At 35.2% G+C, this 72089-nt stretch overlaps 4 protein-coding genes across 4 annotated transcripts in view; 3 read left to right on the forward strand and 1 right to left on the reverse strand.

Moving 5' to 3' along the window:
* Positions 1–1447, forward strand: part of LOC128224082 (neurotrypsin-like) — a 10642-nt gene extending 9195 nt beyond the window's left edge. Inside the window, exons 11-12 of the mRNA XM_052933733.1 lie at positions 430–618; positions 1325–1447. Of these exons, the coding sequence (XP_052789693.1) occupies positions 430–613 (184 nt within the window). The 3' untranslated portion in view covers positions 614–618; positions 1325–1447. The remainder of the gene's footprint in view (positions 1–429; positions 619–1324) is intronic.
* Positions 1448–16094: 14647 nt separating this feature from the next.
* On the forward strand, positions 16095–25737 carry LOC128224593 (brevican core protein-like). The gene is made up of 2 exons (XM_052934509.1): positions 16095–16482; positions 24506–25737. Exons 1-2 carry the CDS (start codon positions 16171–16173, stop codon positions 24887–24889), a joined length of 696 nt encoding a protein of 231 aa, XP_052790469.1. The 5' UTR covers positions 16095–16170; the 3' UTR covers positions 24890–25737.
* A 1526-nt stretch (positions 25738–27263) lies between these two features.
* LOC128224617 (kinesin-associated protein 3-like) lies at positions 27264–45674 on the reverse strand. The gene is made up of 18 exons (XM_052934542.1): positions 45538–45674; positions 43113–43244; positions 42517–42671; positions 41388–41588; positions 41038–41154; positions 40533–40640; positions 39432–39530; positions 38527–38705; positions 38087–38249; positions 37220–37431; positions 35839–35946; positions 35005–35170; positions 34746–34871; positions 33626–33724; positions 32137–32222; positions 31067–31256; positions 29274–29346; positions 27264–28928 (listed from the first exon to the last, which is right to left on the reverse strand). Exons 1-18 carry the CDS (start codon positions 45573–45575, stop codon positions 28688–28690), a joined length of 2493 nt encoding a protein of 830 aa, XP_052790502.1. The 5' UTR covers positions 45576–45674; the 3' UTR covers positions 27264–28687.
* A 16097-nt stretch (positions 45675–61771) lies between these two features.
* LOC128222885 (uncharacterized) lies at positions 61772–64019 on the forward strand. The gene is made up of 3 exons (XM_052932056.1): positions 61772–62170; positions 62965–63117; positions 63742–64019. Exons 1-3 carry the CDS (start codon positions 61960–61962, stop codon positions 63924–63926), a joined length of 549 nt encoding a protein of 182 aa, XP_052788016.1. The 5' UTR covers positions 61772–61959; the 3' UTR covers positions 63927–64019.
* Positions 64020–72089: the final 8070 nt, after the last annotated feature.

Raw genomic sequence — 72089 nt, forward strand, 5'->3', positions numbered from 1 at the left:
CTTTAATAATTGGATCAAGTATACCTGCTGTTCTTCCATGTTTCTTGTTTGTGATTTTTTGTTTTTGTGTTCTATGTCTTTGGCATTTAAACATTGCCATTAAACCGTTTATGTTTAAACTTTTTGCTACTGAGCTTGTTTCTGTAAATTTTTACAAAAAGTATTCACTGTTTTCTTAAGCATTGTTGGATTTCTTTTCCTTAATGCCTCCGTATGTATCTCAAAGAGTTAAAATGAAATATAATATTCGATTTTACTCTTAACAATTGTTTGTGTTTATCTGTTTGCTAGGTAAGTTTGGAGATTTGGAAAATGAAGCTAAAATATACTCATGTATTGTAATTACTTAACGTTCATTAGATCATTATCATCTTGAAGTTATAAAAAGTAAATGTAATGATTTTTGATTGGTTTATCATTATATCATAGGTCCGGGGCGGTCGCAAAATCAGGTGCGTATTTTGGTGGAGGATCATCCAGCTTACCAATTCAACTCGATGACGTCAGCTGTTCCGGAAGGGAACAGAGTATTGTTGACTGTAACCACACAGCTATTGGTACAAATGACTGCACGCACAGCGAGGACGCCGGTGTGATTTGTCAGCTGTATTAAACTGGGTAAGAAACGTTGATACAAAAGTTATTTCCAATTTGAAGACATCTAAACAGCATGTTGAGTAATAAATAAACTAAAAAAAAATATCAACTGAAATATTAACTATATTAAACATTAACTGGATAGCTCTCATTGAACGAATGTATCATACATCAGCAGATTTAGTACTGTTGCTCACGATCCGTTTAACTATGTTAAATATTACCAGGATAGCTCTCATTGCATGAATGTATCATACACCTGCGGATTGAGTACTGTTGCTCACGATCCGTTAGCATGTAATGTATCTAGTCATTGAGTAATTGAACTGAACTATATTGTTTTACATCATTCATTTTACTTTATTTATTGTCATCTTCAAGATGATGCTGGCTGCGATTAACCTTCAACCTTTAATTTTGAAGTTATTTGTAAGTAAATGTTGGGACAAGTTCGAGATTGCACTTGCATTTACTAGTTTTAACTTTCATTGAGCAGTTGTGTTGCTTTCCAAGGCGGTAACCTCAACATTTGTTAATTAATATGTTATGATGTTTATGTTGTCTGGTTGTGTTGTGTGTCTCTAGTTGAAGTGTCTGTTCGGCCTTAGCGATATGATTTTGTGAATTGTTCAACCCTGGAGTTTATATTGTATTGTTCACTATTATTGTTATAACAATAAAATGCAATTAACACATCACACATTTGTAGTAAATTCTTAAATTTTAGATGTGCATGAGGTGAAGCAGAAACTACACTTTACCATGCGTCTTCTTCAGGAATTGTTTCGAAGATTCTTGCAAATTGAATTACTTTATTCTTATAGTTTTTAATAAATATTGCACAAAATGATCTTCATGTATAGCTAAATAACCTATATTAATTTACGTGCGGTAGACCTATTAAAGCCGAGCGTCAGCCTTACTGCGTTAGACACATTTGAAATCGAACATTCGCCCTACTATAGTGGATACATTTAAAGCAGAATATGTACCTTACTGCTGAAGACACAATTGAAGCCGATCATCAGCCTTACTGCGGTAGATACTATTGAAGCCGAACATTAGCCTTAATGCGGTATACTATATTTAAGCCGAACATCAGCCTTACTGCGGTAGACAATATTGAAGCCGAAAATCAGCCTTACTGTGGTATACACTATTGAAGCCGAAAATCAGCCTTACTGTGGTATACTCTATTGAAGCCGAACATCAGCCTTATTGCGGTAGATACTATCGAAGCTGAGCATCAGGCAAACTGCAGTAGCGCCGATGTAGCAAAGCACATCGGCCTTTCTGCAGTAGACACACTTAAAGGCGAGTATTGGCCTTACTGCGGTTGACACAATTGAAGGAAAGCATATTGGCCTTTCTGCAGTAGACACTATCCAAGCCAAACATTGGCCTTAATGCAGTTGACACAATTGAGGCCAAGCACATTGACCCTACTGCGGTTGACACAATTGAAGCAAAGCATATCGGCCTTTCTGCAGTAGACACAATTAAAGGCGAGCATTGGCCTTAATGCAGTTGACACAATTGAGAGGCCAAGCACATTGACCCTACTGCGGTTGACACAATTGAAGCAAAGCATATCGGCCTTTCTGCAGTAGACACAATTAAAGGCGAGCATTGGCCTTAATGCAGTTGACACAATTGAGGCCAAGCACATTGACCCTACTGCGGTTGACACATTTGAAGCAAAGCATATCGGCCTTTCTGCAGTAGACACAATTAAAACCGGTGATAAAATTGAAGCCGAGCATCAGCCTAACTGGGGAAGACACAATTGAAGCCGAGCATCACCCTTACTTTTGTAGATACATTTGAAGGCAAGCATAGGCATACTTTATCAGACGAAAGTATGGGTGGGCATAAGCCAAATATTGAACCTGAGCTTTGGCCTTACAGTGGTAGATACAGTTGTAAGCAAGCATTAACCGTACTTTGTTAGACCATTTTGAAGACTAGCGACAGCCTTACTATAGTAGACATATTGCAGGCACTCATTAGCCTTTATTTTATAGACAAACGGTAAGCGAGCATGTGCCTGACAATAGTAGATACCATTGTAGGAGAGTATTAGTCTTGTAAAATAAGTAGATACAAATTTAAGTCGAGAATAAGCCCTAATTCAATAGACAAATCGTAGGCGAGCGATAGCCCTTCTTTAATAGACAAATCGTAGGCGAGCATTAGCCCTAATTCAATAGACAAATCGTAGGCGAGCATTAGCCCTAATTTAATAGACAAATCCTAGGCGAGCATTAAGAGTACATAAAAACTTTCAAGCCAAATAACTGCACATATGTCTTTATTTTAATCCTAATACTTCACCTGCAAGTAAATCTTTCCGAATTACGTTTTAACTTTCAGATCACGCACGATCGAAGTTGACGTCATAATATAGTTACCGAGAAAATCGTGACTTTCGAATAAAAATAATAAATTAAAAATATTAAAAAAATAATAAAGGTTTGGTAAAAAATCGCGGAGTAGTAAAGTGTAAAACCTTGAAATATGCATCCTGTGTGAAATTGTGAATGTGTGTCAAATTGTCATCAAGTTGAAAATCGTGAGGTGTAATATCGTAAATGTGTGTCAAATTGTTATGAAGTTGGAAATCGTGAGGTGTAATGTCGTGAATGTGTGTCAAATTGTCATGAAGTTGGAAATCGTGAGGTGTAATGTCGTGAATATGTGTCAAATTGTTATGAAGTTGGAAATCGTGTGGTGTAATGTCGTGAATGTGTGTCATATTGTCATGAAGTTGGAAATCGTGAGGTGTAATATCGTAAATGTGTGTCAAATTGTCATGAAGTTGAAAATCGTGAGGTGTAATATCGTGAATGTGTGTCAAATTGTCATGAAGTTGGAAATCGTGAGGTGTAATGTCGTGAATGTGTGTCAAATTGTCATGAAGTTGAAAATCGTGAGGTGTAATATCGTAAATGTGTGTCAAATTGTCATGAAGTTGGAAATCGTGAGGTGTAATATCGTAAATGTGTGTCAAATTGTCATGAAGTTGGAAATCGTGTGATGTAAGGTCGTAAATGTGTGTCAAATTGTCATGAAGTTGAAAATCGTGAGGTGTAATATCGTAAATGTGTGTCAAATTGTCATGAAGTTGAAAATCGTGAGGTGTAATATCGTAAATGTGTGTCAAATTGTCATGAAGTTGGAAATCGTGTGATGTAAGGTCGTAAATGTGTGTCAAATTGTCATGAAGTTGGAAATCGTGAGGTGTAATATCGTGAATGTGTGTCAACTTGTCATGAAGTTGGAAATCGTGTGATGTAAGGTCGTGAATGTGTGTCAAATTGTCATGAAGTTGGAAATCGTGTGATGTAAGGTCGTAAATGTGTGTCAAATTGCCATGAAGTTGGAAATCGTGAGGTGTAATATCGTAAATGTGTGTCAAATTGTCATGAAGTTGGAAATCGTGAGGTGTAATATCGTAAATGTGTGTCAAATTGTCATGAAGTTGGAAATCGTGAGGTGTAATATCGTAAATGTGTGTCAAATTGTCATGAAGTTGGAAATCGTGTGATGTAAGGTCGTAAATGTGTGTCAAATTGTCATGAAGTTGAAAATCGTGAGGTGTAATATCGTAAATGTGTGTCAAATTGTCATGAAGTTGGAAATCGTGAGGTGTAATGTCGTGAATGTGTGTCAAATTGTCATGAAGTTGGAAATCGTGAGGTGTAATGTCGTGAATGTGTGTCAAATTGTCATGAAGTTGGAAATCGTGAGGTGTAATATCGTAAATGTGTGTCAAATTGTCATGAAGTTGAAAATCGTGAGGTGTAACATCGTAAATGTGTGTCAAATTGTCATGAAGTTGAAAATCGTGAGGTGTAACATCGTAAATGTGTGTCAAATTGTCATGAAGTTGGAAATCGTGAGGTGTAATATCGTAAATGTGTGTCAAATTGTCATGAAGTTGGAAATCGTTAGGTGTAATATAATGAATGTGTGTCAAATTGTCATGAAGTTGGAAATCGTGTGATGTAATGTCGTGAATGTGTGTCAAATTGTCATGAAGTTGGAAATCGTGTGATGTTTTTTCTTGAATGTGTGTCAAATTGTCATGAAGTTGGAAATCGTGTGATGTTTTTTCTTGAAGGTGTGTCAATTTGTCATGAAGTTGGAAATCGTGAGGTGTAATTTCCTGAAGGTGTGTCAAATTGTCATGAAGTTGGAAATCGTGAGGTGTAATGTCGTGAATATGTGTCAAATTGACATGAAGTTGGAAATCGTAAGGTGTAATGTCGTGAATGTGTGTCAAATTGTCATGCAGTTGGAAATCGTGGGGTGAAATGCCGTGAATGTGTGTCAACTTGTCATGAAGTTGGAAATCGTGTGATGTAACATCGTGAATGTGTGTCAAATTGTCATGAAGTTGAAAATCGTGTGATGTAACATCGTGAATGTGTGTCAAATTGTCATGAAGTTGGAAATCGTGTGATGTAACATCGTGAATGTGTGTCAAATTGTCATGAAGTTGGAAATCGCGTGATGTAACATCGTGAATGTGTGTCAAATTGTCATGAAGTTGAAAATCGTGTGATGTAACATCGTGAATGTGTGTCAAATTGTCATGAAGTTGGAAATCGTGTGATGTAACATCGTGAATGTGTGTCAAATTGTCATGAAGTTGGAAATCGTGAGGTGTAATATCGTAAATGTGTGTCAAATTGTCATGAAGTTGAAAATCGTGAGGTGTATTATCGTAAATGTGTGTCAAATTGTCATGAAGTTGAAAATCGTGAGGTGTATTATCGTAAATGTGTGTCAAATTGTCATGAAGTTGGAAATCGTGAGGTGTAAGGTCGTGAATGTGTGTCAAATTGTCATGAAGTTGAAAATCGTGAGGTGTAATATCGTAAATGTGTGTCAAATTGTCATGAAGTTGAAAATCGTGAGGTGTAATATCGTAAATGTGTGTCAAATTGTCATGAAGTTGGAAATCGTGTGATGTAAGGTCGTGAATGTGTGTCAAATTGTCATGAAGTTGGAAATCGTGTGATGTAAGGTCGTGAATATGTGTCAAATTGTCATGAAGTTGGAAATCGTGTGATGTAAGGTCGTGAATGTGTGTCAAATTGTCATGAAGTTGGAAATCGTGTGATGTAAGGTCGTGAATGTGTGTCAAATTGTCATGAAGTTGGAAATCGTGAGGTGTAATATCGTAAATGTGTGTCAAATTGTCATGAAGTTGGAAATCGTGTGATGTACGTATTATCGCTTTTCACGATGTTCAAGGAAGGTCAATGTTCGGTCTTTTTTTTCGGTTTTGTCAATCCTCCAAAAAACACGAAATGGAAAACGCATTGATTAAAAACTTTCTTTTATATGCAGCATGGATACGTATATTTTCTAAAGTTGGTAAGGAGTCTTAAAATTATAACGTTTCAAAAAGTCATTGTTTATTGAGATTCAAGGAATGATCTTTTGTAAGAGAAAAACATAAATCCGTTACATCATTATTTGGTATGTAAAGAATTTGAGCAGTTGTTACGAAGACAAATTAGAACTTGCTGAAATTCTGCTTGCTTTTTTCCGGAAAATAACATAAAAAAACATTTTGAAAACAATACGGAAAACTAGTGTCTCATAATCACTTTGAAATAAAAAAAGAACATATACCTTTCTTAAGATTAAAACAATCACCACAAAGCCACTATACATTGTTTGTTGAAAGATGTAATAAATGGCACATAAAACCATTCCTAATCGTGTTACACTTGCAAAATACCATTGCTTTTTTACCAGAATGTGATGAAATCTTCTTTCATAAAGTTCGCTTAGGTCTCATTGTACACATACATGGTGATAAGTGGATGAATAGATGGATGGATAAGACGATACAAATGTCAAAGTAGATAGCCCAGTTTAAGATGGCGCACTTACCAATGTGGATAACCCAGTTTAAGATGGCGCAGTTACCAATGTGGATATAACCCAGTTTAAGATGGAGCAATTACCAATGTGGATAACCCAGTTTAAGATGGCGCAGTTACCAATGTGGATATAACCCAGTTTTAGATGGAGCAATTACCAATGTGGATAACCCAGTTTAAGATGGAGCAATTACCAATGTGGATTACCCAGTTTAAGATGGCGCAGTTACCAATGTGGAAATAACCCAGTTTAAGATGGAGCAATTACCAATGTGGATAACCCAGTTTAAGATGGAGGAATTACCATTGTGGATAACCCAATTTAAAATGGCGCAATTATCAATGTGGATAACCCAGTTTAAGATGGAGCAATTACCAATGTGGATAACCCAGTTTAAGATGGGGCAGTTACCAATGTGGATATAACCCAGTTTAAGATGGAGCAATTACCAATGTGGATAACCCAGTTTAAGATGGAGGAATTACCAATGTGGATAACCCAGTTTAAGATGGAGCAATTACCCATGTGGATAATCCAGTTTAAGATGGAGCAGTTACCCATGTGGATAACCCAATTTAAGATGGAGCAATTACCAATGTGGATAACCCAATTTAAGATGGAGCAATTACCAAGGTGCATTCGCTAATTTAAAATGGAGCAATTCCTAATGTGGATAACCCAGTTTAAAATGGAGCAATTACCAATGTGGATATATAGGATCTGACACGAGTTGTCATTTAATACAAGATTTTATTAAACGAGTTTATGAAATTTGTTAGTAAGCGAGCCTCTGGCGAGCTTACTAACAACTTTCATGGACGAGTTTAATAAAATTCTTGTATTAAATGACAACGAGTGTCAGATCTTTTTTATCACATGCTTTAAACGGTGTTTTTATTACCAATTTAGTTCCACTTTCTGAACCGATTGTTTGACAGCCAAAGTACTCAGAGTAGAATGTCAACGATGCGCCATATAAATAGTTCCAAATTAAAATGACAAAAGTAACTAGCAGTTATCAAGTTTTAATTCTGATAAAGCGCTTAACAAGTCACAACTATAAAAATGTTTTGTAAAATATCCAACAGCATGAATAACGAACGATTTTAACCAAAAAAAAACAATAAGTACACAATTTGATGACGTCACACTTAGAGAACACGCATTTACGCGGTTTATGTGACCTACATCGGTCTGTCAAGTTTAACTGTGTGCACGGATTTAAAGGTTATTCGCTGTCGCTTTCTACGATGATTTTGCAGCGTTTTCTTAGTGTAATTGGAGTTTCACAACATGCAGATGATTACGGCGAAGCCTTTCTCTGTACTACATGGATGTTGATGTTGAAAAAGTTCCACCAAGAATGTTTCCAGAGAACGTGATGTTCTAGCCGCCATGGGATGTGTAAGGAGATATCTGTGCTTCGGAATTCGTATCTGTGTTTTCGGTAACCGACAGCTGATTAAACTGGCAAGCAAATGGCATTGATTGCGTATTGCTTGTGTTGGTCAAGATGGAAATGTTTGAAATGTTCTTGTGATGTTTGTCACTAATGTGGCTGTATTTCACTATTTGTTGACTGACTGGATATTTCTGTGACTAATGATCTTCATTATCTGGTTGGCGGAACATTGTTATCAGAAAGTTTTTGTACAAGATGCTTTCTGGCACTATGATTCGTTAGTCATTTGTCTCCCAGAAGTCTTTCAGCTTCATTATTAGGTAAGTATATTTGTTGGCATTTAAACCATTTTGTTTACAAACAATGCGGAGGGATATCTAGGTTGCGTGTAATAAGTCTAGCCAATAGAAATGTCTGATAGGTTATCTTACACATTTGTAAGATAAAAATATTCGTAATGGGTATATTACACGGAAAACAAGGGTAAGCATGTGATAAAACCCAGTTTTAGATTGCACAGTTACCAATGTGGATAACCAAGTTTCAGATGGCACAGTTACCAATGTGGATTCCCAGTTATAGATGGCGCAGTTACCAATGTGGATAACCCAATTTCAGATTGCACAGTTACCAATGTAGATAACCCAGTTTAAGATGGAACAATTACCAATGTGGAAAGCCCAGTTGAAGATGGAGCAATTATCAATGCGGATAACCCAGTTTAAGATGGCTCATTGACCAATGTGGATTTTCCAATTTAAAATGGAGCAGTACCCATGTGAATAACCCAGTTTAAGATGGCACAGTTTCAAATTCGGGTAACTTGACATTATACAGCCGGACATGAATGTTTTTCACTTAATATTATTTCCCCCTGAACGACTGATTTTATTTAAACCAAGTGCAAATTGTATACATATTGATTAGCCGCTATATGCACGCAGAAGGCCACGCGAAATAATAACACCTGACTGTCAGCGTCCAAGCTTGAAATAATACATAGTGTTTAACAAGCAATGCATCTTCAGAAAATCGATATAGTGTGGCTAAAAATGTCCGAGATACAAGTTACTTTCGACACAATTATGATCTTTCAGCCATGTTGTATTACATCCTTGTATCTGCTGAGTATCAATTCACACGGAACTGTAACCGCTATCTGGATATAGATTTCAGTTGTGGTAGCGTTACTGCCGTTAGCCAAAATGAATTATTATTTTTATTATTAGTTATTAGGTCTGTTACTGGCCCACTACAGAAAAATAGGGGGTCTGTGAAATTTATAGGGGATGAGGCTTAAGCCGAGTCACATAAATTTCACAGCCCCACCCCCCAACCACATTTTTCCGTAATTGGGTCAGTAACAGACTAAATAATTGATTTATTTCATCGATCACCTCCCATGAGCAAAATGATAAAACTATAATACAAGAATGGATTAATGGCGGCCATTTTTGTCGACTATTGACATTACTGACCCACTTTAGAAAAATATTGGGTCACCATGTGACTTCTCTTATCCAATGAAAAGGTCAGAAACTAGTGGGATGTTAATTAATTATGTGTATCTTACTATGAAGTGTAGCTTCATAAGGCAGGCAACAGTAGTTTTCGATTCGGCAAAGCGCAGCGTAGGGGTCGAACTCGGCAAGAAACGCCGCGTGGAGTTGCAGTCAACCTGAACTTAGAAAGTCACGTGTTCAACTTTCCCCAGACTACGGTTTTAAAGAAATGCTAAAAATAAATGCATTTCATCAATGCAGAGGCTGTTCTGAAAATAAAAGTAATCAATTACATACAAAATTCCAGTTTTCAAAGCATTAAAGCCCGGTCAACCAAATTACTTCGGAATCATAACATCAGCACGCCTGAAAATTGTTAAGTAGCCAACGGCGATTCAAAATATGTATGTTAGTAGAAAAGTTATCTATCGAAAAACTAGTCAAATTTCACAAGTTTTAAACTCACCATTTAGTAAATAACATAACAGAGCCGCATATTCGAATTTGTAGATGTGCCCTACACAGTTTCGAATAAAACCAGCCAATGTGAACAATTTTATCAAAAAAGTAGCCAATCAACTGAAAAATTAGTAATATTAAATTTGTTAAAAAGTTATAGTTTGCCCTTCGCTGTATTGCAATTCAAATTAGAAAACTGTTTCTCATGGAATGCCCAGACGCCTTGATATAAAGAAGTCCGTTATTTTACGGTATGCGGTGTACGTGATAAAGCTCAGTTACAGTTACAGCTCAAGAACATTGCGTCAAATAAGGTGTCAGCAAATTTGCTTTATTTCTTATTTATGACAAACGGCAGTTTTTGCTAGACTTTGTGGAGAGGTAGAATAATACAAAATGTGAATTATTAATATGGCAAAATGCTAATATTACCTTATAACAATATTAAGTTGCTACATTAGCTATGACATTTCAATAATTTAAAACTATGAAATATATTGAAATCAGAGTTCATTGTGATAAAGTCAATCAAACAAACAAAGCATATAATGTGTGTACAGATGAAAAATATCTTATCAATATTAATGGAATATTTCACAATAACGGCCGTCTAGACATCAGTCTGCAGAATTTAAAAAAGTACTTGTGATATGTTACATAAAAATAATATAAAAGGCCAATTCGCAGTTTGATATTTTATTATAATAAAGCCGTTTAAATAGCGACATTTCTATGGCTACACCTTCTTCTTTAGACTTTCTCAACTTTAGGTGATGCTACAACTGTGCTTATCATATTATTACTAGATATTTCAACCTTGAAGAAAATAGTATTCAGAGAAATCTTTTAAAGAAAGGTCCTTAAAACCGAACATAATTTTTGACACTTGCGGTATGTATTCAATATTCGTCTAACCTGGATCTAAACGGACGACGTAGTATAAATAACGGACCAATCCAATGAAGATATTAATAATGTATGACCATAACATTAACTTAAGTTTCATATTGAATACATACCAACCCCTGTATAGACGAATTAACAGATTTTTTAAAGAATATTGCACTAGCTCGTGTAAAAGGGTGTTCTATTGAATGCCTTGTTTCTCTGCCTAAAGGAAATATCATTTTTGATAGAAAGAAATATATATGAATTGTTTTTTTAATAATAATCCGCTGGCTTTCCCTACTGATGTCGAGTTCTTGAACATTTGTAGACATTTTAAAATAATACTTTTATAATCTTGAACAGTCATAGAACACTTCAAACCAGTTCTACAAAAGTTCTGAAAATCTTCCGAAGTGGAGTTTTGTAACATTTGTAAAACTCTTCAAAATTTAAAGATGATACTTTTTCACTTAGTCAATTTAATTAAGTTAATTAAGTTTCCATTCTAAACTATTCAATGAGAAATTAAAACACAAGAACCATGTTTTCACAAATGTTATCAATAATATTTATTATGTTCTGTGTATTTAAGTGTGTGTTCTGTAACCTTTCAATATATAAAGTTATGTAAATTTGTTGTTTGCTCATGGTTTTGAACGTGATTTGAGGCAGATAAACTATATATTTTTTATTGTTTTAACACTTGTACATATCATGTGAAAAGTATGTATTTGTTCTTTTTACTGAAGTTTCTGCTTTGTATTTTGAGTTGTATTTTTGGTGGCTCTGCTAAATTCAAGTTGAAAATAGCAAGTTTGTATTAGATTCAGGCCCCCATTCGTCCGGGTTTAATTCTTATTTTAATATAGGAGGAAAAAAGTAATAAAAGTTGCCCAAAATGCACCATATCGGACAATATATTGTTAAAATTTTCTTGGGGAAATACTCCCAAACCCCCCTGCCAACACTTTAAATAAAAAAAATGCTTCTGATGGAGGGGCGTAAGTTAATAGGTAATGCCCCCTAAGTTATGTCCCCTCTAACTTTGAATCCCGGGTCCGCCCTGACTCTCGAAGGTTTATAGGAAGTGTTGAGGTGGGGTGGGGGGGGGGGGCAAGTTTGATCGTGCATCTTTGATATCAATAGTTGTTATAAATAAAAGTAGATAACTTTTTACTACATTTTCTTTTGCATAGAATACATAAAAGGGCTACAATTCTTAACAGCCCGAATTAAAATCAGGTTTCGTCTCATTGCAACGTAAACCTATAATGTTACTCATGAACAAATATTGATACATTAATAAAGATGTTCCTACATGGCAACTATAAAACATAAAATATATGTTAAATCTCAAAATTTAAAAAGTCTTTCTTAGTTGGTATTAGCAATAAGGCCTTAAAGCTGAAACGTCAATAAAGGGTTAAAAGGGATTTTATATTCCCTGAGGAATAATTGCTTCAGAAATATTACACACCACTGAGGGTCATGTGGCATTATAAGGACCGGCCAGTCAGCCCCCGAATGTGTATATAGAACGAGGGGGGTGACTGGTCGGTCCTTATAATGCCATATGGCCCGAAGTTGTGTTTTATATTTCTTATGTTATACCGGACAGTTTTTCACCACTTAATAACTTTAAAGAGCCTTTGGTGTGTATTATGGAACAAATCTAATGTTATTTGCGAAAAAGTGTCGTTGTGAAAGTTACAAGCAACACTAACCAGTTTAATGACGTCAGCGGTCCAAATTGAATGACGTTAGCGGTCCATATTATTTTGGCGAGGTCCGGACCGGCCTAAACATTATATAGACCGCTGACATAATAAAAACTGGATTTTTTCTTAAAATACATTGATATACCGACCGATCAACTTTATATTCACAAAGAAGGGACTCATTTATGCAAGGTATAATATAGTGTGGTAACAACCATGCAGTTTGAATTGCATGCCAAGAAATACCAGCCATTTTTTCCAGTTTTCAGTTCTACACGAGAGTCAACTTCAGCTACACATTAACCCCTAATTGACCGAGAATCTAATGTCAAATTCTCATGTTATCGTGCCTAGGGAATTGCTGTGGTTTGGGTCAAGATTTGGAAGAATGTATTTAATTTAGCCAAGAAAGATATTAAGAAGAATTAAGTGTTATACATAATTATTGACAAGTTAAAATTAATATAAACTTATACATGAACTATCTTGTTGGTCTTTAATAACAGCTGCACTCTCACAGTTATACCATTTCTAGAACTTTTTTATTTTTTGTCTTGGAAAATTTTGGCGTAAATGTCTGCAAACTAATGATAAAAGATTGCTGACAAAAGATCAAATTTTAGATTTTCATATTCCCGTTCGAAAATTAATTATTAATGGCTTAAACCGTTACTTACATCAACTTTTGAACTTAGATATAAAAATCTGCGATCTATTTTTGTCAGCAGTCTTATATAACTGGTTTCCATGGATTTTCGCAAAAATTAGCTCGTTCCAAGACAAAACCATTTAAAAAGTTGTCAAAACTTTTAATCTGTGAGAGTGCAGCTTTAATGAGTAACATTTAAATGTTTAAACATGCTGCAGCTGTTAATTAAAATGGTACGCTTATTACAACCGTTTTATTTGGAATGTAAATGTAACCTGTATTGCCTTAATATGAATCTAGTTGTATTTATCAATCTAATGTATTTAGGGGTTTTACTTAGCGTATAGATATTAATTTTACAATGGAAGCTTGATTGATTTCGCATTTTATAAAAGATACGAAAACTCTTAATTATTCATTTTTAAAGCTTTGCCGTCGATCACTGTATTTTTTTTATAAAACTCTTTTGTACTGTCGAACCCCGTTGGCTCGAACTCATACGGACCGGCAAAAGTACCTCGAGCCTCGGAAAATTCGAGCCAAGCGGGAATGGTTACCTTCAGTATAATGAAACATTTTCGGGCCAACGAGGAATTCGGGCCAAACGAGTTAGACTCAACGGGGTTCTACTATATACGTATACGCCATGGAAAATACAATCGAAACTTGAAAATATATCATATTGGTGAAATTGAACTTCGAATGTCAAATCAACTTCAATTGTGTTCACATGATTATGAACATATTCTAGGGCACTGTGAATTCATTTTCGTATAACAGATGCATCTTGCATTTTCTTCATACCTTGGTCGGTGTAAGAACATATTTTGGCTGACATTAAATCAACATCCTTGAGTGACTCGTTTTCTGTATTATATTGCCCCCCTCCCCGCAACCTCTAAAATAATAAATGACTTCTCACGATCGTGTTTGTAAAAAAGTATATAACCCCGAACAGAACCGACTATGTTCTATTGAAGTTTAAATGGATATATTAGGTGAGCATGTTTGGTCATTAGGTGTGTGCGTTTCAAATCTTAGTAATACAGCTGGTAATGCTTACGTTTTTGCTGTCCATACTACCACTACTGTTTCTGCTATTGCCACTGTCATCAACACCGCAAAAACACCAGCGACGCCACCACTACCGCAACCATCACCACCACCGATATTGTGATGACTTAGCTTCCCATAAAACAACTGACGCTGCTGTTGATACTGTTGTTGTTGCCACTTCTACAGCTTCAGCTATGACTCCAACTACTAACTATCCAATGACTATTTGTTTTGCTGTTAATCTCGCAATTACCAACTATAAGAAGTTGTGGATGAAGGGACTACGTTTTTGTATCATTTATTTACTTAAAATGATGAAGGCACAAAATAAAAACAACCTTTTTTTCGCAGATTTTCGACATCCACCGAAAAATAACCTCCCCGGTATCATTTTAATTCGTGCAAATGAGTCAAAATATTAGTTTTAATATATTATATTTTGAAAATCATTATATCAATTGCTCATGATGGCACGATTTAACGCGGAAGTGTGATCTTGTTTAGTGGTGGAAATCGGAGAACGAGTGATGAACCAAATGTCCGGCCCTACACCAAAACTCACATGCGCCCACGCCGGTAATCGAACGTGGGGTCGTCTTGGTGAGAAGCGAGCGCGCTTACCAGTGCGCTAACCGGACAACCACCCGGTAGTCGATAAAGTGTGACCCATGGGCCCTTTTTAAAAGAATAATGACTGACTCATAGGTCTATTTGGGGTTAAATACATCCTTACGCAGGCCAAACCCTAATAGTTTCTTTTACAACAATACAGTAATGAAGTTGATAAATTAATCGACACAATCTAAGCTGAAGGTGCTATTTTATTACATTGAGAAGGTTGTGGAGTTAAAGTATAAAGTAAGATATATCTGACAGGGGCGTAGCTAGGATCTAAAAAGCTTGCAGGCCCGATTATTCTATGTGAGTTTGTGGAATTTTATATGCATATAACACACACTCAATTATACATTACAATTGCAATGATTACAATTAAACCCAGAAAAACACCCTGCACGTAGTAAGAAAAAAATAAGAGCACCAAAATTGATTTCGTTAAAATAAAGCAGACTTTTGAGTTGTTCAAAGTGTTTGAGTAGTTTTGCTGCATTTTTGAGTTATTCAAATTTTCCAAAAAAAGTTGTAGGCCCGGGCCTACAAGGCCTATATGTAGCTACGCAACTGTCTGTACTTGATGTTTTCAATTTTTAAACATAACTCAAATGCTTGGTTTAGAGAGTTATACTCCGTTGTCAAGGAGATTACATCAAAGTTTTAGCATTAGTTAATCAAGTTCAGAAGATCATGTCTATAATCAGTAATAAACTATTATTGAAATGTTTGTGTTATGTTTGACAAGTATCGAAATATAAAAATTGAGATGAAGCGTAAAACCTCAGAATTATGCACTACTCCAAAAACTGACCAGATACATTGCTCTCATGCAATTCATTTTGGGCGTAATGGCCATTAAATTTCGATGATTTCGCTAATAGCAGATAACTGATAATAGCTGCCTAGAGAATCACAAAAGCATTGACTGGAAAATCCTGCATATTGCCTGGTATATGCAGGCATAGCACCTGAAAACAAGGGTTTCCTTCTTAATCGAAAATTGGATAGGATTTCTTGGCATGAAACCCATTTCAAACAATAGTTGACAACGACTGAATACCAACTGCATGCAGACACCAGATATTGAAGAGTTCAAAACTAACGTATTGAATTAAAGTAAACAATGCTTCAACAAAATACGAACTGCATAATTTATTCATTGATTCTCAAATCATATGAAGCTCCAATAGTTTGAATACATAATGATATATTAGTGCGGAATCCATATCAACGGTAGCCAAGGCTATAACGAACCGCCTTAATTGCTGAGGCGGGGTGGCGCTCTCAGTTAGGGGCAAGTTGTTCAACGAAATTGTTCGAAATTTGTAAAGGCGTCTTTAATCTTCTGTTTTCGCGATCTTCGTTGACATTGAGCTGCTCTTCGAAATGGACGTTATCATGATGTGTCTTTCGCTGCTACAGCTTCTTGCCTTTCCAATGGGTACCCTTTCATTTTCCGAAGTCTACAAGAAATATAGTGGAAGTGCAGCCATGACGGGCAATTCTTTGAATTTGACAACCGCACCATCGGTCATCCAATGTCTGAGGCTGTGTAACGGCTATGAGCACATGTCCATCAAAGTGTGTGACGCGGCTCGATACAACGAGGGTACCGGCAATTGTGAACTGATGACACGCAAGAGCACGGGAGGTGTGCAATGGAAGTTCGACGACCAATGGAAGGTCTTCGTAAGCAAGGTTTGTCAATGTTTCTGTATGTGCGTGTGGTATATTTCAGTAGATAAATAAACGTGAACACTTTATTAAAGTAGGAGTAGTGAGAATGATTGTATTAAGGGCGTTGATAATGAATATTTTCAAATATTCATATCGAAAGATACCTAACGTCTTGGGTCACCTAGAGATATTTTACAAACTGTTTAAACAAACCAATTATCCTCTGAAACTATCTATATGCGATGTTATTTAAGGACTGTCATTGCGTCACGAGTTTTCACTTTATCCCTATCAAGGTTTAATATCTACGCTCTTATAGCTTGTATGTTTTGGAGTGCATACGTTTTGATGTTGACGTACAATCATTTATTACCTAAAAACTTACTTATTTTACAAGGATTGGGAAAACATTTATATTTATATTAACTTATGTCAAGCCGCTCTCATCATTGTAGTAGCAGCAGTAGCAGAATAGCAGAGGTAGTAGTAGTAGTAGTAGTAGTATTAGTAGTAGTAGTAGTAGTAGTAGTAGTAGTAGTAGTGGTGGTGGTGGTGGTGGTGGTGGTGGTGGTGGTGGTGGTGGTGGTGGTGGTGGTAGTAGTAGTAGTAGTAGTAGTAGTAGAAGTAGTGGTAGACGTAGTACTGGTAGTGGACGTAGTACTGGTAGTGGACGTAGTACTGGTAGTGGATGTAGTACTGGTAGTGGACGTAGTACTGGTAGTGGACGTAGTACTGGTAGTGGACGTAGTACTGGTAGTGGACGTAGTACTGGTAGTGGACGTAGTACTGGTAGTGGATGTAGTACTGGTAGTGGATGTAGTACTGGTAGTGGACGTAGTACTGGTAGTGGTAGTGGAAGCGGTAGCGGTGGTTATGCTGGCAGTGGCAGTGACTGCGGCAGCAGCAGCAGCAGCAGCAGTAGCAGTAGCAGTAGTAGCAGTTGCAGTAGTAGTAATCTTATTATATATATATATTTGATATGAACTCATAATTATTGAGAGAAAAAAATGACACCAATGAAAGGCTTTACAAATATGCGCGTTATATAGCGACTGTATTACGTATTAAGCGCTGTTATTAATAAAGTATGCATTGGTGATATTAACATATTATTGCATTCGCGGTAATTCAGTACGCACTTTATCACTCAGGATTATAAATGTTATAACACGAGTTTAATAAATGTCGAATTAAATGTCCACTTATATGTTATCCTCTATTGGTTGTATTAATTTCCAAATTAATCTGAATTGCATTGAGTAATACTTTGACAGCTAAGGTTAGAGAAATGTTCGAAATCAAATATCTTTAATATGATGAAATACGAAACGAATTTCTACATTTATTGGAAAAACTGTAAGCAAAGAAATATATAAGTACTGGGGTTCGAACTCATGTCTGGTAAAATGACAAACTACCGCCCAAGTTCTCGTTCCTGTGCTATAATTATTACTCTATAATATCTTCACATACCGATTAGGATGTCACCTTCATTTATAGGAATGCGAGGTTATCTTTTCAATACCGTTTCAAAACTGATGTTATTCCTTTTTTTTTTGTTGCGCATGCGTGAAACAAGATGGCCGCATATTTTTTCGAAAATTGAAAAATATTTAATTTTATAGTTTTAACAAGTTAAATAAGTAATAATGTGATCAAAAGTGATAGGATAACATACACGGATTACATGGATTACTGGTGTAGTGTTTTTCTATGCCGATGCCGAGGAAACGTAAAACGGAAAATAGGACTCCGCCGTCAGAGGACAAAGGATCGAAACGCAAGATGGCCGCCAAGCCAGGAACCCAGGGTGTGCATCAACCGTCGACCCCCAACCCGACCCCCACCCAGCCTGTCATTGTGTCGACACCGGTAAATCAAATGAATCCACAATATTTTAGTCAACAACCACCTTACTTCATGAATATGGGCATCTCTCCAATCCTTACACAGAACGTAGCACCTGATTATGTACAAACTTTATTTCAACGACTAGATAGTATGGATAATAAGTTGAATCAGTTAGATCATATCAAGTCAAGTGTAACAATCATAACAGATCGGTTGTCCACAATGGAGTACAAAATTGAGGACATTGAAACTAGCCATTCATTTATGAGTGACCAGTACGATGGACTTGTTGCAAATACAGAACAAAACGCTAGTGACATTGGATTACTGAAATCGGAACTAAATTCATTAAAATCGGAAAATGTTAAACTGAAGTCTCTCGTTAGCAATGCAAACGAAAGTGTGATCGACCTAAAGTGCCGCTCTATGAGGGACAACTACCTGCTTTGGGGCATTCCTGAGGGCCCAGGAGACATAGCGTTTGGTACCAGCGCTCCTGATGCCCCCTCTAACACGCCATTCTACGCAGCTTCCGGTGACGCGCCGTCCGTACCCGTCGGCGCCACTGCGTTTCAGCCGCGTGAAAGGCCACGAGATCGTAGCGATCCGTTTAATGAAAACTGCGAGTCAAAGGTTCTGGACTTTTGTCGTAAAATTCTATACATTGGCAACCCAGAAGATGTTATTAAAATCAGCAGAGCACACAGAGTCGGCGATTACACTACGGGTAAAACCCGTCCGATTGTAGCAAAATTTGTTGACACTAAATCTAAAATGGTGGTCAAGGATGCCCTTATACGTGTTAAGCTTAACCACAGAGGCCCCAACGTAACGGACCAGTATCCGCCGGAAGTTATCGAACGGAGACGTCAGCTAGTGCCGATCATGAAACAGGCACGACGCGACGGCAAACGCGCTAATCTGGTGAGAGACAAACTTTTTATTAACAATAAGTTGTATGATCAATCTGCGTCCGTCGTTGCCGACACGCGCCACAGAGCTCCGTTCACGCACCCTGGGCGAGCAACAGCAACCACGACGTCGATAGGCCATATCGGGAGCAATCATTAAATGCCACAGTCGTATCCCGTTAATGCACAACGGGGGCCGGCGGTGTCGCATGTGACGGGCACATCCGCGTCCGCTCCTTTACCCCGGCCGCCGTTAGGAAGCGCAGTACAGTCGCAGGGGGTGTCTGCCTCCAGCTCGGCTGCGATAGCACAGTCACCGATCATCAAACTGCCACCTATGCTCAATGTATGGCCACAATCACCGGTGGCTATGAACACTTCTGCTGGAGGGGCTATGGTGAACCGACCGCCGCCGCCGCCGCCCTATCCGCACGCGAGGTCGCAGGTTTCTGCGGCCGTTTCCCTGGACTCAGCTAGACCTCTACCGACGATGACGGCTCCACCAGCGACGATGACGGCTCCACCAGCGACGACGACAGTGACAGTTTCAACGACGACGGAAACCCGCGCACAGCCGGAACCACCTACCGCTACTACCGGTTCTCAATAGGGGGACGGAGAAAAGTGTGTGACTGACTTGAAAATTGGCACATGGAATATTGAGGGGTTAAAATCATGCCTTAACGACTCAGAATTTATTAATGCTATTCAGTCATTTGACTTATTAGGCTTATGCGAATCATGGTTAAAAGATGACGATGAAATAAATATTAATGGTTTTTATAGTATATCTGTGCCTAGGCCGGAAAGTAATAAATCTAGACGGGGACACGGTGGAATTGTGCTTTTAATTAAATCTTCGATACTACCTGGAATAACAATTTGTGAAACTGATAAAACTGGGTTTATTTGGATTAAAGCGGACAAGTTATACTTTAATGTAAGCGATGACATATACATGTGTTTTGTTTACATACCCCCTAGCAATTCAGTGTATTTTCAAAGCCATGAAATAGGCTTTTTTGAACAATTAAGTTCGGGTTGAGAAAATACAGTGATAAGGGACATGTTGTAATATTGGGTGGTTTGAACTCACGGACAGGCGAAAGATCAGATATTTTATCGAACGTGAATGACTATGAACGGTTTATACCTACAATAGAGTGTAATGACTGTGACGATATTTTCCCAATAAGACATTCAGTCGATAAAAATGTAAATACATCGGGTATTAAATTATTGGACTTATGTTTATCTAGCAACATGACAATAGTTAACGGTAGATTAGGCGATGATGCGCAAGTTGGCAATTATACATATATATCCAATAACGGAAATAGTGTTATTGACTATGCAATTGTGTCTCGGGATTTATTTCCCTTAGTTAAGAATTTTACAGTTCATGATTTATACAGGTTTACGCCTCATGTCCCTATTTCATGTATATTATCAATTAATATGCCAAACGATATAAATACAAATGATCATATAAACTATGTTAAATTCGAATGGAGTCCAGAAAATATTATTTCATATAGGGCTAATATTTCTTCTTGTTGTAACGAGTTCCATAATATTGTTGATCGTCTGATAAGTGGTGACACTGACATTGATAATAGTGTAGATACATTTTCCACTTTGTTATATAATAAGGCATTTGTTTCATGTGGTAAGAGAATAAATACTGGAGTTAAAAATAATAATAGGAAATTTAGGAATGCCTGGTTTAATGGTGATTGTGAGACAGCACGGCGGGAGTTTCGAACTGCAAATAAGTTGTATAGGAAATATAATACTGATGAATATCGTAGATTGTTGTGTACAAGACGTAATGTATATCGTGGTGTTACACGTAAGGCTAAACGACAGTTTTATTTACAACAAAAGAGTGATTTGCATAATATGTCTAGAACTCAACCACAGAAATTCTGGAAAGAAATAAAGAAAATACGCAATAATAAGCCAAAAGATAATAGCATCAGTAAAGATGATTTTTTGAATCATTTTAAAAATCTTTTTGATGGTGATGTTTTTACTAATGAGGATGTTGATAATTCTGATGATGATGATATTGTTAATGTTGATCAGTTAGATACAGACTTTACTACAGAAGAAGTCACTAAAGCCGTTAGTTCATTAAAACGAGGTAAAAGTGGTGGTGTTGATGATTTAACACCCGAAATGTTTATCGATTGTAAATATTTATTTGCACCTGTTTTATGTAAATTGTTTAATTATATGTACAATAGTTGTATTTACCCACAAAGTTGGACTAGAGGTATCATAGTCCCGGTTCCTAAAAAGGGAAACCTCAATGATGTAAATAACTATAGAGGTATTACCTTAACAAGTATATTCTCTAAAATATTTTCTATATTGTTAGATAATAGACTACGCCTGTGGGCTGATAACGACATTATACTAAATGATAACCAATTTGGCTTTAGAGGCAAACGTAGTACTGTTGATTGTATTTATGTGTTGTCATCTATTATTAATAAGGTTATTAATACTGATAAAAGAAAATTATACTGTGCCTTTATAGACTTTCGTAAAGCGTTCGATGTTGTGTATAGAAATGGTATATGGTACAAATTGTTACAATATGGTGCATCAACCAAACTTGTATCGATGCTCAAAAAAATATATGAATCAGTGAAATCATGTGTACGTGTTAGATCACAATATAGTGACTATTTTGATAGTAATATGGGTGTTAAGCAAGGTGAGCCTCTTTCACCGTTGTTATTTCTGTTTTTTATAAATGATATGGAAGATAGTTTAAGTCGAGATTGTATTGATACAGTCACTATTGACGAAATTCGTATATTTATGCTGTTATTTGCAGACGATACTGTCTTATTTTCATATACTGAGCAAGGTTTGCAGCTCTTACTGAATAAATTACATGTATATTGTAATACATGGGGTATAACTGTTAACATAGATAAAAGCTTTGTAATGGTATGTCAAAAAGGAAACAGAACTGAGAATGTTAATTTGATGTATGACGGGCATAAACTTGATGTTGTTAAAAAATTCACATACTTAGGTGTTGCAATATCGCAAAATGGTACATATTTGCAATCACAAAAACAGTTGTCAGAAAAAGCACTGCGTGCTTTGTATTCTTTAAATCGATTGTTTGATGTTATATCTTTAGATATACGTGATAAATTAAAGTTATTTGATGCTATGATAAGCCCCATACTGAATTATGGTTGTGAAGTATGGGGTTTCCATAGAGCTCAGGATATCGAGAGAGTTCAACTAAAATTCTTGAAACAAATTCTAAGTGTTAGACAGCAGACTTGTAATGCTGCAGTATATGGTGAATTGGCAAGATTCCCAGTATCATTGTTTAGAAAAATTAGAATAATTAGATTTTGGTATAAAATAAAACGTTATCCTGGGTCTCTTTTATATAAAGTTTATAGTATGAAAAATAACAATGGTATGTATATAAATACATGGACACTAAAAGTGAAGGAACTGCTCGATGAGCTAGGATTTACTTTTATGTTTGATTGTGAAAATGTTACACGACTGCAATTAGAGGCTGTTGTAAGACGGTTGTATGATATTTATTTGCAACAATGGTATACGAGTGTTAGAAACTCAGATAAATTACAATCTTATGTTGGTTTTAAACACGATTTTGTCATTGAAAAATACTTGTCTTGTATAAATAATAACAAATTACGGATGTGTTTAACTAGATTTAGATGTTCAGCACACTGTCTTAATATTGAAGAAGGGAGATATAGGAATATTAATCGTGAAGATAGAAAATGTGTACATTGCAATATGAATGTTGTTGAAAATGAGTATCATTTTCTTTTGATATGCCCAAAGTATAGAGACCTTCGTGTCAAATATTTACCAAGATATTATTGCCAATGGCCAAACATGACCAAATTTAATACTTTGTTAAGTACTGACAATGTTAAGCTGTTAAATAACACAGCAACATATATATCGTTTGCTACAGATAGAAAAAATGCTTAATTGTATAAATTCTATTATACCATGATATTATAAAACATACTTTTCTCTTTTGATGTTATACTGATATCATTAAATGCCATCTTGTATATATGTTTTTGGCAATGTTCAATTTGAATAATGCTAATAAAATTTTGACTTGACTTGACTTGACCTTAAAAGTGGATTTTTAGAGCTTACCTTAAAGCTGCACTCTCACAGATTGGACGTTTTGACAGCTTTTTTATGTTAGTCGAAAAACGAGAAAATTTATGCGAACATGCATGAAAACCAGTCTTATAAGACTGCTGACAATCAACTAGATCGCAGATTTTTATATTTAATTACGTTAAAAAAATGATGTTTTATGCATTTTTCTTAAACCGTTAGTAACGCTTTTAGCCAAAATACATTACTTTTCGGACGGAAATAAGAAAATCTGCGATCTGATTATTGTGAATTACGAGATAAAGTGTTGCAAATCATTAGGAGTGTGAAAACTAACATACTTACGGCTGGATCCCTTCAACAAATGTTGTTATGTGCTCAAATATTGTCATTGATTAGTCCACGATTTTGAATAGCGTTAGTTACGCTTTAACAAAAGACTTAAAGGTTAAGTTATCCTTATCTGTGTGTATGAGTCCTTGTGGGCGTGTGGCTTTGTTGTCAGTTTTCTAATCTTTCCTTGATTGTACCGGCGTGTGTTTGCCATTAACCGTGTCACCGCGGCTGATCTGTGGTCTAGTGGTAGCACACTTGACTGTCAATCCATGGGTCGCAGGTTCGATTCTCCGCCACACCACTAAAATAAATACCAATCGTCTTCCGGGAGGGGCGTAAAATGGGGGCACGTGTGACAGCGCTAAACAGTGGTTCAAGTTAAAGAACCAGAGTAGTTCTAACCAGTCTTACATTTTTTCTATGCACTATGCTCAAAAAACTTAATATGACTAAACATTTTATCGGGGCACTCACCGAATGGGCTTTGCCCGAGTGCGAATATGACTAAAATCAAAACCACCATCGTGGTTAAAAACAAAATACAAACGGAAAAGTCCAAACAGTATAGTTCAAGAATTGCTATCCAGCCAAGCATTGGCAAGAGTTGTATGCTATTTATTTCGCTTGTAAGATAACATGACTTAGTTGATGCCTTTATTAGAACGAGATGTCGTACTTATTTATCTACTCACACCAGTGCCAACAATACGGCACAAGTGAGTTACAGTTCATGCGTTATAAATTAAACTTCCGTATAACTCTCACATACTCATCTATATTTTCGTTTCTGACAGTGTGAAGTGAGTTGGACCATGTTCGACGTATCCTGTTATCAGCTAGTTCGTATCCAGAAAAACTGGGACGCTGCGAAGTACGCATGCGATCAGGTTAACGCATCGCTTGCTTCTATAACGAGTAAGGAGGAAGACGACTTCATCAACGCAATGCTTAATGGAATAAGTGGGATAATCTATATAGGAGCTAACCAAAGGGATATAATAGGACACTGGAAATGGGAGTCACGTGAGGTTTGGGCTTATGAACATTTTGCTGCGGGACAGACGGATGGAGGCACGAGGGAAGGTGTCCTTGGAATTGAATATAACGATGGATGGCATGACGTGTTTGGCAGCGGAACATATCTGTTTTATCTATGTGAAAAGGGGATATGGATTTGAATATCCTTCATGTTACGCTTTTTACATTTAAAAGCTATTATTTTTCATTAGATGCAAATAAACCATTCTGGATTCTTATTTAATGAGAGATACTTTTAATCTATTTACGTAATATCGTAAGTGAGCTGTATTTGACTAACAGTAAGAGAAAGCACGAGCTTAAGAGATTATTCTATATAATTGGTATTTTTAAACAAAATATATTTTTTTTATATTCAGATTTAGTAGTTATATAAATTAACACCTGCTTGGTCTCACATAATAATATTGCATATTGTATTTTTTCTGATGTCAAAAAACTAATTTAAAGTGATATTCATCTTTTTAATCATGATAATTACAAAACATGCAATAACGCTCATTTCTATGAATATTAGATGTACATGTATATATACCATTATTCTTTTATCATGATTCCTTTGTATATATAACAGTTGACATACATTGTTCTAGAAAACCTGTATTCTTCCAAGACTTTATATACTTCTCTAAATGCTTGTTAAACGCTATAATTTTGATACGCTACACATATGCCTACATATATTTTTGCTGTTTTTGCTCTTTTTTTGGCGTATTCTGATGGTGCGTGGAGACAATATATCCTTAGAAAATATACATAGTTAATAGGTTTATGGAACAACTTAGTAAAAACGGCAAGTGTATTTACCGCCAAAACTCTGCACAGAGATATGAGACCCAGATTTATTTAAACTAGTGTTGCGGTAAAATGACAAACTATGTCGTCTGAACAATATTGCAATTAAAATTAAGAATATTGAAGGTATTGAGCTACAGTAGCCATCTTGATACTTTTAAGATTTATATTGCCGTGTTTGGAACATGTATGATGCATTATAATAAATATTAATCAGGAACCATTGATAACTTGTTGTTTTTGTCGGACATATCTGCTAAGCGCAAATTTGGTCATTTGGAATGAATAAAGAACATCCTTTCCTAACTTTGTCCTACGCGTCCAATAGTGCGTACGTGAGAAGACTTATTATCTTGAGACAAAAGAGGGGTTTAGTCACAGGTAAGTTTAAACTTATTTAATTTTACAACGATTGTGAAACAAGCTATTGCAACTGATATCAATCACTCTTGTTGGCACGATGTTGCGTGAGAGTGTGGTCTTGTGTTGTGGGGGAAACCGGAGTACCCTGAGAAAACCCACTTGTCCGGCTTGGTGACCACTAACCAAACTCAAATATCATGCGCCCAGGCCGGGAATCGACTCCGGGTCGCCTTGGTGAGAAGCGAGTGTGCTAACCACTGCGCTAACCGGACAACCACAGGTTTAAGCTCAAACCTTAAGTTATAAGTGATGCTGACAATAACAGGTTAAGAAGAACAAGGAACTTTACATACTATTTTTTATGAAATTAGGTTCGTCAATTTCAACAGACGGGTGCATTTCAACAGTTTAACAAAATTCAACAAAAAGTGCGATAAATAATTATTATGGACAGTTGAGATGAAATTGGTAGACAACATTTTAAGACCCGCATTGCCTCACTGTGGTATATACTCGTCAACAAAACGGTTCTTTCACTTTAGTATACATTTGAAGAAAGCATTTACCTCAAATAGGGACAGAATTTCATCCATTTGATCCTCAAAATTTAATGAAGTAATTGACATTCTTTCGTAAATTAATTAAAATAATATATTGGATATTAGATTATTAATTATGGTTGTTATTAAGGGCTATTCCATTTAAACATATAACCCCGGGGGGAAGCCACTTTTAAATTATGCTCCCCCCCCACAGAAGCAAATTTACCCGATTGTGGTCCAAATTAGCAAAGACACCCACCTATATACTATTCAAATAATTACCCCCCCCCCCCCCGTGGGTTATATGTTTTACTGGAATAGCCATAAATACATCCATTTGCCTAGCTTCGGAGGATGAAGCTAACAAGCATCCATCTCATCAAGATTAAAATTGAAAGCCAACAATAATAAAAAGATTTTTTTTAGATAATTTACAAGTAATTTATTTTGTTAAAAAGTATGCAAGCGCCTTGTTATATAGTGTTATTACCATTATAATAGCGAAATTGAGTTAAATGTGCATGAACAATGATACCATTTCTTTCCAAACTGAGACGTTTTAACCAGTAATTCGTTTCTGAAAATTGTCACAAGTTCTAAGGAGATCATGTTTTTTTATTACACAATCATTGATTTGTAGATATGTAGAGGAAATAAACAACAATGTTTGATGGAAAATGTATTTATCATTTTACCCAGATTCGTTTGTTGCACAGTCCTTCTGTCTATCAGTATATCTTATCACAAGCAATGAAACACACATATATATTGTAAAAAAGACAGAAATGTGGAAATTCATAAAGTTAAGTCATGGTAGTTGATTTGAATTTATTATTTAAATTTCATTAATAATATGGTACACAAAAATGAGATTTGTACTGAATGCAAATAGTACAGAGACTGCACATTGAGATGATGTATGTATTCTGGACGGAATAAGCTGTGAACAAAAAACTGCTTATTTAAGAAGCAATGTATACAATAAATAATGTCAAGTCAAAATTGGAGACCAGCATTTACAATCGAACCCCGTTGGCTCGAACTCCCAGGGACCGGCAAAAATAACTCGAGCCTCGGAAAATTCGGGAATGCCATCAGAAATCGATCCTTCACATCCAGTTCGAGCCACCGCGGAATCCGAGCAAAGGGAGTTTGAGCAAACGGGGTTAGACTGTATCCCATGCTGGTAGATAAAATTGAAGTAAGCTTTAACCTCCATTGAAGATAAAAGACCTCCGTTTGATCTAAGTCTTCAATATTGAAGAAAAATCACTAACCTTACAGTGAAAGTTCACAATGTTGTACAAGATGTAAACAATAATCAAGACCCATAGAAACAACAATCAGATGACCAATATGTAGCACATTGTGAGTAAATAAATAAATAAGGAATACTGTAAAGTATAAGAACAAAATATATCACAGATTGAAATTCTACAACTCGGGACATAAAAAGCAAGTATATCGACTTTAACGAAAATCACATCAACTTAAACAAATCATACAATCTGACAATATTGATGATTTACACAAGATAAGTATGACGTACAATGTTTATCAACCAATTAACTTTTGTTTTACGTTTTTAATCCAAACGTATATACATATCAATTTTTAAAAACACATTTATTCATAAGTATCCTCAATAAAAAAATAGTGATAATTGGTATTTATCAACAAAGTTTGAAAAAATGAAAAACTCATATCCAATAAGAACACCATCGTGCAATTTTTAGGGCCTTTGAAAGTACCCTATCACAATGCGGGTCATATCACCAAATTATGATAAAAGTAACTATCAGTATGTACAGTTTCAGATGGTTTTGAAAACATACAATACCAATGGTATGGATTATCTAGTGTGTATCACTAACATAACTGGAAGTGCAAATTATTTTTATAATACCAAAAATTTTATATCAACACTCAAGATACGGTATGTCAATTGTTCCAACAGCATATATTTTGCCATGATGAAAATCAACTAACATGTAATTACATGTATCAGAGTTCTACATTAAAGTACCCTATGTCTCGTCTTCAATTTTTCCATCAAATCCGCTATTAAATTACAGCCAATCACAGTCACTATGATGTTTTTCCTTAATTAAGTCTCAATTATCAAGTCTCAGAAATCCTTAATTAAGCCTCAATTATCAAGTCTCAGAAATTCCTTAATTAAGTCTCAATTGTCAAGTCTCAGAAATAAAGTCACATTTTTTTTGTACATCTCGGCCGCTATCTCATATCCTGTGAGTAGCCATATTCATAATCTTCCTCTCCAGCCATTTCCGGCGGGCCAAAGTTGTAGTTCTGGGGGTAGTGATCATATTCATCCAGCATAATGGGTCTCCCGTATTCGTCGACAGGCTGGCCATATTCGTCTATGGGCTGGCCGTACTGGTCCATGGCAGGACCTCCGTTCACAAAGCCCATGTTGGAGTCCGGTCTTGCGTAGGGTTCATACTCGTTTCCATATCTGTTGTTGAAAAGGTCAATGCAAATATATTAGTTACTTTAGTTTTCTTTTTTTGTTTCCAACAATTGAATCCAGAAATTAAAGAAGTTAATACTAAAACTTATCAGATGAAAGAATATTCTAAACCAAGCCTATATAACAATCAATGTTTAGTTTCCACATTTTGTTCAGGAAGACTACAGAAATTCCATATAATTCTCCAATAACTTCAAAAATAGAACATTTTTTTCGACACAATCAGTGATTTGCCTCAGTAAAAGTTCACACTCATTTACAAAGAAGGGTGATTAATACATTGTTGTGATGCTTGATTCACAATCGTTGTTAAATAAAAACAAATCTTACCCATACACCCCATTTTCATCTATGTACTCAGGTGTCAAATGTCCATCCATTATCAACGACGGATCATAACCATCTGGAAAATGGAGATTCAAAAAACATTATTACAAATATGAATAACATCATCATCATCATCATCATCATCATGCACCACCACCACATCATCATCAACAAAACTGTTACATATTGTTAAAAACTAGACTGTTCTTGTGGCTACAAAATACAACACTGTTTTTAGCTGTTCATAGTTCATTTTTAATGTTTAAACTTTATTCTTACAATAAATTAAGTTTGAACTTAAATTCAACAACTTGAGCAACAAAAACGCTCCACAACATGATTTTAAAATAAACTAAAATTATTCATATTGACATATATCTTTGTACCAAGTTTCAATCAATTCCTTAAAGTAGTTTACGAGTTCTGCTCTAGACAAATTTAATTGAAGAAACAGAATTATAAGAAGAATAATAACGCTTAAAACAATATGTATTCCTTCATTCAAGTGGAGACATATGGTTATACTTAATGCCACTTTACTTAAATTTCACTGAACAAAACTACATACTAACATGAATGACCATCATGCTGGGATTAGTTTTATATTTGATTTTATTATTCATGCATAATTAACTTTTAAAGAACACACCAAGCTTAATTCAACAAAATCAGAAACAATTCTATCTGCATTGTAAATGAATATTTCATTTAATTAGATCCACATAAACACCAGTCAATAAAGAAAGCAAAAAGAAGGGGTCCTTCATGTATGCCTTTATAATTTATATCGCACATGCATGTACCAATACAACTTTTCAAGACTTCATGCTTAGGTTACGTCCATACCCTTTGGAGCTGTAAATGGGCAACAAAAATAACTGATTTATTATCTTTAACATCGCATACGTTGAGCAGTCGAGAAGTTGTAAAATGTGTAAGGAAAATTTAAGTTTATTAAAGAATAAATTTAATGACAAAGGACCAAGTCAGCGACCAAGTAATAGTTAAATAACATGAAGTAAAAGCTTAATGATTAAGAATAAATGGAGAAAGCATAGGGACACACCTTTCTTTAAAATTACGATTTTACTTCAGGTGTTCTGACTTAGAATACAACCTCATTTGCCAACATGTTGTCAAGGCAAAATCTTGTGTTTGGATAAGTGGCAGTAGGCGGACCTTTGAACCACCACGAAAGTTGAAATTCATAATGATTAAAGCCTAGAACTTAATGACTGCCTATCTGCCATTTCATTGGCTGAAAATGTAGGTTGAATTCATATATCAGAAATGTGTAGGAACTGAAGTTATATACAGAATTGCAGCACTGTTTTTAAACCCTCATATATTTTATGATATTTTGACTCTATTTTTTCAATTGTAATTTATTTCAGAATCCCCATTTGCATTACCAAATTACAGTCCAGACAAGCAAAATTACAAGGAATATTGACCAATTACCATAAGTGTGACCTTTGACATACAGACATGAGTCTTGTATGTGATGCATAACTCCAGTCACTGACACAAATCTTTTGGAAGAGAAGTCAGGATGGTTCAGAATGCCACCATCATACAGAACTTGAACATCATATACCATCAACTTTCCATCTTATGGGAGTTTTAATTGCACTCCACACATCGACTGAGCCTCATGCTTTGCCAGACGGGATAAGGGTAGCAATCACCCTTAAATAAGTGAAGTAAGGTGTATTACTACTTTAATAGTAGAGCTAATACCCTTAATCCTTAATCGTATTCAAGTATTGCTAACACTTCACTGATAAGCCATGTACCTGGATAGAAGAGATCCGGCCTGTCCAGTATGTCAGCATCCTGTAGGTAGTCCGCATACCCCTCTTCAGGGTACATGTACGGATCAGCCATCTCGTCCGCCCCTCTCGACTCCACCATCTCCAGCCACTGTGAGTTGTGCCAGCGGAATTTCTCAAGCTGGATCTTCTTGGCCCATTCCTCGTCAAACTCCTTTTGTCACAGAAATAAAAGATGACTTTGTTTAGTTATAAATACCATGTGTTTACGGTACAGATTAGAAAATCTGAAAAGTCCTTTTGCACTCAAATGAACTTTTCAGGGAGAAAATATCATGAAACATCTGCTGTTATCTAAAAAAAACATTCTTAAAGCTGCACTCTCACAGATTTACCATTTTTACAACTTTTTTTATTTCGTCTTGGAAAGAGCAAATTATTGCGTTTATATCTGCAATCCAATGATATATGGGTGCTGACAAAAAATCAGATAGTAAATTTTCATATTTCTGTTCGAAAATTATGTTTTATGGCTTAAATCGTTACTATGGTTTAAGAAAAATGCATAAAACATCAATTTTCTAACTTAAATATAAAAATCTGCGATCTAATTTTTTGTCAACAATCTTATATAACTGGTTTCCACGGATTTTCACAAAAATTGGCTCGTTCCAAGACAAAAAATAAAAAAAAGTTGTCAAAACATTCAATCTGTGAGAGTGCAGCTTTAATAGTGAAAACTGTATAGCACTTTAAATCCGAGGTGTTTTGTGTGAGTGTTTAAGTCCACATATGCATTCAATGTATGGTACAATTGAAGTACAAATGTACCATGTGCAAATGTTGTTATCTTATATTGTATAATTTGAATTTTGTATAATTTGAGTGTAAGTAATTTGTCAATTTAATATAAAGTTGCAAATAAAGGGAAATAAAATGCCCACAAATGCTTCGACAAAAATAAATACAGTTACATGTATTCGCTCTTGGAGAAAAGAGTTATCTAAAAAACATCTGCTACAGATAGGTACATGTTTTTCAGACTTAGATGACCCAACAATGTATCACTAACAAGAAATGCAGAAGCAACTTACGGAGATGATATCGAGGGTGTTATCACAGACTTTCCTGATCTCTGCATTTTTGTCATGCATCAGGTCGATCAGGTATGCTGGAGCCTCTGAGGTATCGGTTAAGGATAACATGCAACAGCTACAGATGAATGGTTATTTTATACCATTCTTTTACCTAGATTTGAAGACAGTTGTGGACTTGATTAATTAAATTGAAAACAGGCTTAGGCATCCTTTTAGAGAGATCAAGAATGCCTCGTTGGGAGAGGGGCAGTTACCAATACCTCTAGACCGCTCTAATTCTCATGATACCTAGAGAGACCAAAAGAACGCCATGTTGGGAGAGAGGCAGACACCAATACCCCAGAACCACTCTCAAATTTATGATACCTAGTTTTATACTAGAAACCTTGTTGATTAAAATTGAGAACAATTGATTGAAGAACATTAAAAAGCTTGATAATTTTTTTGAATATATATGAACTTATTTTTTTCACTCTTACTGCTGTTATTTCAAGTAATGTGTAATTTCTCTTTATTTCTGATCATAAAACCTAACAAGCTAGCTCTTCACATAAGCAACTTACACACCAAGTTTCATCAATATCGGTCAATGCTAACTAAAGTTATTGGGCAGGAACCATTTTTCTATTTAAGTAACAGTGACCTTGACCTTAGCCCCCCCCCGCAATAGCAATCCCAAGCTAGCTCTTCACATCAGCTACCTACACACCAACTTTCATCAATATCTATCAATCCTAACTAAAGTTATTGGGCAGAAACCATTTTTCTATTTTTAGTAACAGGCGATCTTGACCTTAGCCCCACCCCCCTCAAAAGCAATCCCATGCTAGCTCTTCACATAAGCTACCTACACACCAAGTTTCATCAATATCTGTCAATGCTAACTAAAGTTATTGGGCAGAAACCATTTTTCTATTTTAAGTAACAGTGACCTTGACCATTTTTCTATTTTAAGTAATAGTGACCTTGACCTTAGCCCCTCTCCACTCAAAAGCAATCACAAGCTAGCTCTTCACATAAGCAAATTACACACCAAGTTTCGTCAATATCTATCAATGCTAACTAAAGATATTGGGCAGAAACCATTTTTCTATTTTTAGTAACAGTGACCTTGACCTTAGCCCCATCCCCCTCAAAAGAAATCCCAAGATAGCTCTTCCCATAAGCTACCTACACACCAAGTTTCATCAATATCTATCAATGCTAACTAAAGTTATTGAACAGAAACCAATGTTTGACGCCCGCCCGCCCTACAACCTCATTCTAATAACCTGGTTTTCGTTGAAAACCTCGTTAAAAAGCTACTGCAAGTTTTTGGGGTCATTACAAATCCAGACAATTTTAACTCTCCATTATGCTGTTGCCAATACCTAAAGATTCTATTGAGGCTATAAAAGTCTACTGAACTAGAAATCCATTTTATACAGAGATAATTCAAGCTTTGTGGTATTAACAAAAAATCCGCTACTAGTAATGTAAAGGATACGAGTGTCCTTGATAATGACCTCGCGTGTGGACTCGTGGAAGATCATCTGGTAGAACACATACACGATCTGACAAACCATCTCGTCATCCTCCTGTTTCTCTGCAGAGGGAAATACATTAGTGTGAGGTTATACAGAAAAAAACAATGTCCACTTGCCATCTCCAACAATGCATGAATGGAAAACAAGACTTATGGACCATCGGGAGAACATGCCAAACACAGTCACCTTTTGTGTGAGGTAGGACAGTGAAGTGTGTGTGTGGGTAAGAACCAGCCGCTCAGTTAGCTCAGTTAGTTAGAGCCCCATGCTACTGTTCCAGCAGCTGTGGGTTTGAGCCCCACACCGGGGCCACTTTTCCAACCAGGTTCGCTTCAATAGCAGTGTCCATGCATATGGTGCCTATTTGCTAATTTCAATACGTATGGAATAATAATCATCGATAGCACATGACTTATCATGTCACCCTTTTGCATCTATAGCTTGGTTTGACATTAACTATACATCTCAGGGATAACCATCAGGTGAAATCAAGTATTCCATCCTGAAGTCAGGTGTCCCTTCGAAAAAATGTCTTTGTTCTTTGTGTGAGTATGGGCTTTTATATACCTGTATTTCGAATAATTTTACATGAAGTATTAGTTGAATTGAGTTGAGTTAAATTATTAGTTCAGTATTTTAGAAGCGTATATCTGCTGTAAGCATTCAAACATTCACAAAACACATTTTATATTTATTCTATTATATGGATGGACCAGTATAAGAATGAATCAGGTTTTGTTTTTGTTTATATAACACACTGACCAATCAACCGAGTTTTTAATCTTTGCATATTTTGGCATGTCGAATGCTGTATATAGGGAAAATGTGTGTTTACACTGTCCATTTTCTATCATTGATTATTGAGATATGAATTGAAGGACACAATATATTGACTTGACAAATTACTCAAAGATTAAAAGTGACTGCAAAAACCAACATGAGTGACGATAATTGGTAAATGATAATCCTTGGTCCTTGACATTTTTCAATGTCAAAATATGGCTTTTTAAAGGATTGAAAGCACATGATGTCAGTAATTCAAATTGTTAACTAATGAAAATAGAAGAAAAAGACTCCAACCATTTAGCAGTTCTATAAGGCTCTGTATAATGTTGGTCTCTGCAAGCATCCTAGCACTGATGTCGTCGTTGCAAACCGTACCAACGAGGATGATCACCTGTAACATCCAGTCATCCTCAGCACCACCTGCAACATGCAACACTTCCACTAGCAACATCATCATTAAATCTGTTCTCATTGTTTGGCAAACCAAATTTTTTATCAGAACTCAAAATAAAATGTTTTGACAGTAGTAAAGCCATTTTAACAGGCAGCTAACCTCTCTGTAACTTGTGTTTGATCCAGGGTATCAGCTCATATTCCTTCAGGATGAGTTCGTAATCAAGGTCGGGAATGGTTAGATTGCCAAAGACACCAAGACACTCCAGTGAGAAGTCTTCCTCCTCTGTATTTAACACAGCTTCTGCAAGGTCGCTGATGTAGTCCTGGAAAACAGAGAGAGTATAATTGAACAGCCAAATGAAATGTGAACTTTAAGGAGCTGTCAAAGTATGTGACCAAAGCCCCCAAAGTTGGTCTTGTCAGATGCATTAGTATACAACACAAGTGTTGCTTAAAAAATGATCAAAATTCTATTACCGTTACAAATTCCTTTAAGAGGTTCTCTACAAATCTGTAAAGATTACTTGAATTCTTGTAATGAGGTAAAACATCATGGCCGAGACAATAAGTTTAGTTCAACATCGACCACAAAATGTGACTTTCACCTATGAGATAACTGTCATGCATGTCACACCTTTAAATGGAACATGATAAGTTTGTGAATGTATATTTAAATATACCGTGACCGTAACCCTGACTTTTGACCTCCTGACCTCAAAACTGAAAGGGGCTGCCTGCTTGTCATCATCAACCTGCCTCCAATTAAAGGTTGACAAGGTTTTTCTTCTTTCAGAAATAGCTCATAAGCAGGTGTAAATAAGCTTTTCATATGGAAAACCACAAAAATCAGCCCCAAAACCCTCATGGCAATAAAACCCATAAACCTTAAATGTTGAATTATATGGTATTGGATTTTGTCACCTTGTGCAAAAAAAGTATCCTTTTTATCATTAACAGCTTTTTAGCATCATGGTACAAACATATTACTAACTATAAAGAGATTCTTGGTTGGCCCATCATGCTCGGAGATATTTCTGATCATCTTCATCAACAGTGGATCCCGGAACTTAAACGCCCGCTTCATCAACATTTTCAGGCCCTGAAAGTGAATGGGTATTTGAAATATTAATATACCCCGGTAGTTTAAAACATGCAATCCCGGAACTTGAACGCCCGCTTCATCAACATTTTCAGGCCCTGAAAGTGAATGGGTATTTGAAATATTAATATACCCCGGTAGTTTAAAACATGCAATCCCGGAACTTGAACGCCCACTTCATCAACATCTTCAGGCCCTGAAAGTGAATGGGTATTTGAAATATTAATATACCCCGGTAGTTTAAAACATGCAATTAAGCTTGCACAATAATCCTAAATATATGGCGCAAAAATCTAATAAAATATTCCTTTTTTAGAAGTTTATTCAGATTTTTTTTATCTTTAAAAACATTTCCCGTTCCTTTTGCAAGGGATAAAAATAGCTTTAAATCAAACAGCATTCAGGCAGTAATGATTTGGAAACTGTTTAATTCCCTACTTTCAAAGACTTTGAGCAGTTTGAGTGTTGGCCATAAGATTGATATACAAACCAATAGCTGGCCATAATATAACAAAAATACTTAAGTCAAATCTCAAACTTAGACTTAAAGATGCACTCTTACTCTCAAAAAAGATTTACCACAATTAATAATTTGGTTTTAATATTCCAAAAAGAGTGTTGAAAACAATGGTTCATACCGAGTTTAATTTGAAAGATATGAGCATAAAACAAGGTATTTCTACCTTTTTATACGATAGTAGATCACAGTAAATCTTTTATCATTTAATATTTTTGCGCTTTCTTCTATTAAATACATGGTTACCATCCTGTTATCAGTACTTAATATTTTCCATAAAATGCAGTAGAGTTCAACTCAATGTTTTTTATTAATTACTCAAGAATATTTTTGCTCTAGATTAAGTTTTTATAGACACATTGTATGAGAAAATATGTTTTTGTTTTTTTAATGAGTTGAAAATGAGATAGATTTTACTTGACTAGTTTTGTCATATTGGGGCATGGGGCCATTTTCTCGAAACTGCTTAAGTCTGTTTTAACACAAATAAGCTATGCTCACTATTTTTGATCTTCTATATTTGTGAAAAATTTGCTTTTTTCAAAGTCTTTTGACTGTATATTGAAGGAAGCATGAGGGTATTGAAATTTTGCTGAACAAAATAAGCTCCTTAAATCTGTACACCTTAAGAAGTTTCGAGAAATCAGGGCCTGGTGATTAAATATACAATACATACAGAATCTTTCATTGCTCATTGCCACAAGTAACAGGAGCTGAACAATATCTTAAAACTCACAAATCACAATCTATAAGTACCTGGCCTTCACATATGATCTGTGCTGTGCGTTTATTGGCTGCCAGGTTGATACACAGGGCTAGCAGCTCAATGTCCGGGTTTTCCGGGGACTCAAACAGCATCTTCATCACCATTGGAATACAGTCGGTGTATGTAAACATAGACTTGGATTTCTCGTCCATTGACACATGGTAGAGGATACATAACACAATCAACTTGTGGTTCTCATTATCTGAAATAGGTACAAAACAACTTTTACATAACAGCATAAAGCTACAGATTTATATTCATAAATAGGACTGACTTTACCATTCTGAAATTTGAATAAAATAACAAGGGACATAACTTGACAATTATTAAAGCTAGAGTCATTGACCTCACTATGCATTTGCTGATTGTCTCTAGCAACAAGTACACTAAGTTTCATATGAATAATTTGAATGGATTTTGTGTAATGGCCAAGGTAAAAGCTTTGCACAACAATGCTGTGACAAAGGGTTTTACAACAATTGAATTGTTAAAAGGTTTTCAAAAGTTTTTAATTATTGATCAATATTTAGGCAAAAAATCATAAATACTAAGAGAAACACATTTGATTTGAGCTCGAATGCTTTGCCCATTCATGTCTTGTTTACAATAGGTATTTCAAATCAAGTGGATAATTTTTCAAAATAATAACAGGGGAAAAGAAAGAAAATGTTTTAAGAGGCCCTACTTAATGAGCAAGAAGGTAAGTTTTAGTTTATATATCAAAATAACACAGAATGAGGTAATATTACATGATAGACTAATTTTCAAGATGTCTAGCTAACTAAGCAGGGAAATTTTTTTAAAATAATACCTGGGTAATATCACAGACAGAAAATATTTCAGGCTGCTGAACTTACTGAGTAGGGAGACGAGTTTCGGAAGTAGCCCAAACTTGATCATCTTTGATCGCATGTCCGTGTCAAAAGAAAGATTTAGAAGCAGACGCAGGGTGATATTCAGTAGATCTTCATGATCACAGGGTATCAACTTGGTCAACTTCTCAATGATGTTCAGCTCTGCCTGAAAGAGGAAGAAAAACAACTTTAGTTCATGCATACGGATAAACTAAGTAATAATTCATCAAAGTGTTATACTAGGAAAAAAAATTATCACGTGGGATAACTTGACAAGCACCATTTCAAAAATGCAATTTTTAATCAATTAAAAGAAATTAAAAAATAACCATCTCAGTTTTTTCCTTACAAATATGCAGAGTTCTTTGATGAAAGAGGTTACAAGAATAGCGACTTTTAACATACAATTTTCAACAAGAACAAAAAGAAAAAAACAATTTTACCATCTCAGTCTTGTTTTCCACAAATATTGAGAGTTTCTTAAGGAAAGAGACGACCAGTATGAGGAGTTCAAAGTTGTCGCGCTCCAATGATTTCACCAACATCTTGATAGCATTCTTGTTCTTCATCTTCATCTCAACTTTCAGGTCCTCCGCAAGGTTCAATAACAGGTAGAACGCAACTGGAAGGAGCATAAGGCTTCTCTTAGATTTAAGAAACAATCTTTTAATCGAATACATGTATCCAAAATTTCACTCTTACTCCTTAAAAAGCAGTTCCACAATTAAAACAAATGTTTTGATTTACCGAAAAGCATCAATAAATATCTCAAACAATGGTTCTTATGAAGAATACCATGTTTAATTTAGAAGGAAGGTGCATAAAAAATGGTATTTCTACCTTATGAGATGATAGTAGATAACAGAAAATCTTTGTGAACTCACCAATCATTTAATATTTTTAGATTTTCAGTTATTAAATACACCATCACAATCATGTAATTAGTAATTGATATTATCCATAAATGCATTTTGAGCAAGTAGTTAAAGGTTAATCACGCAAAATTTATGTTTGTTATATTGATTTTAAATATTACTATCACTTTAACATGAGCAGGGATAACAACACATCGGCTGTAGATCCCTGTGGGTACAATATTGCTGCCAAACAGATAGCGATAATTTGATGTAGGTTGTTGCATAGAAAATCTGCATCTTAAATGAACTGCAAAACCTCGTGGACTTTTTGGAGATGGGGCTTAGCCTTTACCACTCTTTTTCTATTCACTAAAATTATTTGACTTTCAACTGGACAGCGCTAATTTGATTTAAAGTGTAGCTTAGGTGGATATGGCTCTTACGAGGTACTTACAAAAAGCGGTAAACCTTTATTTCACTGAATGACTCACCTCTTAGCAGCTGCTCTTGCTTCTTGACAAGGCCTTCAAACTTGCGTAAACTCTTCTCATATTCTTCCTTCAGTTTCTTGTTGGACTTGTCTGCTTCAGGTGAACAGGGGTTAAGGTACATATACAGGTAATTCCACACTTTATATTTCAAATAAAATTTCACCAAACAGTTAAACAATTGGCTGTTAGTGGGCTGATTGTTTAGAACTTTGTTTAATTTAACAACGTTGTTAACGTCATAATTATTAACTTTCAAATCATTAATACTCAAGAATCTGCTGTATTTCTTACAAGATTTAACACAACTGTTTCAGCTGTACTTGTTTATCAATAAAAATTAACAACAATGTCGTTAATCATATTGTTAATTTAAAAAAAAAATTCAGTCTAATGTTTAAGCACCAGGCCCCAATTTCTCGAAACTTCTTACGTCCCTTATAACAGTATTTAGCTAATCTCATTATTTTCGTTGTTCTATAAAATGTGTTGCGTTAACTTCATCAAGAATTTTTAGAAATTATGTTGGAAAAATTTGTATGATTATCAGAATAAACCATTTTTCATTTATCAAAATCCATTTTCAATATGTACTTTGGCTAATTCAAATAAGCGACTTAAGCCTGTTAAGCTTAAGAAGTTTCAAGAAATTGGGGCCAGAATTGTAGTAAATATCTGAATCTATTACAGAGCTTAATACTGGCCACAATTTTTTGAACAGTCTCAAGTCTCTTAGATGTATATGGTATTCTCCTTTTAGAGTTTGGAGACTCTTAAATGAAATTATTTGAAAGATATTCAGGATAACTACATTTTGTTTTATAAAACCAATATAAGTAAGAAATAAAAACAATGGAAAAAGATCATGTCTTGCTTAAGATATTTTGAGAAATATGGGCCTGTCTCTGTCATCGAAATAAGACTTTTAGATAAACAAGCATTAAACTCTTACATTACTATTATATATAACTTGCCATAAAAAATAGTAACAAGCCCTGCAAAACATTTAACCAATGCAGGGATTGCGGGCTTGTGATTGTTATGAAAACTGCAGTCTTGTTGGCCACTCATTTTCAGATGTATTTAATTATCATGTAAGGATATCAGCTTTTTTCTTCTTGTCAAGCTCCTCCTTCCACAGGTCGTATTTCTTGATCTCGTGCTCCACAATTGTCATGCATAATGCCCCTATCTTGAAATGGAGGATTACACCTGCAATGCAAATGGAGAAAACACAATCATTATAATGTATCAGAGTGAGAAAAATATACAGCCAGAGATAATCATTAATTAAGCAATAGGAAAATACGTAATCGATACTGGTAGCTATAATTCATACATTATGAACAATGACTTTGAGCACGGTCACAACACATAATTTATTGTCAATAATAACATTTACTTTCCAAAAATTAAGCCACTGTGCAGTAGACTGAGTTCTTGGAAGTTTCTCAATTTGAGATCATTATTATAAACTAATTACACTAATTTGGCTCCAAAACAAGATCATTATAACAAGAGAACAGCAAGCAGATACCAACACTCCTCTTTTTCTCATGAAACAAGGGGCATAAAAAAAGTAAAACAGATGTAATTAATCAAAACAGACCATGAAATTGAGTGAAGCTGGAAAAGCAGAAGAATATGTAGATGATGTTGGTTGCCAGCTCAGTGCTTTTCTTCCAGTCATCTCGCAACACTCGAGCCATCGCACTGACCACCGTCTCTGTATAGGTAGAGTGAAGAAAACATGCGTTAGATTATGTGCAGACCAGGAAAAGTTATATACTTTAGTAATGAATACCCATATGACGAAAGATATTTTGATTCTTTATGCAATTTTATAAAAAATGATGATTCACATATTGACCAACCTTACAATTCATATATGATACCTTTTCAATGACCAAATATGATAACTTTTAAAAGCAATTAACCAGCACCATACACACATCCTACCATTAGAGAAGAGCTCTTCCAGGTTATCAGGATTCCGGGACAGCTGAAGCAACAGGGCCGATCCACGGATCTTTTCCGCTACATCTTCGTACAATAGCTCCAGGTATTCGTCCAAGTCATTAATGTTCGCCACCTCATCTATCTCAGTAGCGTCATATGTCGGCACGACTGGCGTCTCATGGAGCTCTGTCTTACCCGAAGCTAGGAGAAAAGTTGGGTTACGGTCATTGAAATATGTTTTAGAAATCCTTAACAATGCAGGTAAAACAAAACTGACTAGATCCCCAAAAGGGGTACTTTCTCATGACCTCTTAAAAAGGACACCAGTATCGGTTTCTTCCCAGGAAACAGACTCGAGAGTGATTCTATAAGCTTTCGTTACAATACAGAAATTAGTATAAACTAATATATGGCTCAGAAATGAAAATATCTTTACAATGTAGGTACATGTGTAAAAACAAAAATGTCTTTCTTGCAGAACAAAAAGATCAGTAAAGTCTGTTCTACTTTATAGCTCCAGCCAGGATTAGAAAAGAGCAGGGTGTTAGGTCAGAAAGGGCACTTTTGATGTGCATTCAATGAGCCTTAATGGGACACTTCTTTAAATATTTTGTTAAGAAAACTTTAGCTGTTATCTTTACTTTGTGTCAGAATTACATATATATTTCTTATAGATTTGTTACTAATTTCTGTAAATTGACTCTTGTCACACAAAAGGGCACAGCAGGGCGTAGTAAAACGCAGCAGGGTGCCGGAAAAGGGTAGAGGGATGCCCCAACCTGCTATTTAGGCCTAGCTGGAGTACTGCGGTGTTTTCTTTGTTTCATTCATTCATCAGTTCCCTTATCACAAAAGTAGCGTGCAGATATATTAGAACAACATTCACTTATATATGCATGTTAGTTATTGAACACTATTCTTTACAACATCATACAAAACATCATCCCTACCCTCAGGATTGAAATTATATAGACGCTCTTGATAATTGTGTAATACTCGGATAGTGAGTAACAAGAACTTTTACAAATTTTAGTTAAAAAAAATCATTTTTTTAGATTACCCGACGTAGTCAAACTAGCTAACTCTTAAATGTAAATTGTCTTCTGTTTAAGACACCGAGCCACTTTACCTTTACTTGGAGCGGACTCCTTCCTGTTCTGTAGGTAATACAGCAGTTGCTCCACCTCTGGCAATTTGCTTGGGTGAATCAGTTTACACTTGTCAATGATCTCCTTTGCCAAGGAGCCCAGGTCACTATTTGGGTTCAGGCTTTTTACACGAATACTGAAAGTATCATGGGCAAGGCTAGATGATCCATGTAAGAAATGTTTGTAAAATAGGGTCTGACTAATCTGTCTGGTATTATTTTAGTTTATGGTTATAATGACACAATTAATAACTTTTCGAATTTGTATGGGTTTTTTACAGAAATATTTAAACATTTTAGTTCAAAAATAAAATGTAATTATTTACATGCCTGGACTGCTTAAATAATACACTGTTCTGCTTTTTTCATTATTGTTTTCATAACAGGCTATCATATTTCTATCATAAATATGTATGTTTTAGCATCTTAGTCAAATATTACCCCAAACCTACAAATGAATGTACAAAATCAACTCTTAAATATTTGTATCTGAAAAATGCAAACTAAAGTTTATGACCTTTTTGTCCAAAGCCAATTTTTAAGCTGATGAGCTAGACATGTATAAAAAGGTGTCTCACATTTTCTGGCACTCTTTCCTCTCTCCAAGCATTGGATCGCCCATCTCTCCCAGAATGGTGGCTTCCAGCTCATAGTTGACCACAAGAGCTTTCTCCGTCGGGTGAACATCTATACTGCCTCCTTTCACCTTCCTATGAAGAGACACAGTAAAAATACAGGCAATAAGTGTCGGTCCAATAGGCTACATTTTGTTGCTCCTTTGAAACCTGATGTTAGTGGCCTCCCAAATCCTCACCACTTTAACATTTATATAGCTATTTTAACATAAAACATTGATTAAAAAGATATATTTTCAAATCTCGCATATTTCATTCAAAACTGCACTCTCAAGGATTGAATGTTTTGACAACTTTTTATTTCTTGTCATGGAAATTAGCCAATTATTGCCTAAATAAATATCTGGAAACCAATAATATAAGACTGCTGAAAAAGATCAGATCGCAGTTTCTATATTATAGTTCAACATCAAATACTTCTCTTAATACTATTTCAATATTTCTCAAAACAATCCTTGTTTTTTCTCCAACCAGTTCAGCCACTAAAAATTTAGAAGAATCCAGTTTTGAAAGCCTAATTTTTTAAACTATAAAGTAACGTTATCAAGTGTGAAAGTTTGACCCAACGCAGAATATGCTAGCTCTGTTTGGGACCCATGTGAAAAAGACGATATTAACAATTGGAAATGGAACAAAGTCGAGGCGCATGCTTTGTCAAACACAAGTGCAGGTACAGATCAACCATCACTGAGATGCTCCAAGACCTCAAAAGAAGTCATACCCTGGTACAGGACCGCAGAAAGATCTCCTCCCTAAATTTCCTTTACATAATTTCAAATGATCTAGTTGCCATCAACAAATTCAACCATCTTCTTTAAGCCTTTAAGGCTCAACTAACCAACCTCTTTATCTAGACTCTTAAATATGCTTCAGGGCTTCCATTTAGTCCAAATAATTGTACGTTGACGGATTTTTTTTAGATTTTTGATATGGCAAATCCTTCACGTACAAATTGTTTAGTATCAAAAGTGGGTAGTTGTTCCGATCAGGATTCCGGGTTAAAGCATATAGCGTCTATAAAATATCATAAAAACAAGAAATATTACCAGATAATGTTATTTTATATTAGTTCCGTACACAAAAATTAAATATCCAACTTATAATAATGAGTTTGACGGCTTTTCTTCATTTCATTCTGTCAAAACATAACGATATATACATGAAGGGCACCTGCAAGGCTTTAGGGCACAGTTTTAAATCGCTCGGAACATTTCGGCCATGGCCGAGTTGTTACGATTGTATAACGAGGTCTATCTCGAACCTTTGTCGGAGGAGGCCGAGTTATTACGATTGTATCGAGTTGTTCCCCTTCGCATAATTGTTGTCTGTGTCAGTCAACTTTCGTTTTATTGGAAAGGTAAACAACTTCTTTTAATGCATTAAATGCTTGTTTAGTGCAAAATAACATTTCACTTACATGGTAAAATATGAATATAACTCTTTATGATCAATTTCAACCATTAAATAATTCACTTAAAACAATTTCAATATTTTTAAAACACCCCCGTTTTTTGCACATTCCCGTTTAGACGTTAGGGATTGGAAGAATCCCGTATAACACGTCTATCATTTTAGACTAGGCTTCCATTAAGAATTTAAAACTGGAAGTAAGAACTTCCGGTCCATCAATTTTGAAAGTTTTTAACTGAAATGTGGTAGTTTAAGTCTCAAGAATACAATATCTTTTTCCACTCTTTTTCAACTAGTAAGTTAAAAATCAAGTAATTTGCAACTTTAACTTGCCAAATTCAAAGACTTATATCATAATAATTCATTTATTTCTTAAAGACTGACCATAAAAGTAATATTGCCACAAGGTTTTGATATTTTGAACTTCCATGCTTTCTAGCTAGGAAGTTTTTTTCAAAATTATGGAAGTTTTTGTACTTCCAAGGAATCAATTTTGGAAGTTTTAACTCATTTCTAGGGAGTAATATACTTCCAAACTTCCTTTAATGGAAGCCCTGATGCTTATTTTTTATACTTTCACAAAAGTAACAAGAGTACAAGTACAAAGAATAAGGCCCATGGACAATAACAGGAAAAATATTCGATAAAGTATATCAAGACCATAGGCAACGATGTTGCCATAATTCTATGAACAACAACAAGAATCCTTCACCACCTCCTAAGGCTCCTTCCCTATACATCACTTTTCCTTCTTGCCATATTTTGTAATATTTTGTTATCTTCTGGCAATAATGTTCAGCCTGTTGAATGTGGCCAGTTTCTGGTACAAGTCCCTGAGCCAGTAATAGCTTCAAGACGAGTATTCGACAAATGAGCATTTCGGACGAAATTTTCGGATGTCAAACATTGAAGCATTGTTTATCTAAAACATACTGCGAAACCGATTAGCAAACAATACCTTTTCAGATAGCGTGCATCTTCTGGTTGCAAATTCATTCTGACGTTGTAACTGTAACTTGGAATAATATGACGTATGAATAAAGTACAAAATTATTGTCATCAAAAATTGTGCTTGACAGCCATTCCAAATATTTTTAATCTCCAACAAAAATGAAATTATTTATAGAAATCAAAACAATCTCATTTTTATGATTTCATACTGGTAAATATGTATATTTAACTGTCATTTCTTAATGTGTTATTTTATTAATTCACGTATACCTTTTAAAAATAATTAGAGATTAATGGCTACATTACACTATATCGTTCAGGTCGCAGGCAACAATTTTGGCAAACAGCTGTGCGTGTTGCTGAATTTATGTTAATATGTAAGATACTGTTTAACACATCCTAATATGGCTTAGTAAGTTACATATATTCTTGTAATTGCAAACGGATAATAAATCACTTCTTGTTAAACAAGAAAATATCGTTTAAAAGTATTTGACATAAGAAATATTTATGTTTGATGATTTATGAATTGACATTCAAGCTAAAAACGACTTATATATTAAATTATTCCATATACTGAGCTAGGCTCCTCAAAGAATGTACGCAGATAAACCAGACTAAGTATGGTGGTGGTGGTAAACAGTGTCTGAAATTTTATTTTATTTTAACTGTATACAGTGTCATGTCTGGTGAAGTGAGTGTCAGGGTCATCATTTGACTTCGCAAAGAGTGACATGAAGGCACCCAGGGTAGGTGTTGATTCAGTGCTGGCTGGGAGAATTTTCCGCTTCCGTACTGTGCTAGACAAGAAGGAGTTTGCAAGTACCTGGTTCAGCCGGTGTTGGGTTCTGGTTTGCGAATCACCGTTTTGGAGGTACCTGTCCGGGTTGAATTCTACAAGGTCGAAGCGGATCTTGTACACCATGGACAACCGACTGTATTTCCGAGGCTGGTTGAGGGTTTGCCAGTTTCGGTATTTAATCATATTTGAGACACATTTTTGGTATGTTTATGATAATCGTTGGAGACAAGATACAAGATACAAGACAATTAATGTAGGAACGATGCTCTAAGCTGAACCTGCTCAATTGCTTTGATGTCGTTTAGCTGAAGTGGGGCCCTAAACGGTGACTGCAAGTGAGGGTCGGATCGTAGCCTTGTAAGAAGCTTACTTGGGAAATTGTGTGCATTCTCTCAGGTTCCTACATAGGAATCCCAATGTCCGACTGTCATTGCTTGCGTCAACAACTTGAATGTGTGGCAATGCATACTGTACTGGGTGTTTATGATTTTACGGCAACGATCGATGGGCGATTCTGATGACAGTACACTTGGTAGGGGTGAAGCTCATTTGTCATGTTTTCTACCCCTTTTTACAGTGCCGCTAGGTCTTCCTGGAGGTGGTGTCTATCATAGTCTTTCGATGACATTGAATACTACACTGTCATCAGCAAATAACTTCGATGTTGATTAATTGATCACGTCTTGAAGGCCGTTGATGAAGGCTTTTGCAAAAAAGAACGGGGGTACGATTAATAATGTCCCTTGCGGAACACCGGATAGTACGTCTGCTGTTCTTGACTTTGCTCAATCAATAACGATTTGTTGTGTTATGTTCCTTATGAAAAATTGGATCCATTCCTTACGCCTCAGTAGTCCAACCTGTAAAATAAGCAGACATGATGGACTGTGGCAAATCTATTGCAAAGTTCAGTAGATTGACAACTGCCTGCTTCCCTTTAACTGTGATTAATGCAATCTGAAAAACATTGAATATTAATTTAGTAATGCAACCAAAGAGTCATACAGTTTTCCTTCAAAAATATTTTCGACCAAGATGTCAGACAAAAAAATCTAGCATGTTGTTTAAGACCTGAAACATGAATACATCCTAGATATTTCAAAAGGAAGTCAAGGGAAGGCCACAGTTGTAACGTATTCACTACTTGTTATATAAACTTCACTTGAAATATGATCGTGCATAAACTGTGACCAGCGGACTTCCGATATTGGTGTGTTATATCGATTAGTTTTATACGTATATTTTGCCCATTGTAGGCAGGTAAAGGTTTCGTAATTTGCATCTTATTATTGAGCGACATACTAATCTGCATATATTTAGAAACTCAAATTAAACTAATATATATATATGCGCCAGTGAAATACCACTACTTTTATCGTGTCTACTTATTCAGTAAGGCGGGGACATGCGTGAGATTCCCTTTCATTATTTTAACCATAGCAATTGTGATTGTCATAATATAATATCATTATCATCACAAACATATTATTTCATTGTTGTTATTGTTGTTGTTTGGGTTGGTATTGTTGTTGACGTTGTATTGTGTATAAGATTGTGATTATAGGAAATTCGTACGTTGTGTTACTTATATGTAAATTTGACAACCCACTCTCAAATACACTGCACAACACTGACTATATAGTCACAGTTACAAGACACATTGACGTAGTCCGCTGGGCACAGCTTATATACACGAACTTAAAGAAAGCGAAGCTCAGCAAACGAAGCATAGATGATGAGCTGTATTTGTCTTTTGATTTCATTTAATTTTTTGATTGTTATTTTGTAATACAAATACAAAACCAATACCATTAACTTGATATGAAAGCACTCTGAACAAAAAATAACTAACTAAGGCCACTTCTTTTTTATTTTTTGGTTTACAAGATCTTTTGGAAAAAAATGTCCACTGGGTGGTCGAAAAAAAAAAAAAGGAAAAAAGTCACAAAACATACTCTTAAAGGGTGAAAATCAGAAAACAACATAAAAACAGTGAAAATTTCTTGTATATCATATTTACTTGTCATTTTAAATTCTTAAACTGCTATTAATGCATGCTTTAATACACTCAAAGTTTCAAAATTCTTATTAAACACACAGTTTAAATCTTACATACTGTGCATATAAAACATCAATGATATTGACTATAAAACATGTTTACATGTATAAACTACACTTTTAATCAAAGATACATTGAATATCACTCAGCAAGACATTTGTTTAGCTTTAAGGGTATGCTAAAGCAAAAGTGAATGCAGAACACTTAAAAACTTACCAATATTAAATTGAAAAAAAGAGGAGGCGAATTTTACGCATTAAAATACACAAAAATTGCACTGTATTAAAACAATACATTACATTTTCTAAACATTGTTTAAGTTATTTTAATATTGGAAAATGTCAATAAAGTGAAATAATTACCAATTTTGTAAATAAGGAAGTAACATTTATGAAGACATTTGAGGTTTAATATTGTGAAAACAATTCCCGAAAAACTAAAAGCCTAACAAGACCTAGATTTGAGTTTTAATAACTCTTACCATGCGGGGTCCTAGTTGTGTGTAACCCGATTCATGCTAAGTCTGGATATTTTCGGACCGGGATACTTACCATGGGCTGTTCACCAAATCCATTTCAAATTCAAATCTTGCAGCAAATTACCACATCAGTACATAAAAATCACATAGCAAAATAATAAATCTAGCATGTGGCTTAACTTTATGTACCAATGATAGCAAACTGACAGAGAAATCCATAATTATGTATCGGATATTTTCATCTTCTCCCAACTCCGCCATTTTGTGTATATATGCGTTCACAGGGCATCTATACTTAATGCTTGTTTATTTTTTTTCATTTTAAAGAGTATTCCTTGGTGACTACAACAAATCTCATTTATAGTGAAATATCAAGTTCATTACAAATTGAAATGGACTTATTCAAAATAGTTTTCCGTGTTGTTTTATCTAAATGTTTTGCACACCACTCCCGGCATGAGTAAATGTCATTGACACATGTGTTCAACTCTTTGTTTGTTTTTTAACCCAAACATGAATAAACATGTAATCTAGAATAAACACAAGCTTTACATTGACCCAATGACAAGTATTTCAAAACCATTATGTGATTTAAAATCCATAAACACCACCGACCGAACTTGTGAAACTAGGTCACCGGTGTCAACTTAGAAATTTTACTTTCAATTTCACCAATCACGTTTTGTGCACTGTTATTTGATATATAACCATAAAATATTATAAAATGTTTTTCTCACACATAATTTACAGATATTTGTGTCTACTTATTCGATGGCAGCCGCTGACACTTTTATTTTTATCTATAATCAACAATATTTTCATGACCTAAATTAGCGGGGAAAAACAACAATCATGTGACAGTTATTGTTTGTGTCGGCTGTTAAATTTGCAAATGTTTATTGCTATTGTTATTTTAACAACTTCTTCATATTTAAATTAATTATTTTATACAAAGAATGACTGCTATCGTCAATTCCGCCATTGCCAACGGCGCTGCCATAACAGTTGACTTGCTCATATGCTATCACTATAAATTGGCGAATATGGCTACGGAACAACAAACCAGTCGAGATCCACTGCATTCGTACTCTTATCGATTCGTTTTTCTTTCGTTTCGCACAAAAACCAATACGGTCGGGAAAATAATTTTGAAAATAAAAGTGAAATTCATTTTTTATTTTTTTTGTACTTTTCGGAAAATTAGACCCGCCGGTTTTGTAAACCAATTTATATAAAAGTAGTGGCCTAAGAGAAACTATTTCACTAGTGTCCCTTTTTGAATGTCGATGCTATTTGTACAGCAAAGTAAAGAATACTGCGGTTACCATAACTATAATAGTTTTGTATTTTGTTTTTACTGTTGTTTGCGTTTCAAATGGCGAAATATTAGTGTTTGGTTTTAATAATGACAGCCTGGTTGTCCGGAGAGCCCATTGGTTAGTGCACTCGCTTCACCTAGGCGACCCGCGTTCGATTTCCTGCTTGGGCGCATGTGAGTTTGGTTTATGGTCACCAATCCGGACAAATGGGTTTTCTCCGGGTACTCCGGTTTCCCCCACAACGCAAGACTAACTCTCGCGCAACATCGTGCCAACGAGTGTGACAGAGTATAAGCTATCGTAGCTTTCTTCACAATCGTTGTAAAATATATAACGTTTAAACTAATATTGACATCTTTGCATAAGCATGTGTTTTACCGATTTGAATAGTTAGAATATTACGTACATGTGGAGTCATTAGGACTTTGGATTTCAAGGGCCCACTGTTGAGACCAGTCTCAAGACCGAGTCTCAGAATCAGAAAAACACATATTTTACAAAACATATTCTGTATTCATTTCATTTCACAAAATTAAGTTCTGATCCACGAGCTCCTTACTAACATTGTGAACTGCGACCTGAATGCTACAGAAAAAAGTCTAGACTCAGACATGCATTGAGCTCTTGTTTCACTGGCCGTTCGAAGGCAATAACCCCCATATTTGCCAAAGGATACATTCTGATGCACATGTGGTATGTCTGTGTTGTTTGTATTGTGTATGTCTGTGTTGTTTGTATGGGGTATGTCTGTGTTTTTGTATGGGGTATGTCTGTGTTGTTTGTTTGGGGTATGTCTGTGTTGTTTGTATGGGGTATGTCTGTGTTGTTTGTATGAGGTATGTCTGTGTTGTTTGTATGAGGTATGTCTGTGTTGTTTGTATGGGGTATGTCTGTGTTGTTTGTATGGGGTCTGTCTGTGTTGTTTGTATGGGGTCTGTCTGTGTTGTTTGTATGGGGTATGTCTGTGTTGTTTGTATGGGGTCTGTCTGTGATGTTTGTATTAGATATGTCTGTGTTGTTTGTATTGGGTATGTCTGTGTTGTTTGTATTAGGTATGTCTGTGTTGTTTGTAATGGGTATGTCTGTGTTGTTTGTATGGGGTATGTCTGTGTTGTTTGTATGGGGTCTGTCTGTGTTGTTTGTATGGGGTCTGTCTGTGTTGTTTGTAAGGGGTATGTCTGTGTTGTTTGCATTGGGTATGTCTGTGTTGTTTGTATTAGGTATGTCTGTGTTGTTTGTATTAGGTATGTCTGTGTTGTTTGTATTGGGTATGTCTGTGTTGTTTGTATGGTGTATGTCTGTGTTGTTTGTATTGGGTCTGTCTGTGTTGTTTGTATTAGATATGTCTGTGTTGTTTGTATTGGGTATGTCTGTGTTGTTTGTATTAGGTATGTCTGTGTTGTTTGTATGGGGTATGTCTGTGTTGTTTGTATTAGGTATGTCTGTGTTGTTTGTATGGGGTATGTCTGTGTTGTTTGTATTAGGTATGTCTGTGTTGTTTGTATTTGGTCTGTCTGTGTTGTTTGTATGGTGAACAGGGACAAGGTTAAGCAACAATAATACAAACGCACCGGGCAAGCCCAGTATCCAAACTCACAACAATGGCCATTTTAGAGGCACACATTCTTAGCTAACATACGGGAAACGAGAGATAAATAACAAACCAAGGTTTAAAGGGTTGGAACGGTCATTGAAAAACAGGTTCAGTGCAAGTCTGAGGTCAGACTCAAAAGCAAAGCACGTAAATCTGCTTTAACTGTAATTTTCCTTCCGGTTGAGGATATATGGGTAACTTTGCTGAAATTTTAATTTTATTTACGTATATTTTTTAAAAGGAAATGAATACCAAATATTTATCGTAATAATTACAAGGCTTTCCTTTGAGTGTGAGTCTAAACGCAGAATTAAGACTTCGTTTTCATGGGCACATGAACATTTTATTAACGGAGATACCCTATTCGACATATACATTATATATTGTTTAACACGAATTTCAATTGGTAAGCAGATGTGTATGCATAGCATGGAATGTTATATGATAGTTTTTGTGACCGAAACATGTTTTAATATACAAAGTCATCGACTTTATGGAACTGGTCTTGCATCAGTAGTATTTTTTTATTTACATTGTATTAATATCAAGTAAGTTTTTGCAGTTTTGAAATTGTCTGACACAATAACAATTATACACAAAATGAAGTCAAGAGACGAACACAGTTCTTGTTCTTAGTATGTTTTACACAACCTTCGCTTACTTTAAGTTTGTGTATAAAGTGTGACAGGTGAGCAGACTCCGATATTGAGTCTGAAATGCACCAGTCAATTGTAATCACGCCCCCCCCCCCAAGGTCCGGAGAATAGCGGGGACTTTGACTTTTGGTCCAGCCAATCCCGGGTAAAATCCACAAACTGCTGGCAAAATCCCCGCACGATGCCCCTGCACCCCGGGATACCTAGGTAAGGCCCATTCCCCGCTATTTTCGGCGATAAAACAAAACTACCGCATTCACTCGTCACTGCGAAGCCACCTGAAAGGTAAAAACACGGCCCATTTCCCCCGCTATCCCCGGTATACCCCCGGACCTGGGAGCCGTGGTTACAATTGACTGGTACATACATCGTTGCTATACAGTCAGTGCGTAACTGTGTTTTTGAGAGCTGGCTGTATACTTTACATATTATTCACTCATTGATCAGAGGATTGCTAATGCTCAATAATCGCTATGGTGTACGAGAATGATATAAACTATGATCATCGGGCCCCGACATTGAGCCTTTAAATGGAGATTTAAAAGTCAGTGCTTTATGACTGTGTATTTGAGAGTGGGTTGTCTTATGATTAACATATAAGTAAAACAACGTATTTATTGACTATAACACTAATTTAATACAACTACAACACGAACATCAATTCCACCACCAACAACAACAAAAGCAACTCCAACGACAAAATTAAAGCAATACTTTGATATGATTATACTACTTATAATAATTGTTATGGTGAAAATAATCAAAGGCAACCTCACATATATTAATACAATTTCAGTTACTACATATATACACACACTAGACTTGTACGAAATTTCATAATAATATGCAAATTACGAAACCTGTACTTGAATGCAATTGGTAAAATAAACCTATAAAACTAACCGATATAACACATCACTATCGGAAGTCCGCTGGTCACAGTTTATGAACGATTATTATTACAAGCGAAGTTTATATATCAAGTAGTGAATACGTTATAACTGTGTCCTTCCATTGACTTTCTTTTAATTTTCCTAAGGATTTATTCATGTTTCAGGCGTTAAAAGACATGCTAAAGAACATTGTGAGTTATAGTCTAAAACACTTAATGCAGGAAAACTGTATGACTCTTTGGTTGCATTGCGAAAAGGAAAGGATTGTGGTTTAATTTGTCTGTCTCCTTGACAGTGTATTAACTTAATTACGGGGTCAATGCCCATTAAGAAACAGACGCTCTTATTCTGGACATTTTTAAGGGGGACGTATCGAAGACAGTTTGAATATAAATATATACGTTTATGATTACTAAAAAAGTTTTCACAATCTCAGAACGTACGATGCTGCGATCAATGGTAATTTGAATACATTTCTTTTTGCATCAATATTTTCACAAATTCATTGAAACAGATATCAGCAATTTTGAATTAACAATATTCCAAAAAGCATAATTTACTTTTTATTCAAATACACGTTTAATACAGAAGAGCAGTTATGATGTCATTATAATTGAACATAGTGTTAAAAAATGGACCCGTATTTTTGTTATTTATAGACATGTTGCAAAATTGAATTTAAGGGACAAGCACGTTTTTTTCCTTCCGATTGTATCATTCGGAACTCCTCGGCTATTTTCCATCAAAAACAAATTCGGATGTATGCCCGGTACATCGGTAGAAGTAGTTCGTAAATTTTTAAAGTGTTTTAACGTGTATGCTGTATTTCTAAGTTAAATTGTAGGTAAGAGTGTTTTTACATAAATAATAAAGATGCCAAAGAGTAAAGTCATTAAGTTTAACTGTTAAATTAAAATTACTACGCGATCTACTTGCAGCGTCGTTAAATGTAAAGATTTTGACATTTTAAACCGTCCATATATATATCGGAGGTTGTTTTCGATGGAAAATGGTCAAGGAATTCCAAATGGTTTCAGCTTTGACTGATATTGGAATTCGTGTATCAACTGTGACCAGCGAACTCGGGACATTGACAAGTATATAACTTTCGCTACAAAGTAATATATTCATGGAAGTGATTTTGATGTTTAAATTTCCATTGTACCTTTGTCTGATATTTTATATTATGAATTCATATACTTCAAATCAAATTATGATGTTTGTGTGTTATAATTACAAGAGGTAACTTTACGACAACAATACAAATAGTAAGTTATGAATTACTACTGGTATTTAAGGAGTGAATTGCGGGATTGGTGTCATTATCGGGGTATGAACGCAGCTGGGCTGGTAAGATTGTGTGGAGTCCGAAAAACAAATAGTTCATTTATTTTCTTCAAGAATTGTAAAACAAGTACTTCATTTCATAACAGCACCTTACAGTAATTATTTCTCACCCGATCTATAAATAGATTGTTCTAACATCACTAACAATAACAATACAGACAGACAGACAGACAACAGACAGACAGGCAGACATGTTTATTGTCGTAAACATGTTATTTAACAGTTTCTTGACAAAATATATAGAAAATATAAACACACATATAAATATTCAGTATAGTCACAACGATGCGTGGCCTAAATACAAAGGAAAGAGAATAGTATAAGTGAGTTGAATTAAAGAACAAAAAATAATGTATCAAGAAAGGGAAAAAAGATACACATAAAAATCAAACTGTGAGATATATATTAAATATAGTAATGAAGTATTATGGGAGGTTATTTACAAATGTCATAATACTTGCAAGATCTAAACGGTGTTATTTATTAAAGAATTTCTTAACATAAATGCTTGATTTATAAATTAACCTAAGCTTATTACGATGCTTACGTTTTTTGTTAACAATAGTTCGATCAACTTGTACATTTAAGATATTGAAGTTTAGGCGTAAATACTTATTCATTAACACCTGTTCGTGACATCAAATTTGTTAATTTTCATTTTTCTTCCTATCAAAGGCGGTACCAAATGTCGACATCAAGCCTCCACCTATGACATTTGTTGTCCCGGACACCATCGTTGAAAAGTCTGATAAAAAATAAAGCACTGGAAGGGCAACTTAATGAACCTCACATATTCGTCGAATTGGTGTCCTTTCCTTAAACATGTTGTCCGGTTGCAACCCTTCTTTGATATATCTTTTTACATTATCGGTTTCCACAAGCCTTGGATTAACAGCATTTACCCGAATATTATGAGGACCAAGCTCCAGTGCAAACTGCTTGGTGACCATATCAGCAGCAGCCTTTGTCATTGTGTAGGAGCTGCTTGCTTCGACCAGATACTGGACAAATTTACGATAGATCCAGGCTTTTTTTGTGCAACGATCTGCGTTGTGTTGATAAGTCCAAGAACATGTATATCAATAAAGTCAAGTAGTTCATGTCGGGGATATTTCAGTGCGCGAAAGGGACGTCTTCCAGTTTCTCCTGCGTTATTCACAATCCTGTCTAAAACTTCTACCCCTTCTAGTTTCTCTCGAAGCTTATCCCAGCTCCCAACGTCAGCGTGTATCGGTTTTATTCCTGGGCATTCAGCCACAAGTAACATAACTGGTTCTTCTGATCTGCTTAAAGCGTAAACTGTACTCCCATGCTTGTGTAACGTTTTGGCGATTTCACGACCAATTCCTCGACCAGCCCCTGTTATTAGGTACTTTTTTCCTGCAATATTTAACGCCATGATAAAAACCCGTTATTTAACGCAAAGAGCTCAATTAATGTTGAACATTAATAAATGTGCGTTCTAATGCAGTTTTTCCTACAGTCACTGAATTTATGTATTATGTTGCAATTATTTATATACATGAATAACTGCATTATCGAAAATTAGGTATACTCTTACCAAACCTTTCACAAAATAAATATAATGAATGAAATACCAAACTGATATAATTACCTTGTCCTCGGTGATTTTTACTAGTCTAAATACATAAAAACTAAAAACGAGTAAGCAGTTTAAAAATAAACTTGTATGGATGTGGCACATAAACGCATTTTAATTGTAACATGATTGTTGCGTTTATATGATGAAGAGATATTCCTTCGGGGCCATTTTTTTGTCCCCGTGCACAAATTTACCAAATCACAATGTGCTGCATATAAACGCAACAATTATGTTGCTATTATATCAACCTCTTTAGATTTTTTCTACAAAGAACTGAATTGTTTCCTATACCACGTCTCTTTTAACGATTTTGGTTTTAAGTTTAGCTATTTAATCTTTTTTTAGAATAGAATAAAATAGAATGCTAAACTTTGAATTTTTTATTAAAGCTGCACTCTCACAGATTGAACGTTTTAGCAACTTTTTTTCTTTTTTTATCTTTGAACGAGCCAAATTTTGCGAAAATGCATGGAAACCAGTCATATAAGACTGCTTACAAAAAATAGAGCTTTATATTTTAGTTACAAAAATGATGTTTTGTGCATTTTTCTTTAACCGTTAGGAACGCTTTTAGCCATACAATATTAATTTTCGAACGGAACTATGAAAATCTGCGATCTGATCTTTAGTCAGCAGTCTTTAATCACTGGTTTGCAGATATTTACGCAAAAATAAGCTCATTCAAAGACAAAAAAAAAAAAAAATGTGAAAACGGTAAATCTGTGAGAGTGCAGCTTTAAAATCTATCGCTCTTTTATTTCAGCTTACACTTTGAAAGCTTTTACCACTTTCTTGATACTTACAAAAAATAATGAAACAAACACGACCACGGAGAAATTGAGACAACAAAACGTATGTTTTTGACGTTTTCTTTATTATCTTGAATCGAATTAAACAAGACCTAGCCCATGGTACGGCACATAATTTCCGATATCATGTGGTATATTGCCTGATATTTTTGGTGTCGTAGTTTTTGAGAACATTCAATAACAAATTTGGAATCGAGGATGCAGACGACCACACATTTTGTATATCTTGCAAAAACAATGATAAAACGGCTAGTTTCACCTGGTTCTTTACGAAAAACACTTATTCAAGCAAATATATACCATTTAGAGTACCTTTGCAAGGGGTATTGATGTTTTTGAAGGCAATATTAAAATATCAAATTATGCGAACGATCACTCGAGAATTTTAGGCGAACGATCACACTTTTTAAATTAAATTTGAATAAAGCCTTCGTGATCTCAATGTTTCTTTCTATTCGCAGGACATTTGTATCCACACAGGACGCACACACGTGTATAATCTTCTCGACAAATCCGACATGCCAACACCAGAATGTGACCGAGATTGTGCGGTATGCGTTTCGAGGCATTTGACCATTGTAAAGGAGATTATTGTCAAGTAAGATGCTGATAGAAGTCACTTAAGGATGTGTGTCTAGAATGAAAAGAAGTACGAAGGGCAATTTTCGGACGTCAAGATCTAACGTACATTTGATAGGGTAAAAACCCACCCAAATCCCATGATACCTGTATCTCTAAGTATGTCAATCGTTAAACTTGTTAAAACACCAATTTTTGTATTGTAAGATGAAGAAAACATACATTTAATTTATCTCATCCACACAATTTCAGGGACCGTATGTTCGATATACGTTCGACGAAAAGGAAGAAGAGTGGTACAGTATGTTTGGATCGAAATTCATTACAAAAAGGGGTACTGGGTGTCAGAAGGGAAATGGCGAGGAGAAATGATTGAAAAACGTTAGTTACATCCTAAATGGGATTCCTAAACACTCAATGTTAACTATCGATATGATCATATGGAACTTCTAATGCTACTGGGTAGTTCATTTATAGCCGGCGAATGACATGTGTAGTCATTACTCAATTACAATTGTTTCTGATTTAATATGTGCTGTGCCTTTATTCACTTATATGGCATTAATCAGTGTTATTATATGGCAATAATAGTGAAGATTAATCAAATAAAACTGATATTTTATAACGTTTATTGTCTTTATTTTAAAAATACAAACGGATCACAGTAAACACAGAGTATAAATCACATCAATATGAAACAGAAATGTCCGCATTTGTTTGTGAAACAATCGCAATTATACGATTGATATAGCATGTAATACTGATCAGGCTGTTTACATGTAAAACTTAAACATACAAAAATAATCACAGAGCAAATCACAAAAAGTGAAATGAATCACCTACAATAATCTTTTATGCTAACCTATCGACTCAAAATAATACAAGAATTTACTAATAAAAAAATCTGAAAAAAAATCACAAAAAATGAAATTAATCACAGTGCAATGATCTTTTATAGTAAGAGCTGTCACAGAGACAGCGCGCTCAACCGTTCCGTCGCTTTTAAATTTAGATTGCAAAGTTTTGGTGTATATGCAAAACCTTAACCAGAATCTTTTAGTCGAATAATAAAGGGCCATAATTTACATTTTATGCAAAATTGTGCTATCTTACTTGATTAATTAAGTCTGTTGGATAGTTGGAAACGCCTGTCTGAAGTTTCAATGCAATACATGTATTTGCTGAGATAATGACTTAAAGGTGCTTACATGCAAAACCTTAACCAAAGTTTGACGCAAGGGTGAGTAGGATAGCTCTCGTTAGTCTTCGAATAGTCGAGCTAAAAACCCATCGCCTCAAACAAAAGCAAAAATTTACTAAAACAGTTCTGAAAATGCCTTCCTGGTTATGTACATACGGCGATTACTTTTCAAAAACAAAATATTGTTAGAAAATACAATAAGTTTTCTAATAATATATGTGTTGTTTCGTGCTGCCGCAGTGTTGAAATGTTCGAAAGGACCTTGCCACAATATCTGCAGACCTGAGGTTGTCGACTCTCCATCTAAAAGATATACCATACACATTAACAAATAAAGTAGTTGAAGCTTTATCCGCACTCTTATCAAAATTAGATTAAAAAGTGTGGTCGTTCGCCTAAAATTCTCGAGTGTGGTCGTTCACATAATTTAATATTGTACGATTTCTTTCAAAAACATCATTTCGCCTTGAAAATTTATTGAAAATGGTATATATTTACTGTTTATATATCTTTTTGTAAAGAACTAGTTGAAATTAGCCGATTCATCATTGTTCTTTTGCAAGATAAACAAAACGTGTAGTCGTCTGCATCGCCGATTCCGAATTTGTTTTTGAATGTTCTCAAAAACTACAACATCAAGAATAACAGACAGTTTACCACATGAAAGCGGAAATCATATGGCGTACCATGGGCTAGGTATTGTTTTAATTTGGTTCAATTTAGTAAAGAAAATATACACAAACATACCTTTTGTTGTGTCAAGATCGCCGTGGTCGTACACATTTGTGGTGACGTCACAATTCTTGCTCCCTCACAGTGATAAAGGACTGTTTCAAATAACATGTTTGTGTTTGATTTAAGTATTTTACTACATGTATTTCAACTTTAAACACATTCTTAATTCTAATTATTTTAAAAATTAAACATATGTGAGTACGTACATATTAAATGTGTTCTGACCATCCTTCCTTTTTTATTTTTTATTATTTTTTAAAACAATAAAATATCCCTTAGTGAATAATAGAAAGTTGAGCGGTAATAAATCCAATTTGATTATCAAACGTTAGTAATATTAGTTTAATCATCATTTCTAACGTTCCTTTTAACTCAAACTATTGGCATTTTATTAAAAATATTTAATGCTGTCAATTATCATATGAAAAACGCGTCCGAAAATATCCAAGGCCCACTTTTACCCACGTGGTTAAATGCTAGTCATATAAACGCAACATTAGACAAACAATATGAAAGGCATACGTATTTCTTATGTTTTCCCCAAATTACTGCAACATAATATCGCTAAGTGAATAAGAGCGGTATAAAATACAGATATCTATGAAACGTAGGTCATATTAGCTTCATCATTGTCTAATTTTCTTTTTAACTTCAGCTATTGGCATTTTATGATTTTTATTGTAATGTTCTCAATTACTCGTGACATGTTTCAGTGATACAAAAGAAATTTCAAAATACAAGTATCTCTGAACGCCCACTACTGTTGCTTTTACGATAAGATGTGCATAACGGGGTTTACAAATAGTGAATCACGGATTAACACGCTGAATAATCATGATATACTATTACAGTTAAAGATAACACTGATCATTTTTTGAAAACTATCAAATAGAAACTGAAAGTAAATTTGCCGAAAATTAAACGGTGCTGAATGTAATTTTGCACCGGACATTATGTCCGTCAGACCAAATGGAAATATACCGGACATGTCCGACCGTCCGTCCGGCACATTTTAATACTATTCATGGCAGATAAAGAAATTTAAACTTCTTTATTATACACATGTAAGTTAAGAACATAACAGAACAGAACAGAACGGGCATTTTATTAAGACTTGTACAAAGTATATCTATAAATCATACAATTTAAATATAATAATATGTCAATGTGTTAATACACCGTTTATGATTTAATAAAAATGTTGTTCAAAATAAATGTTATTGTCGTACAATATTGGTCATAAGTAGTGAAAACATTATAGTTTGAAACAATAATAGTTCAAAATTTCACTAACAAATCTGTAAAGTTTTATTTGAATCAAAATTAAATTTTACCATTCATTTTCAATTTTTTTAATAATTTTTTTTTTTTGCATTTTTCCGGAAATGTTTAAAAAAAAATGTTTGGGTCAAAATATTCAGTACAACCAAATCAACAATGACTTCAGGCTTTGTAGTGATTACAGCTATTTTAAGAAAGATATTTGCATTCTAGTAACCAAGAATTTCTTTATATATTGTCGTTATGGTGATAATTAAAGAAGTCCAACTTCAACACAATTTATTTATTTATGAAACAGCCATATATTGATATATTGTCAACAGACTCTTTAAAAAAAAAGACTCTTGTCTACCTATTACGTGATTACCCAAAGACATGTCACAAAGGATGTATGTTTTATTCCCTAAAATATTGTTCCTCAAAACAAAATAAAACATGAAATTTTGAAACCGTCTTCGTTGTTGACCTTCAATACCCACTTTTGCACTGTGTAAAACCCTTAAATGTCCTTAAATGCATGTAAGACTCTATATTTATATTGTAAACGAGTCCTAAGTACATTAGATTGTTTTAGTGATGTGTTAATGCAATGTTTCTATCATTGTTTTGTTGTTGTTGTTTTTATAATTTAAAATGGGATAAAAATATGCAGAAAAAAATAATTGAGCTCTCCATCCTCAATTTTTCAAAAATGTTATGGCCTAATTCATATCATGAAAGACGATAACAATCCACAAAAGAATGTAGCGAAAATCTTTAGACCGCTCCCGACTCTCTGATAACAAAAACACTTGACCCTTGCTCATAGACGCATACCCTTTATATTGAAACTCACCTACGAATTGTTGATTTATCCGAATATATTTTAACGGATATTTACTTTAATGAAAATAAGATAAAACCCAAATCAGTTACTAATAATAGACCGACGTTACAGCAAACCAAACTTTTTTTATGGACAGGTACCTGTGACAGTTCAAAGCAATTTGACTATATAATACATTTCATTACAGGAACAAGTAATATTTAGTATTTGAAGTGATATTCTGGACGGACGTTTTAAGTGTTAGAAAATGAATCCATATGTGAATGGCGGCTTGGCGCTTGTGGTTTTAGCGGAAGTTTTGGCGATCCTGAGCACGGCGCTGCCCTATTGGTTCCAGGTATCCGTGGTAAATGAAGAGGTGACTAATGCAGGTCTGTTTGAGGCCTGCGGTTCACAGCCGGGAATAGGATCGATATGTGTGGCGTACGGGGGTCAGGTCCAATTTGGGTCAGATATAGGTAAGTACGGGAGATGGGTCGGACTGGGGCAAAAATGAGGTTAGTACGGGTAACGACCACACAATGTTTATGCTTACTTATATTAAGGATACGACTTCGCGATTTTACTGCTATTATATATATAGGAATGACCGCATGGAGTCAAATTCTCAATGCATGTGTTTATATATACATACATACATACATACATACATACATACATACGACCACACGGTGAAAATGCTTGAATATAAAGATACAAATGCGTAATGTTAATGCTAGTATATATAGTTATTACCGCAAGTTGTTTATGCCACTTGGATAGTTATGATCTTTTACAATAATGAGCTATCTGGGATACTTTTTTCATTATTGCGACAATTCTTATGTATCCCTGTAACGACGTCTCGATTCTGACCGAAAACACACGTCCGGAATGCAAGAATGATATTTCTTGCATACCGGACGTGTGTTTCCGGCCATGTGACCTGTGCTGAAAAAACCCATCTTACACCCCCCATGTAAGATGAGTCACGCCCAACAACGCGCCACTTCTTATTTCTTTTATTGTATGGTTTATGAAAAGTATATTATGATATTTCTATAAAGCACAATCCAAAATATATGTATTCAAGACTTTTAATTAAAATTTAAAAAAAAGATCGTAAAAAAACGCGTGTTTTAGAAATTTAAAATTACTGCTCTTTAAGACGTCAGTAAACAACGTCGCACGCGACGAATCGATTTTTCTATCCGTACCGGAAACACATGATAGATACTTCTAATCTGTAATGGTTACACATGTCTTACAACAGGGGAACCCGTATGGCTGAAGGCTGCCCAGGCTATGATGATCCTGTCAGTGATTGCCCATGCCGGCGGCATTGTCCTGGCTGGCATGTACGCCATCAAAGTCCGAGACTGGCTCACCTTAATTGCAGCGTCCACCGCCACAACTTCGGCTGGGGGTAGGTCTAAATTCACCAATGTACATGTAGGTGTCCGAGCATTTTATGAAGGTTTTTTTTACACCCTATTGTCAGAGGAATATTTAAAACCTGCACATGGTCAAGTTAAAATTCTCAAAAATAGGTCAGTCAAACCTTTTATTTTATCATGTCTACTTATAAACACCAAACACTTCTAGATACATGTAGCTCATATTCTAAATCATTTCAGTTTTATTTTACACCCTATTGTCTTTTACTGACCTGCAAGTGGTCAAGTTAAAGTTCGCTTAAGTAGGTCAGTTAAACTTTTCATTTTATCATGTTTTCTTTAAACACACCTGAAACACTTTTAGATACAAGTTTTCAACCTAATTTGTAATAAACCACAAGGCAGATAACCCATGAAAGATAATGTGCACAATGGTGACAAATACAAACTTATGTACTTGTGCGGTAACATATTAACTAATACATTTTATACAAAATTAGATTAAGAGCATGCATACATTTATAAATTAAAGCAACTGTCCGAGCAAATTTACTCTTACTTTTTCGAGTTTATAAAACATCCTCCCTTTTAATATAAGTGCGAAGATGTAATTACCTAGATACATGTAGCTCATATTTCTAAAATCATTTCAGTGGTATTTGGGCTTATCGGAACAGTGATTGCGGGAATCAAGTTTAGCACATTGATCCCTCCTGAAGCCCGTGCAGTAGCAGTCGGAAGCCTTCACGCCGCCTTCGGTCTAGGGGTCGTCGCCATCATCATCGGTACCGCTGCCGCCATTGTCCTGGCAGTCGCGTGGAGACGCCGTGTCTTCTGAAGTTCGAGCTAACGAGGAATTCGAGTCAAGCAAGTTCAAAGCAACGGAATTCGACTATATTATAGAATATACGATCGTTGATGGATATTTCAAATTCGCATTTATATTTAGTAATTATTTTTTATAATAAAATGTGTTTTGTACTATACATACAAAGTGTCATTAAATACGTATAAAACTATTGAGTTCAACGTTGATTTTTGAACAATCGCTATTTTAGGTTTTTGTCCTTAATTATTTTTCTTTAGAATAATGATCGAACATTTCACAAAAGTAATTTGTGAGAACATTCGCATTTAAAAAGATAGGAATACAACCTACATTTTCAGCCAATTGCCTTGCAGATAGGCATTCATTAAGTTCTAGGCTTCATCATCAAAAATCAACTTCGTGAGTGTTTAAAGGTTGGCCTTCTTTCACTCATCCAATTGCTGCGCCAGATTTTGCTTCGACAGTGTGTCAACCAATGAAGTAGTATTTTAAAACAGTTAGGTGGCCTGAAGAAATATTTTAATGATTAAGAAGGGCTCGTACGCTAAACATCCCCGACAATTTCTTAATCATTGATATGGTATTCCTTGTTATGTGGTGAGATGATAGTGAGGTAATAAGTGACCCTAATGTGATTATTGATTTTCTAAAACAATTTTAAGAACACATTTTTTTCTTGTCGAAATATTAAGTATTAGTTAGGCCCAAGAATTCAAACTTTAACAATTAAGAATGGGCGAAGTGAGCGTAACAAACGAGCCCTTCTTAATCATAAAGATTTCAATTCAGGTCATCTGTCTTAGAATTCAACCTCATTGGCTGACTAAATGTCAAAACAATATCTGAAGCAGGGATTGTGTATCGGATGAGTGGCAGTGGGCGGACCTTTAAAACCCCGCAAAACTTGGAAATCAATGATTAAGCCTAGTACACAATGCTTGCCTATCTATGTATTCATTAGCTCTAAATGTAGGTTGTATTCTAAGGAAATATAAACAGTAGAATTAACGAATGGAGTCAAATAAAAGACAAACACTCGAAAGGACAGCGGTATATGTAAACAAGGACTTGAACAAGTTATTAACAAATTATTATTTTTGAATTGATTAAATACCGATGGCATAAAATACTGACAAGGAGAGAGCTTGCGTCAATATACAGTAGCCAATATATTTCCCAAACATTTAATGCCACTGTACAACTCGGGTAGCTATGTATTGGTGAAAGAAAAAGAAAATTGATTGATTGAATACCATCGTATTATCAGTATCGCTGTTCAGGTCAACACATTTACAGGCGATGTTCAACGGACTTTTTCCCAATTCATATATCCATGATCAAAAGTTAGAAGAACGAACATTTGAAAGCAATGTTTATCTATATTTTATTTCTTTAACAATTACAAAGGAAACATAAAAGTTAAAAAAAAAAAACGTGTTTTCTGCACATTTCTTTCAAATTAAACTCGGTATCCTTCTTAAGAACAATTGTTTTCGACATTAATTTATCCGTTTTGATATACTCAAACTAGTGTATTAAGTGTGGCAAAAATTGTTTGGGAGTAAGAGATACATATAATTGAAGCTATGGAAGAAAACCCTGGCGTGGTTTGTTTACTTGAGTTTAATCAAGGTTTGCCCGCGCCCACTCATGACTGCATTATGCTTGACACCGCTGTGACGCGTTCATAACCTAAATTGTGTTTAAATGCCATGCGTGACACGAAATAGTCAAATGAAGACATTGGAAGACTTGATTTGGGATACAATGAGTCTACAGTGGTATACAATAGATCCGGGTGCGATACCCTAGCTCTTTGCAAAGCGAACTATTGGCTCTTTAACGTGATCGGTGTAAAGCACTCTTAATATATAGAAAATAATGGCACATTTGAGTTTTCTTTCCCGTCATGAGATTACCAAAACTCAAATGTGCCATTATTTTTTATATATTAAGATTGTTCAAATGCCTTTGTTATATCAACGTGATTAGCAACAGTAAAATAAACGGTAACCTTATGGTGTCGATTGGGTGCCGTCATTATCGGTCTTTGCCTGGCGTTCTGTATGGAATATCAGTTAGCAGAAAACCAGACGAATTCAAGCCGAGCTTCTTATGAAACTGCTTCTAAGCTCGACACTGCTCCTAGGCTTGATCGACACAAGCTGTGCTCACCTGTTGAAACAAGTCCACATAAATGGCCGTCAACGAATCTTTTGACGATTTAATGATTATGACAGACTCGAGACATGTTTCAGGGATACATCAGAATTGTCAAAATACAAGTATCTCTGAACGTGCATTATTGTAGCTATTGCGATAAGATGTGCGTAACGGGGTTTACAAATAGTGAATCACGGATTAACACGCTGAATAATCAGGATATAATTTAATAGTTAAAGATAACACTGATCATTTTTTGAAAACTATCAAATAGAAACTAAAAGTAAATTTGCCGAAAATTAAACGTTGCTGTCTGTAATTTTGCACCGGACATTATGTCCGTCGGACCAAATGGAAATATACCGGACATGTCCGACCGTCCGTCCAACATTCGCGTTGTCTGAATAAACACATTTTAATACTATTCATGACAGATATAGAAATCTAAACTTCTTTATTGTACACATGTTAGTTAAGAACAGAACAGAACGGGCATTTTATTAAGACTTGTATAAAGTATATCGCGTATAAATCATACAGTTTAAATTAAGGAATCAATTGCGGGGTTGATGTCATTATCGGGGTATGAACGCAATTGGGTTGGTCAATGTGTGTGGAGTCCGAAGGACTCCACGCGTACTTTGACCAACCCAATTGCGTTCATATCCCCGATAATGACTTCAACCCCGCAATTCAATTCTTATATTTACACCAATAGCTCATTATTTCATTCAAGAATTGTTAAAAAAATACTTTCATTTAAGAAAACCTTTCAGTAATCCGTTCTTACCCATTCTGTAAATAGAACGACCCGACTATAACTGGAAACATTTTTTTCAAATGACGTCACAATAACGCGGGAAAAGATCAACCACTTGAAATCACTTTAAAACGTAAAATTAAAACACTTCTGGTACCAATATATTTAACATATAATAAACTTACACTTTTAAAAATGTTGATCTATATTTTACGGGACCTGCTGACACAATACAACCAATAACAAGATCAATAGCTTTCATGTATATTGTTATGCAATGAATTACGATCCGAACATATCCGAAGATGTTGCGTTCATCGATTGATGAACGCAATTGCCGAAAGGCAGTTCATTTAAGGAACGGAAGTTGAGGTGTAAATATTATAATATGTCATTGTGTTAATACACCGTTTAAGATTTAACAAAAAAGTTGTTCAAAATAAATGTGAATGTCGTGCAATATTGGTCAAAAGTAGTGAACACATTATAGTTTTGAACAAAATAACAGTTGGAAATTTAAATAAAAATTCTTTAAGGCTTTATATTAATCAAAATCAAATTTGAACATTCATTAAAACATTTAAGGGCCTTCCACCGTACAAAAATCATTTGAAGACCGAAACATAAAATGTTAAAAGAAAATGTTTTTTTTATTTAGTTTGAGGTTCATTATTTAGCAAGCATAATACATATAACCGTTGTGAAGCTGTTTAGAGCAAATTTTACGTGTGACGATTTTATCAGATTTCTAATCAAAAAGCATTTGTTTGTTTATTATGTTTTTATACAAAATGAATATGTTTGTGTCAAAAAAATCAACAATGACTTCAGGCTTTGTGGTGACTGCAGCTATTTTAAGCAAGATATTAGCGTTTTAGTAGCCAATAAATAACTTTATTTTATATTGTCAACGGACTCTTTCGAAAAATGGAAATGGTTTTGGTCCAAAATCTGATAAAATTTTCTTTCGTACAATTTGGTCATTATTTGATTACTCAAAAACATGTCACGAAGGATGTATGTTTTACTCACTAAAATATTATTCCCCAAAACAAACAAAAACATGACATTTTGAAACGTTTTAGTTGTTGGCCATCCATTCCCCCTTTTTGCACTGTGTAAGGCCCTTAAATGCCATTAAATGCATGCAAGGTACTATATTTATATTCGAGTCCAAAGTACATTAGATTGTTTCAGTGCTATGTGTTAATGCAATGTTTCTATCATTGTTTTGTTGTTGTTGTTTTTTTAATTTAAAATAGGATAAAGACATGCATATTAAAGAGAATTGAGCTCACCCTACTTAATTTTTGAAAAATTGTATGGCCTAAATTCACATCATAAATTTAAAAGACGATAACAATCCACAGAATGAAGCGCAAATCTTCCGCTCCCTGTAAACACTTTGATAACAAAACACTTGATCGTTGCACATAGGCGCATACTCTTTACATTGAAAAATATGTTTTAACGGATATTTACTTTAATGAAAATAAGAGATAACAAAAGTATTTACCAATAATAGACTGACGTTACACCAAACCAAGCTTGTTTAATGGACAGATACCTGTGACAGTTCAAAGAAATTTGACTATATAATACGCTGCATTAACAAGAACAAGTAATATCTAGCATTTGATATTCTGTACGGATTTTTTAAGTGTTAGAAAATGGATCCCTACGTGAATTTTGGCTTGGCGCTGGCGGTTTTAGCGGAAGTTCTGGCGATCCTGAGCACGGCGCTGCCCTACTGGTACCAGATATCCGCGGCACATGGGTTTGCTAGTGCAGGTCTGTTTGAAGCCTGCGGTACAAAGCCGGGTATAGGATCCATCTGTGTGGAGTACGGGGTCCAATTTGGGCCAAATGTAGGTAAGTGCGGGAGATGGGTCGGACTGGGGCAAGACTGAGGTTAGTACGGAAAACGACCACACTATGCTTATATATATTAAGAATAAGACTTTGAGATTTTACTGCTATTATATATATAGTAATTACCGCATGGTGTCAATGCATGTGTGTATATATAATACATACGACCACACGGTGATAATGCTTGAATATAAAGATACAACTGTGTAATGTTAATGCTAGTATATATTGTTATTACCGCACGTTGTTTATGTCACTTGGATAGTTATGATCGTTTAAAATAATGAGCAATCTGGGATACTTTTTTTTTTTTCGACATTTCTTATGTATCCCTGTAACGACGTCTCGAGTCTGCCTTAGTAAAAAGGAATCGTAAAGACTCGGTGACGGCCACTTACTAGGTGAACCAAGTTATGATCACTCGGTATAAATGCTAGCATAATAAGTTATGACCGCACGGTTTTCATGCGTGTATATAGTTATGACCGCACGGTTTTCATGCGTGTATGTATAGTTATGACAGCACGGTTTTCATGCGTGTATGTATAGTTATGACAGCACGGTTTTCATGCGTGTATGTATAGTTATGACAGCACGGTTTTCATGCGTGTATGTATAGTTATGACCGCACGGTTTTCATGCGTGTATGTATAGTTATGACAGCACGGTTTTCATGCGTGTATGTATAGTTATGACAGCACGGTTTTCATGCGTGTATGTATAGTTATGACAGCACGGTTTTCATGCGTGTATGTATAGTTATGACAGCACGGTTTTCATGCGTGTATGTATAGTTATGACCGCACGGTTTTCATGCGTGTATGTATAGTTATGACAGCACGGTTTTCATGCGTGTATGTATAGTTAGGTGTTGATGCTAGTATATGTAGTTATGAGTCCATGAAATCGACCTCTGTGGATTGTATACAAGTTCAATACAATTTGGAATTATATATATATATCACATTCTTTCTGAGCCACATGAAAGTAACATCATCGCGGTTCTATTGGACCCATTCTCGTTCACCAGAGTTACGTACCTTTCGCCTGAGTGACGTACCACAGATTTTTATCACGATCGAACCCTGATGAATGAGAATGATTGGACCTTAAATATCATCAAACTATAACATTCCACGCACTTTTGTACATTTCACCAAAATGAGCGTGCGACGTTGTTTACTGACTTCATAAAGCGCAGTAATTTTAAATCGCTATTGACGTCAAATAGTTCCTCTAAAAATCGCGTTTTTACGATTATTTATTTTCAATTTTAATTAAAAGTTTTGAATACTTATCTATTTGATTGCGCTTTAATGAAATGACATAATATACTTTTCATAAACCATATAATAAGAGAAATCAGAAGTGGCGTGTTGTTGCGCGTGACTCATCTAACCGGTGTAAGACGGGGTTTTCTAGCACTGTTCATATGACCGGAAACACACGTCCAGAATGCAAGAATGATATTTCTCCCACCTCAGATAAGTAGATCCATTAATTTAACCATGCTAGAAATTCTTATCTTGCCCACGGGCGAAGATAAAATGCCCGTATGGAACTTCTTTTAATGGTCACCACATTGTAATTACCTCCCTTGTTGAAGACTGTCGTCTGTAGCGCATCATGGAAACCTTGTCTGGTGGCAATATTTAGAACACGAGTTAATTTTTTCTCGCTTCAAATATCACCAGAAAACAGTTTTCACGCACCTTTCAAGAAATAATGCTTCATTATTCTTAGAACTATTTAAAGACCGATCAGATCATTTACATACTCTGAATCACTGCGCGAATATCTATGACAACCACGAATTATCCGTACGCAATTATTTTTACTAAGCACAAAAGAGTTCCGGTAAAAAAATACATTTTTACTTAATTTTGTTTAACTGAGGTGGGAGAAAAAGCATCTACCATAGCCGCTCGTGTAAGATAGGTTCATCCCGACCCTCGCGCAGGGTGTTTTGCGGAAACAAGGTTTCTCGGCCATGGAAGATACTTATAATCTGTAATGGTTACACATGTCTTACAACAGGGTTACCCGGTTGGTTGAAGGCCGCCCAGGCAATGATGATCCTGTCAGTGATTGCCCATGCCGGCGGCATTGTCCTCGCTGGCATGTACGCCATCAAAGTCCGAGACTGGCTCACCTATTTGCAGCGTCCTCCGCCACAACTACGGCTGGGGGTAGGTCTAAATTCACCAGTGTGCATATACGTGTCCGAGCATTTTATGAAGGTTATTTTACACCCTATTGTCAGAGGAATATTTATAACCTGCAAGTGGTCAAGTTAAAATTCTCAAAAATAGGTCAGTCAAACCTTTTATTTTATCATGTCTACTTATAAACACCAAACACTTCTAGATACATGTAGCTCATATTCTAAATCATTTCAGTTTCATTTTACACTCTATTGTATTAGGAATATTTATGACCTGCAAGTGGTCAAGTTAATGTTCGCTAAGAAGGTCAGTTAAACTTTTCATTTTATCATGATTACTTTAAACACCCCTTAAACACTTTTAGATACAAGTTTCCAAGTTGTATTTGTATTAAACCAAAAGGGCGAAGACCCTGAGGCATAAATACAAATAATATGTACGTGTGCGGTAACATATAATCTTATACATTTTATACAAACTTAGATTAAGAGCTGCATACGTTTAAAAAGCAACTGTTTGAGCAAATTTACTCTTACTTTTTCGAGTTTATAAAACATCCCCCCTTTCAATATAAGTGCGAAAATTTATTAACCTATATACATGTAGCTCATATTTCTAAAATCATTTCAGTGGTATTTGGGCTTATCGGTACAGTGATTGCGGGAATCAAGTTTAGCACATTGATCCCTCCTAACGTCCGTGCAGTGTCAGTCGGAAGCCTTCACGCCGCCTTCGTTCTGGGGGTCGTCGCCATCATCGTCGGTACCGCTGCCGCCATCGTTCTTGCAGTCGCGTGGAGGCGCCGTGTTCTCTGAAGTTCGAGCCAACGAGGAATTCGAGCCAAGCAAGTTCGAAGCAATGGGATTCGACTATAGTATTAAAGAATAGACGATCTTTCGTGGATATTTCAAATTCTCATTCATATTTAGTAATTATTTTCATTATAAAATGTGTTTTGTGCTATACACACAAGGTCTCATTAAATACGTATAAAACTATTGAGTTTAACTTCTTTTCCTTTTTTTAGATAATTTCGATAATTTAGGTTTTTGCTCCTGAATTGTTTTTCTTTAGAATACTGACCCTTTCAATCGTTTCTAAAGGGTTTTCGCTGCTTTGATTAGATATCATACAATAGGAAAATACAATACATCATATATTTCATTTCCTTTTATGAACATACACGTTTTGTTTAATGAAAATAATTTCTTA

Source organism: Mya arenaria, chromosome 17, assembly GCF_026914265.1.
Source record: "Mya arenaria isolate MELC-2E11 chromosome 17, ASM2691426v1".
Taxonomy (NCBI): Eukaryota; Metazoa; Mollusca; class Bivalvia; order Myida; family Myidae; genus Mya; species Mya arenaria.

Coding starts and splice junctions, on each gene's coding strand:
- LOC128224593 (XM_052934509.1), top strand. CDS start 16,171: ATGGACGTTATCATGATGTGTCTTTCGCTGCTACAGCTTCTTGCCTTT. Junction 16,483..24,505: donor GGAAGGTCTTCGTAAGCAAG/GTTTGTCAATGT, acceptor CGTTTCTGACAG/TGTGAAGTGAGTTGGACCAT.
- LOC128224617 (XM_052934542.1), bottom strand. CDS start 45,575: ATGAATTTGCAACCAGAAGATGCACGCTATCTGAAAAG. Junction 37,432..38,086: donor GAAACTCGTCTCCCTACTCA/GTAAGTTCAGCA, acceptor TACCTATTTCAG/ATAATGAGAACCACAAGTTG. Junction 29,347..31,066: donor GCCGGATCTCTTCTATCCAG/GTACATGGCTTA, acceptor TCCATTTTCCAG/ATGGTTATGATCCGTCGTTG.
- LOC128222885 (XM_052932056.1), top strand. CDS start 61,960: ATGAATCCATATGTGAATGGCGGCTTGGCGCTTGTGGTTTTAGCGGAA. Junction 62,171..62,964: donor CCAATTTGGGTCAGATATAG/GTAAGTACGGGA, acceptor GTCTTACAACAG/GGGAACCCGTATGGCTGAAG. Junction 63,118..63,741: donor CGCCACAACTTCGGCTGGGG/GTAGGTCTAAAT, acceptor AAATCATTTCAG/TGGTATTTGGGCTTATCGGA.